Source organism: Rhinolophus sinicus, chromosome X, assembly GCF_036562045.2.
Source record: "Rhinolophus sinicus isolate RSC01 chromosome X, ASM3656204v1, whole genome shotgun sequence".
NCBI classification, from domain to species: domain Eukaryota; kingdom Metazoa; phylum Chordata; class Mammalia; order Chiroptera; family Rhinolophidae; genus Rhinolophus; species Rhinolophus sinicus.
In genome coordinates this window covers 104,874,235-104,946,323 of record NC_133768.1, presented here as the reverse complement: position 1 = coordinate 104,946,323, position 72,089 = coordinate 104,874,235, and the positions used below count along the sequence as shown (strand labels likewise).

The 72,089-nt window shown below is 39.8% G+C and overlaps 1 non-coding gene and 2 pseudogenes across 1 annotated transcript; all 3 read right to left on the bottom strand.

Annotated features, from left to right (window-relative positions):
- Positions 1–39,774: 39,774 nt before the first annotated feature.
- On the bottom strand, positions 39,775–39,878 carry LOC141569846 (U6 spliceosomal RNA). Its single transcript, XR_012493628.1, has one exon. It is a non-coding gene; the product is annotated as a U6 spliceosomal RNA (small nuclear RNA).
- A 1,109-nt stretch (positions 39,879–40,987) lies between these two features.
- On the bottom strand, positions 40,988–44,597 carry LOC109456645 (nucleosome assembly protein 1-like 4; annotated as a pseudogene).
- Positions 44,598–66,761: 22,164 nt separating this feature from the next.
- On the bottom strand, positions 66,762–67,296 carry LOC109456653 (ferritin light chain; annotated as a pseudogene).
- Between the last annotated feature and the right edge of the window lie 4,793 nt (positions 67,297–72,089).

The window sequence follows — 72,089 nt, the reverse complement described above, 5'->3', positions numbered from 1 at the left end:
TTTGACTGTTATTTTATGACTAATTAAAACCAAAAACATAACTGACCTCAGCATGATTTAATGTTCTGCTATTTCCCTGGACTTATGACCATTTTCTCTAATGTAATTTTCTATAATTGGGGAAAAATAAGAATCGTATATTTTTCTTGTGTGTATGTATGTTCCAAGATAGAAAGATTGAATTGACATTTTCAGAAAGAATTTGTGGGGACAGAGTCCTACAGAGCATTTTCCAGGCTCTCGGCCTCACGTGGAAAGGTGCTGGCTTGGGTAGTAGATGGCCATCAGCTGTGACTAGTTGGCCATCAGCTGTAACCAGTTAGCCACGGACCACTGATAAAACTGCGTGGCTCAGCTAGCAAGCGTGGATTACAGTTAGCAAGGGGTTGGTTGGTTGGAAGAGAAGCGGACGGCAGATTGTGGATCGTGTGGCTCCTGCTTCCTGTATCTCCAACCCAGCCGCCAGCGAGAATATAATGGTATGAACCCCTATCCAAAGCTCTGTTGGTGTTCCTTTTTGGCCTCACCATATCCTGCGTTCTTGTGCGCGGAGCAGGAGCTGAGACCCTGCATGACAGAATTGAAATAAAATATATAAGCAAAGTAAAATTTGCTTATATTTATTTTTGCAAAATATAACTATACAGCCAAGCCAAAATGCTTTTCTTAAGCAAAAGGATATCCACTGTCAGTGACCGTGATAGTTTTTCAGAGGTATGTGTGTGTGTGTGTGTGAGAGAGAGAGAGAGAGAGAGAGAGAGAGAGAGAGAGAGACAACACGAACGAGTTCGGCATTCAGTTGTGTGGCTGTGAGCAAGCCACTGCGCTGTTCTAAGCCTGCTTTTTGTCCCCTGCAGTGTAAGGAATTTGGCTTTCCTAATTGCTAATGCTGTTTCCACTTGTGCATTTTATTTGGTAGCTTAATCTCAATTTCCATAGGTGGATTGGAATAGAAAAATAAGACACAGCTTTGACACACAATAGGTTCCAAAAAATATCTGTTGACTGAAATAGAAATAAATACTGAAAATGGAGTGGTCAGCCTAAGTACCCTGCTCGGAACAGATTTACCACTGGAGGCTTCCGGGTAGAGCAGGTAAACTCATGTGAACTTAACTACTGGTGATCAAGTCCTCATGACTTACCCTCTGACTCAGCCTGACCAAACTTTAGTCAGGTTTCTGACCTCCCCACAGACCCCTGAAATTTGACTCACCCAAAGCTTAAGCAGGCACCAAGGTAGAGAATCTTCATCCCTAACAGCTCAATCAAGAATTCGTTGACTACAGAGAGAACAATTTCCTGTTGAAGCACTCTGAGTTTCCCAAACTGCCCACCCCCACCACTTGCCCCGTTCCCCCATGAGGTTCCTGCCAGCCCTGCTCACTCCTCCTCATACAAGAAAAGCCTTTCTCTGTTCGATTTTGAGACTCTTGCAGATTCTGAGGTTGGAATGTTCTCCCCGTTGTAAAAGTCATTTTGAATTCTCCTTACTTAAGTCTGGGTTTGTTTTTCTTTGATGCTGGGCAGGAGAACTGATCTTTAGTTACACTTTACCTGATTCATACAATTAAGCATAAGGATAAATCTATGTAGGTTCTCTTCCTCTAGTGTTTGAATTTCTCTAGTGTGGCCTCCATTCTCTGACGTCGCTGAAACTGCTTGGACTGTCTTCCTTGTGGTCAGATACAGAATTGAGTCTATACTGTCTTTTCTCTTCAGTATTGCTAACACTGTGACTCTTCTGAAACATTCTTCTCACGTGATCCTTTTTTTTTTTTTTCCAGGATCTGTTTGCTCATTCTTTTCCCCTTCTATTGGTTCTTGTAATCTTCCCCCCCCCCCCCAAGTCAAGTTGTTGTTCTTTCAATCTTCAGTTGTGGAGGGCGCAGCTCAGCTCCAGGTCCAGTTGCCGTTTCTAGTTGCAGGGGGCACAGCCCACCATCCCTTGCGGGAGTCGAACCGGCAACCCTCTGGTTGAGAGGGCATGCTCCAACCAACTGAGCCATCCGGGAGCTCAGCGGCAGCTCAGCTCAAGGTGCCGTGTTCAATCTTAGTTACAGGGGGCAGAGCCCACCATCCCTTGCGGGAGTCGAGGAATTGAACTGGCAACCTTGTGGTTGAGAGCCCACTGGCCCATGTGGGAATCGAACCAGCAGCTTTCGGAATTAGGAGCATGGAGCTCTAACCGCCTGAGCCACTGGGCCGGCCCGGTTCTTGTAATCTGAACTTTATGTATCTAAGAGCTTTGTCTTAAACTTTTCTTTTTAAACTATTACTTTTTTTTTTTTTTTTTTTTTTAGTTACTCCCATGGCTTAAGGATGCTTACAATGATCTGTTTCCCATCCGCAAGCAGTATATTTGTTTTTGTTTTCCCTTCTGTTGGGACTTCTGTCTGGACACATGGGGAAAGGGTTGGGCCTGTTTGTGACCTAGATAGGGCTTGTAGGACAGTGAGACCCCGACAGTGAGATTAGCTGATTTTGTGAGGAAACAATGTGCCTAAAGTGAAATTGGTTGAGAACTTTGAATTGAGACTTCCTTAGCCCCTTGCAGCTTCCAGAAATTTCTGTAACCCATGGTATGATTGTCGACAATGAATGAGAGGCTCTCATTAGGCCCACCCCATTGTAAAACATACTGTGTTTCCCCGAAAATAAGATGTGGGGACAGAGCCCCAGAAAGCAGTTTCCAGGCTCTCGGCCTCACATAGACAGGTGCTGGCTCAGGTAGTAAATGGCCATCAATTGTGATTGCATGGCCATCAGCCGTGGCTAGTTGGCTGTCAGCTGTAACCAGTGAGCCATTGGCCACTAATATAACTGCTGCGGCTACGAAGGAGAGCAGAGGAGAGTGGAGGAGAGTGAAAGAGAGTCGTCGGTGGGTTGCAGACAAAAGGGAGAGCAGGTCGCACGTCCGGTGAACCCAGCCTCCAGTGAGACCGTAGTGGTATGACTCCCCTACCTATGGCTCCGTGGGTGTTCCTTTTTGGCCTCACCATATCCTGCGTTCTTGTATGGGGAGCGGGACCAGAGACCCCGAATGACACCCTGCATGACATAAGACCTAGCCAGACCATCAGCTCTAATGTGTCTTTTGGAGCAAAAATTAATATAAGACCCTGTCTTATATAAGACCCAGTATTTATTATATTATATTATACTACATTAATTATATTATTATATTAAAGACCCAGTCTTATATAAGACCCGGTATTATATTATATTGTATTAATTATATTATAAGACCCGGTCTTTTGGTTTACGAAGGCCGTAAACCCGGAAGTAAATGCTTCGTTTTTCGAACACGCCTCAGAAGTCGAACATGTCATGCAGCTTCCACTGAGTGCAAGATCCTGAGGCCCAGCTGTCGGCTGTTTTTGAACGTTTCAGAACTCGTGGATTACGTTCGAAAACCGAGGTACCACTGTATCAATTTTTGCTTCAAAAGACGCATTAGAGCTGATTGTCCAGCTACGTCTTATTTTCGGGGAAACACAGTAGTTATTGTCCCTGGGTAGGCTTGTCTTCACCATCATTTCTTCTGGGCTTGCACAGCCTTGGTGTCACCATTCACCTGCATTGACCATTAACCAGTAAGTTCATTCACCAGCTGACATCTGAATATTAGAGTAAACCTTTTCTTACTTAACTCTGTCAGACCTAACAATTACAGTGGACCCCTGAACCACTGTGGGGATGGGGGTGGGGAATGGTTACGGGCAATGACCCCACCCCCCACACAGTCAAAAATCTGAGTATAATTTAAGGAGGCCAACCGCACATCGAAAACAGGTATTTTTATAAAGGAGAGGGAGAACTATTGCAGAGGAACTATGAAAGTGTACGTGAGAGAAATGTGACAGATAATAACATGGGAGACAGTGAGAATACAGGAACATAATGAAAGAAATGAGAAAATAGAAAATAAAAGAATAGAGTATAATCTGTGATGCTGTAAAGAGAGTGAGTGAAAACAAGGAGACTGTGATAAAATAGAAATATATAAATATGAGAAGGGGAAAAGAGAATATGTGAATGAAAGAATATGAGAGTTTAATGTGGAAGGGATGAGACACTAAAATTGAGAATGAAAAACGTGAAAGAATAAGACAAATGTAGAGACTATGCTGAAAATATGAGATTTAACATGAGAATAATGTAAAATAAAGTACAAGAACATTTACGCAGAATAAATGAGGAAATGAGATGAAATAAACTAAGAGGCTTTGGTAATGAGAAAATAATAGTGTGAGATAAAAGAATGGGAGCAAGAATGAAAATAGAATGGAAGAGAAATGGGACGGAAACAAAAGGAGACACTTGAGGAAATGAGAGATGAAAAACAAGAATGAGAAAACAGACACGAGAACATTTGTTTGGAAGGTCCCACATGGGAGAATAGGAGGAAAGAAGGGCGGTCGAGGGGGATTTGGGAAAGAGCGCAGGCGCACACGCACGCATAGGCATCGGTACACAGCCAGTGCGTCAGTATAGCATGACTGACTCATGGCTGTTGCACAGCTATCATGTGGCTGCCAATTGAGGACGGGAACCAGTCACCGCTGGGCCTAAGGTCAAGCCTCCCGGAGTCAGGTGAGAGCCTGCAGGGCAGGACTCTGCAGAGACCCCAGAACCTTCAGAATGGAGTAGGCTAGGAGAGGCAGGGCAGGGTGAAATTTGCCACCTCCCTGGTGTCTGGCGCTTTTACCTTTGGGGGGCAGGGGAATGTCTAACCATTTTTATCCTTTAAAGTTTGCATTTGTTATAATTTGGCTAACCTCTAGAGTCTCGCAATTAGAGCTTTCAGAGTCCATGGTCATTTCTTTACCTTTACCTTGAGATTGGATTTTGTTTGCTGTTTTTTAGCTTAACTGTGAGAAAAGAGGCTTCTTCTCCTTTGTAAGCGCTCATGTGGCCTCATCACTGGCTGTACTGAAGTGGGAAGCACTGTAGGACATAGACAGGATTAACCCCCTGTCACTAGGAGAGGGTCCTTCTCATTAGCGCATAAGGGCTCCAGAAAGTCTCACAATTCGTTATCTGTTGTCCTGCACCACTCCCACCCCCCATGTGTTGCACTATTTCACTGTTTAATCAAAGTCTTTGTCACTGCTTTCTAAAAATTCCTTCTGTTGTTTGTTTTACAGATTTTCAACAGGTGTATTGTTAAAAATCACCTATAACCTACAATCGAACAAATGCCTTAGTGGTCGTTTAATTAAATTCTATTTTAATGACAAGCAATGCTGCTTTTTAGGGGAGGGAACAGAGTTGGTTTGTCTTTGCTGCACTAAATTAAACAGCTGATTTTGGATCTTGTGCCATGGATGAATCTTCTCTTCTAGGAAATGTCAGGAATCTTGTGATTTTTGGAAGTGAAACGGCTTACTACAATTTCATATAAGCCATTTTTCAAAGAATATTACATATTCTGTTTTTAGAAGCTTTATATGACTGAATGAAAGTGAATCAATAGATTTTAGGAATTAGACGGGCAGTTGAAGAAGCGAACAAAAGAAATTTTTTTTCCCCTAAGCAAATGTGTATTCATGGTACCATCTAAACTAGGAATTTACCCATGGAAAAAATGCCTCAGAATGAGTCAGTACACCCTTTCACCACGCAGATTTTTCTCCGTGAAAATTTCAGTTTCTTTAGAGGGAAAAAAAAGGTTACCTTGGTGAAGAATTTTTTTTCCTTGAAAGAATAGAAAATTCAATGTGTGGTTAATGAGGTCTGTCAGGAACCATTCCTTCTAGTCTGTGGGCTGGTACTTGGCATTGCTTAGAGCCTTGGATCAAAAGAGTTTACTTAGCAAGTTAAATTGATTTTTTCCCCACCAAGTGCATGCGTCTCCCATGTAAATTGTTCTTTCTTTTCTTTCTTTCTTTTTTCTTTCCCTATTAAGCATTTTTAAAAAGTCATTGTTAGTACATGGTGTGTTTTTAAAAACAAGTCACTTGCCTCATTCCATGTCTTGGTTGCTACTCTTTGGAAATGTTCTATTAAAAATTTTTAACATGTTACACGTGGAAATCTTTCAAGATCTTCGACTACTGTAAGAAATATACCGGGGTGCTAAAAAAATGTCTACAAGTGGACACTTTGGTCAACGTTGCTCAAGCAGTAGTTTGCCATAATCAGGAGTGTCTGGACGCTGCTGGTAACCACTTTGAGCACCTCTTGTAATTGCAGAAGTCAAACGTGACTTGTATTCATCTTTTGTTTTCAGTATATATTGTGTATTGCAATTTTAATACAGTTTTCCTTTCTTAAAATGTGTATACATTTTTTTGGCACCATGGCACCCCCTGTATATGAAATTCAAGAAAATGCCTATCCTCTGAATATCTCATGAGTAATTATTTTAATGTAATAATTCCCAATAGATATATCTCTAGATTATTATATTTAATAAGCTATGTTTATTTCTACATTTTTATCTCCTAATTTAACTTTTATATCTCTATTTATTTGTCTGTTGGTTCCTGTTTGTTTCATTTTTACTCTTTAGAGTTTTGGCATGTTTGAACCAGTATTTCTGTAAATTAATAGTAGGGGTTTTACAAACCACAGAATGCAGAGAGCAAAATAACCTTTAAATTGGACAATCCGAGGATTATTTAAAAGATGTTTCCCTCGCAAAAGGAATGAAATAATGTGGCAATTAGAATTGAACTATATAAATGTGTGCTCCAATTGGGAACACTAGAAAGGTGACAGTGTAATGAGATTTGACAGCATCTAGAAAGGTGAAAACTCGTTAACAAGCTAGGATCTGCATTAAAAAAAATTGATTAGCATTTTTTGTATTATATAAAAAGATTGCTTAGTATTTCAGGGGGAGAGCAGCAGTTCTGTAGCATTTAAATCTATTCGGAATTAAAAATGATCAGTTTCAAAAAATTACAGAAAATTCTTATGCAAATGAAATATAATCAAGCCATGCTTCAGACTCATTATGCATGATTGATACGCACTGTAACTTGCTTACTAATTCAGGGAGCAGAGGAATTCCAATTATCATATTGTTTATGCAAGTGCTGTGCCACACTGCTGGAAGTGATATTAAATTGATTACAATACACAGTGTAAACGAACAAGATGGGTTCTTATCCAACTTGACTTTTATTTTAGATGAAATGATGAGAATTTCCTACTATCCTGAAAACCTCAGCCTTCTTATGAATGTTGAAAACTTTGAGGTTCTCAAAGATACCAAACTCAAGAAGATGAGAGAGAATATAGATAAGAATGAACCACTACTGTGTAATGCCTTTAGTAGGAGACATTTGCTTGTTGACCTAAAGGTTTGTTTGTTTACTCGTGATCTGTAATGAGAGATTTCCCTAATGTATTTCTTTAGTGAGTTCATGTCTAGTTGTGAGACTACTTGGTAATGAAATTGCAAATTGGGCTAACCTTTGAAAACTGTGATATTAACATGCCCAAATTTCTCATAGCTTCCAGAGTTTTAATAATTCTGAGGTATATCACAACCTAAAAAATCCATACTGGTCTGTTTCAGCAATTCTTGGTCTGACTTTCGGATTCTGACAACATTGATTAGTTCAGGGTAAAAGCTGACGCTGAGATATCAAAAGTGTTTATGTTTTTAAGTTTTAAGAAGGCAGATTTTTAAGATGCCCTTTTTGATACTGCTTGCCAATTGAGCTAACCTTGGAAGTCCATAATGTCAACAGGCTCAAATTTTTCACAGCTTTCAGAGTTAAGAAATTAAAAAAAAAATTAAAAAAATTAATCAATATTTTTAGCCTTTTTTAAGTTAAGAAACAAAAACAACCAAAGAATTGTTGATTCAGGATAAAAGCCAATGTTGGCATATCAAAAGTGTTTCTTTTTTATTTTGTAAGTTTTATGTGAGAAATTTTAAGATGTCTTTTTCATACTGTGAGGGAGGAAGAAACTTTTCTTTAACCCTTCAAGGTTCTTCTGGCTGATCTAATAATTAAATCTATGTGTTATTAAACTTCTGTTTGTTTTTCTCCTGTTAATCTGTCTTTTATTACTGTTTCTCAGCCAAGAACTTAGAAGGGTAGAGAGAAAATTATTCCTCCTCCCGTACAATATTGTAGTTCAGAGTTTACCATGGTTAATATTTTGTTATACATCCTTCTAGTGTTTTCACTATGAAAATTCTCCAGTGTTCATTAAAATCCAGTAAAACATATTAATGTCTGAATATTATGAAACGTAACTGATATTTGTGACCTCAGTGTTTAAACCAATGGTATCTTATTTTATGTTTTTCAATTACAGTTGACATACAATATTATATTAGTTCAGGTATACTACTTAGAGATTAGACATTTATATACCTTACGAAGTGATTACCTCGATAAGTCTGGTACACATCTGACACCATACATAATTATTACAATATTACTGACTATCTTCCCTATGCTGCACATTACATCTCTGTGACTATTTTTATAACTGGCAATTTGTACTTAATCTCTTCCCCTTTCTCACCCAGCTCCCCAACCCCTCCCCTCTGGCAACCATCACTTTGTTCTCTGTATGTATAAGTCTGTTTCTGTTTTGTTTCTTATTTTGTTCTTTAGATTCCACATATAAGTGAGATCATATGGTATTTGTCTTTCTAGTCTGACTTATTTCACATAGCGTAATACCCTCTAGGTCCATCCATGTTGTAAATGGTAAGATTTCATTCTTTTCTTTTCTTCCCATTTAACACCAAAATCATCTTTATTACAGTATGAATAAATCCTGATATGTAAACAACTGTACATGTTGAGGTAAAAGATTACTGTTTTGTATTAATCCATGTTTCAGTGAATATGTTGAATCATATGAAATTGCTGATACTCAGCCATATTAGACCTTCAGAAAAGGTCAAACTAATGTCTTGGACTCTTCCAAGATATCTAGTTATTTCTCTACCAGTCATCAGTCTTTTTGTTCTTTTTTTCTATAACCCATACTTTATTTTTTCACTTTTTAAAAAAGTTAGCTTCAGGTGTACAGAACAATGTGATACTTAGATATTTACACCCTTCACCCAAGTGATAACCCTCTTCCCCCAATCTACTACCCCTCTGACATCGTATAGAGCTGTTACAATTCCATGGACTCTTTTCCCTATGCTGTACTCCACATCCCGTGACTACGTGTACATACATACACACACACACACACACACCTGTGCGTGTGTGTGTGGTGTGTGATCAATGGAACAGAATAGAGCCCAGAAATAAATCCATGCTTATATGGTCATTTAATCTATGACAATAGAAGCAAGAATTTACATTGAGGTAAAGACAGTCTATTCAATAAATGGTGCTGGGAAAACTGGGCAAACACATGCAAAAAAAAAAAAAATGAGGCTGGACCACCTCATTCGGCCATATACGAGAATAAATTGAAAATGGATTAAAGATTTAAATGTAAGATGTGAAACCATAGAAGTCCTAGAAGAAAATATAGGAAGATTTCTTTTTCTTTCTTTATGGTCGAGTAATAATCCATTGTATATATGTACCACCACTTCTTTATCCAATCGCCTATTGATGGGCACGTGGGTTGCTTCCATAGCTTGGCTATTGTAAATACAGCTGCAGTGAACATAGGGTGAATATATCTTTTTGAATTAGTGTTTTTTGGATTTCTTTGGATAAATACCCAGGAGTGGAATTGCTGGGTCATAAAGTAGTTCTATTTTTAAATTTTTTGAGGAACCTCCGTACTGATTTCCATAGTGGCTGCACCAATCTACATTCCCACCCACAGTGCACGAGGGTTCCCTTTTCTCTACATCCGCACCAACACATGGTATTTGCTGACTTTTTGATAATAGTCATTCTGACAGGTGTGAAGTGATGATATCACACACACCTGTGGTTTTGATTTGCATCTCACTGATGATTAGTGATGTTAACATCTTTTCATATGTCTGTTGGCCCTCTGTATGTCCTCTTTGGAGAACTGTCTATTCAGATCCTCCAGGGCTTCTTATTTTTTATTAGAAATGTATTGTAATACTCATTAAAACTTCTTTGCTCCTATTTTCTGTTGTTAGTGAATTCCTCAAGAAGACAAGAAAGTTGTTCCCTTTTTCCTGCTGGAGATTGTTGCAGCTATATGGAGTCAGAGAAGTTTAGGAGGAGGTCGCAGTCTCTAGAGCAGGGTTTCTCAAATCCATCACTATTGACATTGAGCTCCGGAATGTTGTTTGTTGTGGGGGGCTATCCTAATGCACTGTAGGTTATTGGATGCTCAGTAGCATCCTTAGTCTTGATGGAACAGGTGTCAGCACTACTGTGGCTAGTTGTGGCAATCAGAAATGTCTCTAGACCTCAAAATGTTTTCTGATGTGTGGGAGGCAAAAACACAGAGGTTGAGAACTGTTGGGATAGAGGGAGAATACTGGTAGGAACCAGGAAGGGAGATTGGAAGAAGAAAGTAGGGAGAAGGCAAGAAGGATGGAGAATATAGGAGGGAGGGAAGATGGGAGGGTGAGGAGGAAGCAAGCATGAGGAGGGAGATTGCTGGGAGGAAGGCAGGAGATGGCAGGGGAGAGCCTACAAGAATCAGACAACTGAACTGAAAGAGGAAAGCAGGCCTACCACCCACCCCGTTGAAGGAAGTGTGGGGGCTTGAGGTGAGCTAATTCCATGCTCCACTGAAGGGGCCACTGGTCTGCTGTTCCATCCCCGTTGTCCCTGTGTAGAAAGGAAGGCTTGGGATACTGGATCTCCAATTTTTTCTAAGGAGAGCAAAGATCTCTTTTGATTTAAAAATAAAAATATTTTAAGCAAAACCTCTACTTTTTAAATAACAAATAGTTGTTAGTCGCCCGCTAAGTGCTGAACACTGTCACAGGCAATTAGTCACATCCAGGCAGTGTTCCTTCTGTCATAGAGCCTCAGTTGAAGTGAGGTGAGACAGACAAGTAAATGTCAGGTTAGGAGTAGTTGGTTATTTGAATAAAAATAAAGCCAAGTAAGAGGGTTTTAGTCAATATGAGATGGTCCAGGAGGCGTCTCTGAGATGAAATAATCATTGAGCTGGTGCCTGAAGACAGTGAGGGGATGAGCTAGGTGAGTTAGGAGCATCGGAGCATTCTAGGCAGAAGAAACAGTAAGTGCAAAGGCCCTGTGGCAGGAGCAGCGTAGGAAGAGCACAGAGTTCACAGTGGCTGACGGTCGTAAGCAAGAAAACGTGGGCTGTGGCTGAGGATGGGATCAGCTAGGTCATGAAGAGCCTCGTGGGCCATGATGCCTCCTTTGGCCTTTAGAGAGTAAGGGGGGAGCCAGTTGGAAGGTTTTTAACACAGGAATGACTTGTGATGTCCCTTGTACTTCAGAAGTATGGGACTCCCCTGGGTGTTGCCAGATTGTAAACCCCTGAGTCCCACCCCAGAACTATGAAAGCAGAGGCTCTGGGGTGGAGCCCGGGAATCTGCATTACCTAATAGGGTTTATCAGGTGACTGATATAAATGGGCGCACAGTGTGAAACGCTGCTTTTGAGGGATTTGTCTGATTAGTGCAGAAAACACGGGAGGGGCAAAGGCAGAAGCAGCAAGGTTTGCTGGAAGGCTGTCATACTGTCCTGAGCCAGAAATGTGGGTGACCTGGATCAGGGGATCAGGGTGCTTGTGGCTGTTCACCCTTTAAAATTAGACTTCTTTCTGCTGAACTAGTTTCGCATCTCTAAAACACGCAATATAAGATGTTGGCAGGCTTTAAAGATTAGGAATGCATGTAAAATAATTTGGAAATATGTTTTTCAGAATGTGATTAAGTCCAATAAATCCGTGATCTGTAGGTTGAGTCCTGACTCCCTCCAGTCTGACATTGGCCTCTGATTTGGGGAGATTATACCCTCTCGCCCCATTCTCAAACACAGGTTGCCATCCATGTGTCGACCTTCCCACTCACACCCTGAGAAAGCACCATCTTGAAAGATAAGATAATTTCAAACAGGAAACAGTTTTGACTTTTGTACGTACACAGGCAGCCTCTCATTTCACTTCAGGCTCCAGGTGAGCATGCCGTGCCGTGACTGGACAGGCACCAAGGGCCTCCTTCATCGCATCAGCACCTCTGCCCTTCCTGCTAAGTCATAACACCTTAGTCTTGATGTGGTAGGTTTTCACTTTATAGATTGCTTCTATCTGTGTTATACTGTGTTTCCCCGAAAATAAGACCTAGCCGGACCATTAGCTCTAATGCATCTTTTGGAGCAAAAATTAATATAAGACTCGGTATTATATTATATTATGTTATATTATTACATTATATTACAAAGACCCGGTCTTATGTTATAGTAAAATAAGACTGGGTCTTATATTAATTTTTGCTCCAAAACACGAATTAGAACTGATGGTCCGGCTAGGTCTTATTTTCAGGGAAATACGGTAGTAGTAATTTTCACAGTGGCCCTGTCTAGGTATTAAAAACTCCATCTTTAGGCAAGTCAGCTGGACCTCAGCAAAGTGAAGTGACTTATGTATGGTTATTCTTGTCAAGATTTGGTGGAGCCAAAACCGGAATTCCCGTTTTTCGGATCCCATTTCACCATGTGGCGATGTGGGTGTAGGTGTGCTCGTTTGCAAGTGTGTGTTTGTGTTTTATTCCGTACCTGAACAGCAGTTAGATATTTTCCTGTTTATTTTTTTTTTTCTTTCTCAAATGCCCGTACACGTTTAGAATAGAGCATTCTTTATCCTTCAAATAATATTATCAATCAGTTAAGGATACAAAACTGGTGAAAAGCAGGATGCAGTGCTTACCTGTATACACATGACCCAGCTGAAGAAATAAAACATTACTGTACAGTTTAAGCCCTTTATGCGCCCTCTCTGGTCCCATAATCATCTCTGCCCCACAAGCTATACTGCATTGTTAAGTCCCACATATTTTTTAAATGAGTACTCGTATTCAAATATTTACAGTTTAGTTTGTATCTAAGAATAACGGCATACATAAATATGTCTGTTCTTATACTCGTATATGTATGTTTGTGCATGTAGACGTATATCTATAAATGTATGCTTGATATTTCAGAAATTGATTTACTGTAATCTTCATTAAGATCAATCATAATAGATCGCATTTCTATAGTAATTTATATTTACAAAACACTTTGAAACATTTCATCACATTTTACCTTTATGAATTGACACATGTGCCTTAGTCCTCTAGACCTGCAAAGTCTCCAAAAGTCAAATAGATAACACGTGTGTGAGCCTGGTTGGTGCAAGGTGATCGCTTTTGATATTCCCTTACCCTAACCATTGTACATCTGCTAGAGAACCATGTCGCAGAATTTTCTTTTTGGAATAGGCATAAATGTGAAGCCGTGGGGTATTATGCCGTTTCTGTGTTGTAAGCAAATGCACCATCTACATCTTAATTCATGACGCATTATTAGATATAAAAAGTTGCTATGCGGCTGACTAAGAGCAACACCTGCAGGTTTCTTGGAACTTCTTCACATTCCTTATTAACACTTCTCATATATTAGATTTTTTCCTATGGTTCCTTTCCTATTTCTGGTTAGATAGACCTGGATGAATTATCTTATCTCTTTCTGTTTCATTCCTTGGGTTTTCCAGAGCCACATTTTGCTCTGGAAAGGGGAAAGAAAAGCCAATTGCTTTTCTTCTTCAGACTCAGAATGGGTGCGATAAGTTTCTGTAATATATTTCAGGCCATTAATCTCATCTTCTTAAGCCATCTATGATCTTCAACCTGGTTTTTTCCCTAAAGCTAGATCGTCATTTTTACATTAGGGATAGTACAGCTGCTGGGGGAACAGATGAAGGACTGAGGAATAGTTGAATTGGGAGAGAAGTAAAGTTTACCCTTGACCAGCGAGTGTATGCTAAGCGATATAAGGAAATGAATGACGTAGGGCAGTTCCCCCAGACTCAGACAGGGAGGCAATCCAGCTATATTAGCAAAATCCTGTGTACCTCAATAGAGAATTCACTTTTGAGAATGGTGGGTAATGACGTATCCTGGGTGAAGGCTTACAAGTAATATGGTTTTGTTGCGTGGATTTCTTTCTTTACCAAATGCAATACTTATGGTAATTATTCTATTTTAAAGAACTGATGATATCCATGAACCTCAAACAGATGGATCTGTCAGTTAAGAAATACCAAACTGATAAAAGGAATAATAGAATGATTAGCTGTGTACACACCACCCAGCTGAAGAAATTAAACATTACTTAGAGTTCAAGGCTTTAGCTCACCGTTTCTGCGGTTTGGAAATCTGAACATATTTCATTTGGACTAAATGAACTCTCTCAGGCAGCTGGGACTATGAAAGAGACGATTTGTTCTACAGTCAGCGTGCTGCTTGGGAAGGTAGTGGTTAATATTCTGTGGATTACTAAAGTTCCAACGTAGAAGGCTTTCTGAAGAGGGGTGGGGAGCAGTATTTCAACCCAGGATGCTATGGTTCTGTAGTGCCAAACTTGGTCTCCATGAGCTCTCTAGCAAATTGTCAAATTTCAAATTGAGCTTTCCACTTTACGCTGAATATTGGGCTTAAAGCTAGCTGACATATTAACTCAAAAATTATTGCATTAATAGCTTCTCAGAATAAAGGGTAACTTGACCACCATATAAGATAAGGAAAGCATGTTAAGGAAAGATTATAAATGAAATTAGATGTCATGTCCGAATATAAAAAATGTCGTTTTCCCCCCAGTAATGTAGCCTGTTAACATGGAATCATTTTGGCATCATACTTGTAGAACAACAAAATACTTGATGACGTATCATTCTGCATGAACTTGGGCTTGGCTGAGTCTACTCTGACAACACGGTGGCTGGTATACGTGTACTTCAGCTGACTACTTAGCATTGAAAGCAAAAATAAACCTGTAATTCCTGAAAACAAGAGGTGGTTTATGAAATAAATATTTTCTGCTTTAGAAAAGAAAGCTTTATGAAATTCAAGAGGGTTTTGTTTTTAAAACATCACTTACTAATTGCATTTAAGCACAAAAATAACTCTTAAGGTTTCCCTCCGTCTGCTCCATACTGTTGCATATCCAATACTTAATTAGATGATTCATTAAATTTATGAATATTTTCAACTCGTGTTAACTATAACTTATTAAATTTTAATTTTAAATGACAGTGTAACAACCTCTTTTGGAGTCACCCTGCTTAGGCTGGCTGTGAGTACAGACATTTATGTACAGAGGGTGCCAAAAAAAATATATATACATTTTAAGAAAGGAAAAATCTGTGTTAAAATTGTAATACAATGAATGACACTAGCATTCATTTGATTAATGCCATCTTTTGAGTGAATGTCATACTACACATTGCTACCATAATTCAATTCAACTTTGAAAAGTAATACATAGATAATGTCTCTTAAAATATATACATTTTTTTTGTCACCTCCGCTATTTTGCCTGTGCAACTGGAGGTACGTACACGCATGGAACAACTGAAAAGCTTGTCTTCCTTTTCCTCTTTACCCATCTTCAGCCCAGGTATAACTTACCTACCAACTTAGCTTTTTTTTTTTTTTGGCAGTCTGCACATAGGAGGTATTCAGCAAATGCTAAGTGATGAATGTATTTCTATTTGAGCAGCCAGTGTAAGCACATGAATAGCTGCAAGATACTAAAAAGTCAGCTGTTTCAGCTCTGTCGATAAGAATCTGTGCAGTCTTGGGCCATCCCTTTTTTTCTTTTTTACCCACTCCCTGACCCTCTCCTCTTTGACAACCATCAGCTTGTTTCATCTGTGGGTCTGTTTCTGTTTTGTCTTGTGTGTTCATTTGTTTTGTTGTTTTGTTTTAGATTCCACATATAAGTGAAATCTATGGTATTTGTCTTTCTCGGTCTGATTTATTTCACTTAGCATAATATTCTCTAAGTCCATCCATATTGTTGCAAATGGTAAGATTTCTTTCTTTTTTATAGCTGAGTAATTGGGCCTCTCTCGGCCTCAGTTTGCTTACCTGTCATCTGAATGTCTTAGATCCAGTGGTTTCTGAAAACCAGCCCAGGATTAACCTTCTATAGTTCCATGACTCATTCCTTCTCATTCTGCCTACTGTCTCATTTCCATCTTTAACTCCAGTGGAGATACTATCACATAAGTTACCTTCATGCCGTTCAGCTGAGTATTTGCTATACTTTCAGTTTTTTAGATTCATCAATAACTTCTATATTGACATTTGGTAAAAAATAAATGCTTTTTCCTGTAAACTGAGAACATTGCTGCATATTTGAAATCTGGATTGTCAAGCTAAACACACTTCTGGTTAGGAATGGTCCTTGCCTTCCTGGCCCTCAAATTTTCCCTATAAACATTTCCTGGCTTCTCCCATTTAGAACGTTGATGGTGAGTAAGGACTGGCTGCCAGATCTCCACCTGCTACAAAATCCTTGTGTCACTGAGGGCCACTCAGTTCCCATGTGGCACCTGAGTTTCACCAACTGTCAAATCAGGGAGCTTTATTTGAGATATCTAGAATCCGTTATATTCTGATTCTCTATGAATCTATGTTTGGGGATACTCATGATTTAAAGACAAGGAAAGACAAAATAACTTTTAATAAGCATGTACTATGCACCAAAATGGTAAATATACTTTAGAGGTAAGGAAACTGAGGACCAGAGAGGTTAGAAAGCAAATGCGGAATCATTAAACTAGCAAAGCTACAAGTGGCAGAGTCAGGACTTGATTTTCTCTGTCTGTCTGCTTCCGTAAGCATAGTAGCTGGACATGTAAATTGGATCCATTTTATTCTAGGTGATGGGGAACAAGTTTTTGAGCAAGGGTTAGTGTGATAAAAGGCATAACTGAAAGAGGTCTGTGTAATGGTGTTTCTGGAAGACAGCAGTCGTATTTCAATCATTCCTTTGCTTTCAACATCCAACACAGTGTTTAGCAAATGGTAGATACACAATTGATGTTTACTGAATGAATGGATGGTTGGATAGATAAATGAATGTTGATGGTGAATGAGTCATGAAATCAGAGAGAGGAGATGTGCTAGTAATAATGCTACTGCGATAATCTGGACAGGAAGTAATAAAACTTTGAACTAGAGGGATGGTGGTGGATAAGGACACAGAGAAAGAGGAAAAATTGCCTGGACCTGGAAAGCAATTAGATGTGGGCATGAGAGAAGCCAAAAATGACCCCAAAGTTTTGAAGCCTTGTTGTTTGCCATTGATACTTCTGGTGGTCACCTTGTAGTCCGGCATCTATAACCAAGTGCAGCGGAGGTCTGCAAACAATAGAAAACAAATGGAACACAGTACCACCTGAGTGAGTTATCACACTGAATCCATTTATATTTGACTTTGACTCAGGTAAGGACCAAAATACAGTGAAAGGGAGGTGGTGGAGAAAATAGAGCACATAGGCCTCATGTATTGGTGAACAAGTGGCTGTTGACGCTGATTTCTTTTAAACTCTTTTCTGCCATATTTCCCCCCTTTTCTTTTCTTTTTTTTTAATATTTTATTTATTTATTTATTTATTTATTCCCCCCCCCCCCTTTTCTTTCTTTAATCAAGATGTCTGCCGATTGGTATTGGATTGGGTACCACATATTCGTGTGTAGGTGTTTTCCAGCACAGAAAAGTAGAGATTATTGCCAATTAACAAAGCAACTGTACCAGTCCGAGTTATGCAGCTTTCGCAAAGCGAACACCTCATCGATGAGGTTCCTGACAACCAAGAGGTGATCGAACCTGACCAGTACCATCTTTGATGCCAGGAGGCCGATTGGTCACGAGTTTGATGATGCTACAGTTCAGTCAGAATGAAGCACTTGGTCTTTCCAAGTGATTTGTTAAAAGGGAAAGCCCAAAGGAATTGTAGAATATAAAGGGACTAATGTTTTTCCCCCAAAGATCTCTTCCATGGTTCTAAGCAAGATGAAAGAGTTTGCCGGAGCCTATTTAGGGGGGAAAAAGTAGAAAAGGCAGTAATTACTATTCCAGCCTACTTAAATGATTCACAGTGCCAGGCCACCAAGGATGCAGGGACCATCGCTGACCTTAATATCCTAAGAATCATGAATGAGCCTACTGCAGCAGCCATCATCCATGGCCTGGATTTGGGGGGGGGGGAGAAAAAGTTTAAAAAAGAGAAACACATGTTGATCTGCGGCGTGGGTAGAGTCTCCTTTGATGTAGCTGTCATAAACATCCAGGATGACATCTTTGAAGTAAAATCCACAGCTGATAATACCCACCTGCATGGGGAAAACTTTGATAAACGTGTCGTGAATTACCCAGTTGGAGAGTTCCAATGCAAACCCAAGAAGGGTACAGCCTCCGACAAGCAGGCAGCGTTCTGCCTCCAGATGGCCTGTGAGAAGACAAAATGTATCTTGTTTCTTTGCTCATGCCAGGATTGACATTGATTCATTCTAGAGGGATGTGGATTTCTACACTTCCATTTCCTGAGCCCACTTTAGCAGCTCAATGCTTTTCTCTTCCGTGGTACCTTGAAGCTAGTAGAGAAATCACTGAAGGTGGCCGAACTTGACAAAAGCCAGATTAATGAAATTATGCTAGTGCGTGGTTCCACTTGTATCCTAGAGTTCAAACAATTGCTGCAAGATTTCTTGAATGGAAAGAAGCTCAACGAGACCATCACCGGTGAGGAGGCAGTGACCTATGGCACAACTGCACCAGCAGCTATTCTCCTGGGTGACAAATCAGAGAATGTGCGAGATCTCCTGCTCGTTGAGGTTCCCCCTTTCTCTCTGAGCATTGAATCAGCAGGGGACATGTGACATTCCTTGTCAAGAGAAACACCACCATTCCTAGAAAGGAAACCCAGATGTTCACGACTTACTTTGACAACGAGACCACTGTCTCAGTGAAAGTGTAGGAGGGAGAAAGAGCTTTTAACTAAAAGAAAGAAACTGCTTGGCAAGTTCTGTTCCAGGGATCCTCTAGCTTACTAAGCTGCCATTTGTAAGATGCAGGTGACCTTTGCCATAGACACCACTATTACCAGTGTGAGCGCTGCAGACAAAAGTACTGGCAGGAAGAGCCAAATCAACATTACTAACAACAAAGGCTGTTTCAGTAAAGATGATATTGATCAGACTGTAAAAGAAGCAGAAAAATAGAAATGAGAAGACGAAGTCAATAGAGATAGGGGAGCAGCCAGAAATAGTATAGAATCCCATGCATGCAAACAGTTCCAAATCATTCTCTGAGACTTAAGTAGGGAAGCTACAAAAGGAAAGTTCTTGACAAGTGCCAGGACGTATTAAGCTGCCTTGATGGTACCTAAGTTGCTGGAAGTGATGTGTGTGAGGGTAAGCAGAAAGAGTCTTCAGTCTGAGTGTCATCAGACTTCATTACCCTCGCAGCTCATAGAAACCTAAGTCTAGAATGGATGAAGTAGACTGAACAGTCATTCTTTGGGAAACCTTTCCTGTTCTCTGCAGCCATTTATGCAGTTTCTGTTTCAATAGTTCATGCTTAGTTTGGAGCATCCATGTGTATGAAAAAGGAGAGTCAAAACCTAGTTGAATGATAAGAATTTGTCAGTGTAATTCAATGTTTTAATATTAATGCTTCTACATCTTGTGGGTTTACGAACTTCAACACATTGTTAAACACCTGAAGTTTATGTATGGTGACTTATTTGGGAATTAGCACTTATAAAATATTTATCACACTTAACATTGGTAACAAGAACGAGGTTGTATTACCATCCCACAGTCTCACCACTTTAATAACAGTGAGTACTTGTGAACAAATATCGTGGCTGCAAACTTGTATAAATATTTAGTTCTACTCATCTGTATACTACATTAGAGTTTACCCCTTTTAGTCACATTTCTGTATATCTCTTTAAAAAGTCTTCATCACCCATTGATGTCTGCAACTCTCAACTTATAGAAAAATTACAATCCTTCCCAGGTCCAAGTTGATGTTTGTGATTTTATGTCTCCTCATTCTATGTTGCTTAACAAGGGTCAGAACATTTTTTTCTTACCACTGATTGATTTCTCAGCTATATATGTAAAAACGTCTGTTGATTTAAGGAAGAAAAGATCTGTTTCTTGATCTTCTTAAACTCAACACAATTTCCATGAAAATATGGTTATAATGACAACTTATCGATAAATTCTATGGCTTTTATGAGTTATGGAAAAGAAATATTTATATATCAGAATTATGGTACCATAGTTTTACTGTCATTCTTAAGGGTAGGAGTATATTTAATGAACTTAAGACAGAAAAGCACATTAAAGTGGGGGTGAGGGGGATCCTGACATTAGGAGACATTAGAACAGAGTTGAAGGGAAACAATAAAGGAATGTATTAATTTTGGGTTAGGTAAGATACCTGACTTTCTGAAGTAGCTCAGGGCTTCCTTCCTTCTATGGGTTTAGAATATTGAAAGCAGAACTGATCATAGGTTGGAATCCAAGACCAGAACAGTGAGCGTGTGGCTTCTTGGGTCAGTGGATGGCAATGAACCTGTACGTAAATCAAGGGCAGAGACATCCTAAACTTAGTTTTCTGATATTTTAATTGTATATATTAATTTCAAATATTGAATTAACAATCCAATATCTGAATGAGATCAGTTCCCTTCAGCTCAGTTATCAAACCTTTATTGATCATTCTATATTGAAATACCTGAAATAAAGCACTTTGTTGACTCATAGGAGCCCACATTCCAGTGAAGCAGTAATGAAAAAATCAGAGAGCTGAACATGTGAAGGTTACAAGATGGTCCAGAATGGCCAAGGGTATCATACTGGTTTCGGAGGCGTAGATAAGGGGAACGTGGTAGACCTGGGAGAATGCCTCCCGGTAGGAGTTGTGCTCTGCTCATAGTAGTTACCTTTCTCCTCCTCCTTCCCAAGGATGGGGATGGGTCTGGATGCTGAGGGCCTTAAAACAGAGTATTTCAAGAACAGGAAGTTGGGAGAAGTGGTGGGTCAAGGGCCAAATAAACAATGGTATTGTGGGGGTAAAGACCACAGGGCGAAATTCAGGTGGGATTTTTAAAGTTCATGCAAACAGCAACTAAAGAGTTTCTGTGAGAGGAAAGGCAAGGCAAGGCTTATGTTAGCTGACTAGGCCAAAGTTTGGAGGAAGCCCACTGAAACTGAGGGAACAGGAAATACCACCAGCCACAGGAAGTGCTGTGTGAGTCTGCTAGGAATGCCGTAACAAAGGACCACAGACTGGATACCCTAAACAACAGCATTGTATTTGCTCACAGTTCTGGAGGCTAGTCATTTATGATCAAGTTGCCAACAGAGTTGTTTTTTTCTGAGGACCAGGAGGAAAGATCTGTTCCAGGCCTCTTTCCTTGGCTCATAGATGGTCTACTGCTCCCTACGTTGTCATGTGGTCTTCCTTCTGAATGTATCTGTCGTGATCTTCTCTTCTTATAATGACACTAGCCATATTGTATTAGCACCCACCCTAATAACCTCATTTTAACTTATTTCTGTAAAGAGCCTGTCTCCAAATGTGGTCTCATTCTAAGATAGTTGGGTTAGGACTTCAACATATAGATTTTGGGGGGAAGACACAATCCAGCTATAATAAGTACCTTGGTTTTAATAAACATCATCTTCTCTAAGTAACGGCTAGACTCTGAGCCCAATAAAAACATGAACAAGACAGCTCTTGCTCTTAGAATGTTCACTATCTATTAGAGTAGGTGTTTGGGTATTCATTCTCCCTCGGCATCTGAGTAAAGATTCACAGGACTTGGCAATTGGAATGAGCCTAGAAAAATAAACGAGGAGGATTTGGGGAGAGTATACTGAGACATCTCAAGCAGGAAAATGAGATGGGTGAGGAAAGACGCAAAATTTTCTCTGTACGTGACAATTTAAATAACATTAGTGGTAGAATCATACAAGCCTAAGAAGTATTAATATGGAGATGTGTCAAATATATATATAAATATATATGTTTGTATCACTTTCAATGAAAATGAGTCTTTGTTTGACTTTAGTTGTTGCTAAACATAGGACACACTTCCTTGATGACAGCTTTTTGGGTATATGAGATATAAACAAAACTGACAGGATACTAGTGTTTATCCATCTGCCTGATGTGAATTTAGTGGTATTTAGAACTAAATGATTTTCCAGAATATCACAATAGGAATACAGTATTCGCTAAATTTTGTTCAAGTGGCAGGAATGAGTAACCTCTGTAGTGTTCACAAAACAAGGCCTAAGCCAATGTTTTGAAGCTATTGGCAGTTACTTCTGCATTGAGGAAAAAGATACTATGCTGGACACAGTGATTGCTCAATAAAATCGCTCATTGACTAATACATTCTTGGGTTTTGTCACCTTAAAAATTAAAAAATGCGTACTACTGTTGGGTTTCCAGCAGTGTTAATGATAGTGTAAAAGCCAGTACTTATAAAAGATCATTAGATTTAGTTAATCAAATGTAGGTTACTTTTCTAATATAAATTATATGTGTGTACGTAACACATGTTTTTACTCTTTCGTATAGCAGTACAATGGTGATTTATCATACAGGGGGTGCCAAAAAAATGTATACACATTTTAAGAAAGGAAAACTATTAAAATTGTAATACTCAATATATACTGATAACAAAAGATGAATACAAGTCACGTTTGACTTCTGCAATTACAAGAGGTGCTCAAAGTGGTTACCATCAGCGTCCAGACACTTCTGATTATGGCGAACTACTGCTTGAGCAACGTTGACCAAAGTGTCCACTTGTGTACATTTTTTTGGCACCCCTGGTATATAAAATTGATGTGTCAAATAAGGCCCAGATAAAACTGTTTTTACTGGGGGAGCCAGTTACCTCAGTTGGTTGGAGCTTGGTGCTCTTAACAACAAGGTTGCTGGTTCAATCCCCACATGGGCCACTGTGAGCTGTGCCCTCCACAACTGGATTGAAACAACTACTTGGAGCTGATGGGGCCTGGAAAAACACAAATAAATAAAAGTTAAAAAAAAAAAAGAACTTTACTATTTGATCATTCTATTAACATAACGAAAGATTCAACAAACACAACAGACCTGGAAAAGTTTGTACCTGGCAATGATGCCTCCGACCTCTGTAATTCCTCCTGAGCTCAGTCTGTACTTTGAGCTTGCCTCAAAGAAATCAGAGAGAGCGAGTCCTAGAGGAAAAGAATTGCTTTTAACATTCAGGTAAATTCTTCAGGAAAATTGTGCTACATTCAATTTGGGGTAGATTATTTTGATTGTGACTTACCTGTGGTACAGATTCTGCTTTAGTATGTAAGTACACACACACACACACACACACACACACACCCCAATTTGATCCTCACTAAAGCTCTATGAGATAAATACATTTATTCTCCATTTTACAGATGAGGAAACTGAGGCACAGAGAGGTTATGTACGTTGCCCAAAGTTTTATAACTATTAGGTGTTACAGCTGGGATTTGAACCCAGACAGTGTCTCCTAGAAAATAGTTTGGTCACTCAGTCATTGCACACATACCCCCATACACACTCTTAGAAGCACACATATAGGGCTAGAGACCTATCTCTGTAATTCAGCCCCAGCACTGACCTCCATGCCCCGTTCATGCATTTAGATGGGGGATCTCCGATAGCGTGTGTACTTCTCATTGATTTGGGCTTTTGTTTTTTTAAAATTGTTCTCCACATACCTCCCAGGAAACACTGCTCACCTCTTCCTGGACTGCCCTGTTGCCAAACTCCCGTTGCTAAGTCTCCTTCTCTGTGGTGGTTACACTTTCACTAAGTGACTGCTTCTCATCCCCCCACCCACCACCACACACACACACAGATACACACGTTATCATCTGGATCAAGTTAGTGATGCCTTAGTCACCTACAGAAATCCAGCTGCTTTCTCGTGCCTCTCAGTTGGCGCCATGTCGCAAGACTTAACATCTATTGTTCTCGGACTTAGATGATATATGAGAGGTATGTGGTGACTCGTTTTTTGCAAGGTGTAACCCAGGAAGTGGGGGGGGACGATGTGGACGACGAGGTCCACAAAGAGCAGCAGAGGCAAAGGCTGATACTGTAAAGTGACTCACTTGGAATATTATTCCCATATCAGGAGCTGAATTCCTTTCTCACTTCTTAAGCACTACTTTATTTCCATCCATCAAGTGAAATAGTAATAAAATAATAAAATGTAACATTTCCACTTCACTGTCCTTAGCGATGGCTTTAAAATTTTATGGTTGGTTATATTCCAGTAGCTTCCCTTAAATTCTGGGAATGTAGCTATCATGGTCCATATGACGGTGGTTAAGTCCTATCTTACTTACGGATATTGGTCATAAAATTGGTCTTACTAAAATATTTGACCACTTTATGTCTTCACAGTCTCTCTGTGCATCTTGAGGGGTGTGGTATTGCTAAATGAGCCACAGCAAGTCAGGATGGCTAATATGACTCAGTTTTGATGTTTATTTTTGGTTGGGGAATATTGGGGAACAGTGTGTTTCTCCAGGGCCCATCAGCTCCAAGTCGTTGTCCTTCAATCTAGTTGTGGAGGGCGCAGCTCACTGGCCCATGTGGGAATCGAACCAGCAACCCTGTTGTTAAGAGCTTGCACTCTAACCAACTGAGCCATCTGGCAGCCCTATGACCCAGTTTTAAGACAAGGAAGGAACAACAGTCTGTATTGTCTTCTTCTGACAGTTGGTTGAGAACAATGGCTCCTATGAGGAAGTGTGGTGAAATGGAAAATGGTGCTCAGAGGACCTGGTCCAGCTCTCAGCCCTCCCATTATCTGGATGTTTGACTTCATGCAAGCCACTCAGTATATCCTGCAAAGAGAACTCACTATAAAAAGTGGGTTTTGGAACAGTTCTCTTGAATAATGACTTGCTTCACCTAACCTAGTAAAACTAAAATCCGACGTTTACAGAGGTGTGCAGAAGCAGGTATTTATTACTGACGGTGTTAAAATTGACCCACTTAGTGCAGTTTGGCACCTTTTGGCCTAGACATTGGATTCCTCACATTTAAATGTACGGTAAGAAAAGTAACCCAGACTGAGAAAGACTATCTCTCCCTCAAATGCTATTTATAATAGCACATTAATTATTTGAACCCCCATCCACAGAAAGAAAACTAAGTGCTCAGTGATAGTTAATACCGTGTTTCCCTGAAAATAAGACCTAGCCGGACCATCAGATCTAATGCGTGTTTTGGAACAAAATTTAGTATAAGACCCAGTATGTTATGTTATATTACATTACATTATATTATATTATATTATATTATATTATATTATATTATATTATATTATATTATATTATATTATATTATGTCAAACCTGGTCTTATTTTAATATAATTATATTAATTTTTGCTCCAAAAGACGCATTACAGCTGATAGTCCGGCTAGGTCTTATTTTTGGGGAAACATGGTAGTTAAGTAAGTTAGTGTCCCCACTAGATAGAATGTTATGTAACTATTAAAAATGGTGACTATGGAGCCTGTTTTGCTACAGGAGTCAGCAAATTATGACTGAGTTGGACCAAATCCATCTCACTGCCTATTTTTGTCAGTAAGTTTCTATTGGAAGACAGCAATGCCATTCCGTTCTGTATCTTGTATGACTGCTCTTATGCTACACGGCAAAGGTAAGTCGCTGCAGCAGAGACTATATGATTGCAAAGCCTAAAGTATTTATGGACCCTTGCAGAAAGACTCTGCAAACCCCTGACTCAGAAGATACTTATAACGAAAGGAAAATAAAACCCTAAATTGCATATTCAGTGGATTATAACCGTAAAATTGATTCTGTATGCCCACCAGATATACACGTACAGACAACATGCAAATAAATGGAACAGACACTGATATGGCAGGATTATAGAGGTAAAATAAGGTGATTTATTTTTCCAAATCCTTTTGACGGTTCTGTTCCAAATTAATACACCGACACTTTAAAACTTAAACGTGTCCTTCTAGGCCAGCATGCTGTGGCACAAGAAATGTCAGTGTGTTGGCCTGTGCTGGGTGCACAGGGAATGGTCATCGCAGTTGGCTCCAAGGATGGAGCAGGCAGCCCTCCTAGGGCTGGGTGCTGGTGCCAGTAATCCTGACGCCACATATTATTCATGTGCGATACCCTCCCGTTGACACTGTTGCTTATCTGCTTTCAATGGACAATTCTTTCCGTGCTGCATCCCGAGACGCGAAGCAATTAAGGGGTTGAGTCGAGCACTCATGGCAGAAATCGCACGCTGTTATTCTGACAGCCCAGCGGTACTGACAGTAGTAAGATAATTTATTTGACTCTCCATTCCACTGGTGCTTAAAAAAGTGGCACTTGCTCTTGGAACCTCTCAAGGTCTGAGCCAGTGTAAAACTGGAGAAACCGAACTCATAGGGGGGTCTGTTCATCTTTAAAGGGGATGGAGCAGAAGCAAGTCAGCACAGGAGTGACCCCCAGTGACATGAGCAAGGATCCTCCTTTGAGCCTCAGAATAATGTCATGCTCTCGATTGCAAAGAATTGTAAGGTTCCAAAGTGAGGCGAGACCTGGGCCAAAGCAGTTAATTCCTAGACATCACTTTCCCATCTGGAAAATGAGGCCTGAATCAGATGAATGCTTCTTAACTGTGGCCACAGTAGAATCGTTTGGTAGTCAGGATGGGCGCAAAGGGATAGAAGAAAGGAAAGAGGACCTGGGGCACCTGGAATCATATAGTCTTTAAAACCCATCTGGATGGTTCTAATGTGCATACATACATGTGTATACACATGTGGCAGGGGTATCTTTTTGTCATCAAATGGTAATCACAAGCTAAGAAAACAAATTATTATTTGAGTTGTATTGAGCTCCTGGATGTGCCAGGTATTTGCTAAAATGTCTTATTTTTTAAAGTAAAAATTGTCTGCAAATCAGAACCGCAATGAGATAGCACCTCACACTTGTTAGGCTGTCTATTAAAAAGGCAAGCGACAACAAATGCTGGCGAGGATGTAGGGGAAAGGGAACCCCCGTGCACTGTTGGTGGGAATGTAAATTGGTGCAGCCACTATGGAAAACAGTATGGAGGTTCCTCAAGAAACTAAAAATAGAACTACTTTATGACCCAGCAATTCCACTCCCAGGTATTTATCCAAAGAAATGAAATCACTGTCTCAAAGAAATATTTGTATTTCCATGTTCACTGCCACATTATTCATAATAGCTAAAATATGGAAACAATCTAAACTTCTTCAACAAATGAATGGATAAATAACATGTGAGACATACATGTGTCTATATATAGATATGGAGATATAGATATAACCACAGTTATAAAATACCTCCATACACACACACGCACACACACACACATATACATGTGTGTGTGTAATGGAATATTATTCTGCTTTAAGAAATAAGGAAATCCTGCCATGTGTCACAATATGAATAGACCTAGAGAGTATTGTGCTAAGTGAGATAAGTCAGACAGAGAAAGACAAATATTGTGTGATCTCACTTATATGTGGACTCTAAAAACATTGAGCTCATAGAAAGAGAGTAGCATGGTGGTGGCCAGTGGCTGGGAGATGGGGGAAACGGAGATACTGCTGAAAGGGTAAAAATAATAAAAGTAAAAATTGTCAAGTTTATCCCTCCTAACAAATCTCTGAAGTTGATACTATTATCATCATTCCAACTGAAGCTGAAGAAACTTTATCAGAGATTAACTATTTTGTCAAAGGTGATGAAGCTAGTAAAAGGCAAAACTGGAATTTTAACTGAGGTTTAAGTCCAAGGTCTGATGCACTGTACTTTTTTGGTTGTGGCTGCTCGCTCACAGGTCGTGAAAGCATTCACGAGGCAGGTAGAAATATAGAAGGAAGATTTATTAAAGAGGAGAGTTGGCTGGGCAGAATCTGCTGGAAACTACTGCAAACTACAGCGTTGAGTCTTTGTTTGGTCTCAAGTTTTATATTTTCTAACCAAGATATAAATTGCTTCGGCCTGTAGTGCAATTTACTATTGAGTTCGGCTCTGTTCATTGGGGTGGGGGGAGGTACGGATAAGCTGTTTATCGCAACCTTTGCGTATGTTGTACAGATTTAAGTTGGAGCCAGGAGTGGATCCCATACAGATGCAAAACCTCTCCCAAGTCACAGGGCCAGCACTGGGCGGAAGTAAATAGAAACATTGAAACTGGTATGTATTGTAAATGTATAGGAAGCAGAATCATTAAGGCCTGGCAGAAAGGAAGCGGAGAAAGAAAAGCTTTCAAAAAGTCCCAAGCTAAATATCACTGGTTAAATCAAATTATACCAGAGAGCCAAATCTCAAAAATAGAAGATTTAGTGCCATCATTATAATTCCCCTGTCTTAATACTTTTTTAAAAGGTAATTTTCTTCAAGCTACCAAATTATTTTGTACATTCATTGCTAGGGTGTAATACCAGCCACTCAACTTAAAGATCCCTGGATCAAAGCTTTCAGGCATTTGTCTTGTGGGGGAGGAAGAATAATTTTCCCTCTACCCTTCTAGGTTCTTGGCTGAGACCCCCTCTGTAATAAAAAGACATCAACAGGAGAAAAAACAAGTTTAATAACATGGATACCTCCTGTATACATGGGAGATACCAAGGAAAACTGAGTAACTCCTGAAATGGCCCAAGCCACCAGATTAAATATCATCTCCAGTTAAAGACAAAAGATGTTGGGGGTGGGTGGGTCAGTTATGGAAGGTTTTCTAGCAAAGCTCAGTAAACAAGGGTAAGTTTGTTATTGCAGATTTAAGTTCTTGCTTCCATTGATAAGAATTTCTAGAGATTTAGAATCATCCTCTTCTTCCTGGTAGAGAGAGAGAGAGAGAGAGAGAGAGAGAGCCTTACAAATGGAGATTTCCCTTATAAATGTGTCTGTTACAAAAGGGTTACTAACTTCTACTTTGTTTTCAGAGCTTCTCTCAGGTGTGCTGTTTTGTTGTTTTTTAATCAGGCTAAAATAATCCTTATGCTAAAGAAGCATATTTTGGGGGTGACAAATTCTGTACCCCTTTAGCCTTGCAGTTATTTAGACAAAATATTGGTATATGTCTACTGTATGGCTGTTAGGTTTCTATTTGTATCAGTCAGGATTTTGCAGAGAAACAGAATCAGTAACACACAGAGACGTATACATGTGCATTTATTTATTTCAAGGAATTAGCTTATGCAATTGTGGGGGCTGGCAAATCTGAAACTTGGGCGGGAGTCTTCAGGCAGAATGTCTCCTTTTTAAGGGGAGCCTCAGTTTTACCCTTAAGGCTGTTCAACTTGTTAGATGAGGCCCACCTCCATTATCAAGGATAGTCTCCTTTATTTAAAGTCTACTGATTATAAAACACCTTCACAGCAACACCTAGATTAGTGTGACTAGATAAGTGGGTACTTATAAAACTAACCATCACAACACTGATTGTAGCCTGTCTGCACACTCCAGTGGGGGAACTCCAAGGGACTATTCCCCGCTGTGACCTCTCAAAGCATTATGTTTTCACCTCTTACGTATTAGAATGAAGTACCAGGCACTGCATAGATGTTGAAGAATCAGAAAGGAAGAAGATAACAAACACTCCTTGCTGTTAAGGAAAGAGATTGCTTCGCAGCTCTTAACATCATGTTTTGCATGTATGGGGTACTCTAGTATTGGAGTCCATAAAGAACACTTCGGTACTGAAAAGTGTCACTAATAGTCAGGCCCAAATCATCAATACTTATATTATCATCCTCTTTTACTTTTCGAGTAGATTTCCTGACAGATATATTCTGAATATAAGCCTACAATCAATATATTATTTCAGTCCAAACATACTTTGAGTTGGTGGAATCAACATGATTTCAGAAAAAGGATTCACTTCAGCCCCAAATCAGTATGTTTGCGGCAATTCAATGAAACATTGTCAAATCTAGATAGTGTCCATAATAAATATAGGCTGTGGTCACAACTTTCCAAAAAAACTGATTGGTTCAGTGAATTTAATGGTGAGAGAAAGAGAAAGTATACCTAGTTCGTTAGCATCTAAAGGTTAATATCCAGTCAATAGATCTGTGTGTCCAGTTACTCTTTTACTGGTGGTTGTGCTGTTGTGAAATGAAACAAACAAACAAAAATTATAATGAGCTTAATTATTCCATTATCACTCTCTTCTTTCACTAAGAACACCTAGAGGACTATTGAAAATACCCTGAGTTACTATATTAAAAACAATCGGTGAGAATTTTTAAACTTTGGTTTAACTGTAAAAATGTATCCGTACAATACTTTGTGTTTTTGAAAACCAATAAAATAATATAATAGGTATTCATTGTATCCTTTCTATATGCTAGACTCTTCATAAATTTCATTTATTCTCAGCAACCCTGTTTGGTAGGTGCTATTACTCCGTATTTATAGATGAGGAAGCCAGGGCCCAGAGGCTACATAGGTAGCGAGTGGCAGAACTGAAATGTAAACCTACTTCTGCGTGACTCTAAGGATGCATTCTTTTCATTGCGCCACATTGCGTCTCAGTAACGTCATTCATTTCTTTGTTGTGCAAAACAAGTGTCCTCATTGATAGCCAAGCTAATATGCTTATCATTTAAAACTACATAACTATAGATTATTTCGCAGTTGTCAAACACTGTCACTTGTCACATATTTGGCTAATTGGTTTACTATGGAGCTCTTTTTAGCTGATAAAATAATCATTCTCATGCTTGCTTGTACCATGTTTCCCTGAAAATAAGACTTAGCCAGTCAGCTCTGATGCATCTTTTGGAGCAAAAAGTAATATAAGACCCAGCCTTATATTATATTATATTATATTATATTATATTATATTATATTATATTATACCCAGTCTTATAGTAAAATAAGACCGGGTATTATATTAATTTTTGCTCCAAAAGACACATTAGAGCTGATTGTCCGGCTGGGTCTTATTTTCAGGGAAACATCGTAGCAATCTATATTAAAAATGAATGGTTGGCCCGGTCCCCTTCTAAATGTCAGGTACTAGAGTATTGAGTCAGGGATTTTCCTCCTCACAAAAGCTTGCTTTTTATTTGCATGTCTGCTGCAGTTGTCCAAGCATGTGCTTGGATTGATCTCTTCTGTGAGACCTCTTCCTCCTGTGGCTCATCTTTTCACACTAAGAAAGCAAGTGAGAAACAGTTTTAAAAATATGAGGATGGCCTGTGTAGCTTGTCTACTTGAATCCGACGTGCATCAGATGACATCCAGCTGAGTACATGATGGGGCCAGTGAGGGAAAGTGAAAACCAGAGGCACCATTTGGCCAGATCTTACTGTAAGTGAACCTGGGCTAATGATGAAGCAGCCATATGTTACCCTTCTAGATAAGATCCTTTTGAGAGTGACAGTGGGACCTGTTAATGTTATGCAGGGAAAGCAGAAATTAACCTGAACATAGGCTCACACCATCTCATGAACAGCATCATGAAAATAGTGCTTGTTCCATTGGAATTTTAATGCTGAATTAACATCGACCTAAAGTTGTCCTCTTAGTTCAGCCTGCATTTATTAACTATCTGTTATGTGCTGAGTTCTGTAATGGATGTTTGTACAGTGTTGGAGGTTGGGTATAGTACTGGAGGGTAAGCTGGATGGAGAGGGACATAAATGACCACTCCTAATGTAATTTGGATGGTAGGAAAGATATGACAGTTCCCAGGGAGTGGAGCGCTGGTGACAAGTTGTGATTCATATTTGGGATGGAGGAAGAATTGAATTTAAATGTTTGAGCTAAACCTGGAATGAAGTTTTCTTTTGGGGGGTGGTGAGGGGAACAGACTTTTATTGAGGAACAATGTGTATTTCCGGGGCTTTTCCAAGTCAGGTTGTTGTCCTCTCAATCTTAGTTGTGGAGGGTGCCGTTCAGCTTCAAGTTGTTGTCCTTTCAGTCTTAGTTGTGGAGGGCGCAGCTCAGCTCCAGGTTCAGTTGCCGTTGCTAGTTGCAGGGGGCGCAGCCCACCATCCCTTGCGGGAGTCAAGGAGTCGAACCAGCAACCTTGTGGTTGAGAGCCCGAGCACCCAACTGAGCCATTTGGCTACCTGGAGGCTGAGCGGTAGTTCATTGACTTCATTCTAGTAGCAGAGGGCGCAGCTCGCTGGCCCACGTGGGAATCGAACTGGCAGCCCTGTTGCCCAGAGCTCGCACTCTAACCAACTGAGCCACCTGTCCGCCCCTAAACCTTGAATGAAGTTTTGATTGAAAGTAAGACATTCAGACAGAGGGCAAAGCATATGTAATGGTACTTGGGTGCGGAACTGCATGTGAGTGAGGTGACAGTAGAGTAGATTGGTGTGGCTGGAGTATGAAGATCGTAGACCAAAGTGACAAATGAGGCCTGATTGTGAGGGCTTGATCACCTTCGGGGCCTCTTCAAAGAACTAAAAACAGACCACTCTTTATATAAATCACTCAAAAAGAGAATCAGATAATAACAAGCAAATTTCAGTGCTTTCCCCAAGCAACATATCTTCACATACATTTTTTTCGTTCATTAAACCAGTTCTACTCATAGTGTAGTCCTCAGACCAGCCCTATGGGCTGCACTTGTGAACTGATTAGAAATGCAAATTCATGGCCCCCACCTGAACCTTGAATCCAAAATCTCTTGTGATGGCAGCCAAGAAACTATTGTAACTAGCTCTCCAAGGGGATTGTTATGCTCATTAAAGCTTGAGAACTGCTGCATTAAACATTTATTGGGTGTCTCTGTGCTGTCAGCTGCTGTGTTGGACCCTGGAGATACAGAGTTGACTTGAATTAGATAAAGTCTCAACACTTGATGTTCGGACAATAACACTGAAATGAAAAGTTCCTCTATGAGAAACAAGCCACAAACTGATGCGATTGTTAGCAAGGATATAATGCTTTACTGCTCAGCGTTCCGTGACCCTAATACTAAGAATTTAAGATACATTCCAGAATTTTCCGGGGAAATATGGGAATCTTTCCTTAGTATCTAATATAGCTGAATTGGTCTTCAGAGGTAGTTCAAATGCTAGTGAGGAATTGGAAGAAAGCTATACTTTTTAGGTTTTATCATTTTAATAACTTCTTTTATATTTTCTGCTTTTATGATATGCTCATCCATTCAGAAACGTTTAAGCACTTGATAATCCTTAGCCATGGGCAGTTATTATTTTTTATTATCAAATTGTTCAAATATACTGAAATACCCACATACCTATCATGCAGATTTAACCTGTTGTCATTTTGTTATATGAAATAAATATTCTGTATATCAAATCAGAGACCAAGAAGTGTAGGCTAAAGAAGAGTAATTTTTGAAGATATAAGGCCTCATTAGTTTTCCAGATCTGATGAAAGTCATGAATCCTTGTATACAGGAGACAAGAGGTAAACATGGCAGGAGACACAAAAAGAAATACACACATTCTTGTGAGACTATAGAAAACCACAGACAGAGATCTCAGAATCAACTACCAAGAAGACGAGATGGGATAATATTTCTCAGGGAGTTGAGAGAAAATAATCATCAATATACAATTGTGTACATCTAGCCAAACCATCTTTAAAAAGTGTGGGGAAAATAAAGACATGTAAGATAAACAAAACTGAGAGAGCACACTTAGAAATGACCTTCATTGAAGAAACTTCTAAAGAGTTTATCCAGGCAGAAGAAAGACTCCAGAAGGAAGATCTGAGATGCAAACAAAATATAGTGCTTTTATTACAATTCAGTTATAAGTTGCATTGTGAGATCTACTTAATCTCATTAGTTATTTAGGAGTTTTGTAGTGTAAGCCCTGACATTTTTTTTTTTTTCTTTTTTATAATGCAGGTGCCTGACTTGAGTTTTGATTGTCCAGGCATGCACTTCAAAGAGGCATCTACTTCAAAGATGGCTATCTGGATGTCATGAACCACAGTATGTGAGTCCATCTGCCTCAGGGCACTAGCCAAAAAAAAAAAAAAAGAATGAGCAAGGGTTTGCAGTGGAGACAGGAAGTAATTTATTATTACAGGATTGGCCATTCCAGAGCACCAGCGAGCTCATGCTCTGAAAGACCTGACACCCCCATGGCGTGTAGGTTACAGATTTGATGGGACAAAAGCACAAGGCACCATGGGTTAGGAGTTCGGGGTCGTGTTAGGAGCTCACTGGCTGGAGGTGAGGTAAGGGTAATGAATCATTTCTTCAGGTCTCGAGGACAGCTCTGAGGTCTGCTCTTGTGTCACCTCTGTCTGGTTTCATGGAAAAGTAGCCAGTGCATCACAGTTCCATTTTAGGGTTCAGGAGCTTAAGCATAACTTAGGTCAACGTGTTATCTTTAGTACAGAGAACAAACTGATGGTTGCCAGATGGGGGATGTTTGGGGGCTGGATGAAAAAGGTGAAGGGATTAAGAAGGACAAATTGGTAGTTACAAAATAGTCCCGGGGATGTAAACTACAGCATAGAGAATATAGTCAATAATATTGTAATAACTATGTACAGTGTCAGGCGGGTGCCAGACTTATCAGGGGGATCACTTTGTAAATTATATAAATGTCTCACCACTGTGCTGTACTTCTGAAACTTACATAATATTGAATGTCAACTGTAATTGAAACAAAAAAGTTATCGTTAGCCTGCTGGAGGTCCAGACCTTGTGACCTCAGGTCATGACTTGTCTTCTGCTGTTTCAGGGGTTAATGATTATCAGGGGGAAAGGCTAGGGCTATGAGATGTGTAGAGAGATTTAAAAAAAAAAGATTTCTAAAGTTATAGTCACAAACCAAATCAAAATTATGAGGACCCTTAGTTTCACAAATACACTGCCAGCCTAGATAGACCCAGGCTGCTTCCCAGCACTGAGGCTCCTTTGTTTTAGAGATCTTGCTTGATTTTAGTAACTGACCTTTTTTTTCAAGTTACTTGTTTTTCTTCTCTTCCCTGCTTTAAAAAATTCCCACTTTTGGATGCGGCCGGTTAGCTCAGTTGGTTAGAGCGCGGTGCTCTTAACAACAAGGTCGCCAGTTCGACCCCCACATGGGCCACTGTGAGCTGCGCCCTCCACAACTAGATTGAAACAACTACTTGGAGCTGATGGGTCCTGGAAAAACACACTTAATAAATAAAAGTTTAAAAATTCATGCTTTTATGCTTTAAATTAACCAATAAACAGTGAACCCATGAAATGCTAGGCCCCACCCCTCGACCCTAATAAAAGCTGAACCCCAGGCTTGTGCTTGCTGCCCACCCCCACCCCCATGTCACTGTGTGGCTCCAGGTATGATGTGTAACCTCCAGGTGCTGTAAGTAATCTGTATCTTTTCAAAGATTGCTGATGGTTATTGCTGAAGGGCATCTTGCGATATTTTGTGTTATTATTACTAAATTTATTGGGGTGACATTGGCTAGTAAAATTATAGGTTTAAAGTGTACATTACCATAATACATCACCACATATTTGACCCCGTTTTCCCTCTTCTACCACCCCCCTCCCCTTACCCTCTGGTAACCACTAAACTGTTGCCTGTCTATACGAGTATTTGTTTCTTTGTTTTGTTCCTTTGTTGCTTTCAGTTGTATATCCCACACGTCAGTGAAATCATACGGTTCTCTGCTTTTTCTGTCTGGCTTATTTTGCATAGCATAATAATCTTGAGATCCAAACTTGTTGCCGCAAATGGCACTATTTCATCTATTCTTATGGCAGAATAGTATTCCATTGTGTATATATACCACAACTTCTTTATCCATTCATCTATCGAAGGACACTTTGGTGGTTCCCATGTCTTGGCCACCATAAATAAAGCTGCAATGAACATGGGAGCATATATATCTTTAGGGATAAATGTTTTCAGATTTTTGGGGTAGATACCCAGGAGAGGGATTGCTGGGTCATATGGTAACATTGTTCTTATTTTGTTTGTTTGTTTGTTCTTAATTTTTGAGGAATCTCCACACTGCCTTCCATAGCAGCTGCACCAATCTGCATTCCCACCAACAGTGTATAAGGGTTCCTTTTTCTCCATAGCCTCTCCAACACTTGTTACTATTTGTCTTGTTGATGATAGCCATTCTGACTGGAGTGAGGTGATATCTCATTGTGGCTTTTATTTGCATTTCTCTGATGATTAGTGATGTTGAGCATCTTTTTATATGTCTATTGGCCATTCATATGTCCTCTTTGGAGAAATGTCTATTCAGGTCCTCTGCCCATTTTTTAATTGGATTGTTTGTTTTTTTTTTGCTGTTGAGTTATATGAGTTCCTTATATATTTTGGATATTAGCCCCTTATTGGAGGCATTATTTGCAAAAATATTCTCCGATTTTTCTCTTGGTTGGTTGCCTCTTTATTTTATCGATGGTTTCTTTTGTTGTGCAGAAGCTTTTAAGTTTCATATAGTCCCATTCATTTATTTTAGCTTTTATTTCCCTTGCCTTTGAAGTTAAATACATAAAATCCTCCTTGAACCCAAGGTCCATGCGTTTAGTACCTATGTTTTCTCCATGCAGTTTATTGTTTCAGGTCTTATGTTTAGGTCTTTGATCTATTTTGAGTTAATTTTGGTACAAGGTGACAGCAGTCTAGTTTCATTCTTTTGCACGTGGCTATCCAGTTCTCCCAGCACCATTTATTGAAGAGGCCGTCTTTTCTCTATTGTATGTTTTTGGCTTCTTTGTCAAAAATTATCTGTCCATATTTATGTGGTTTTATTTCTGGGTTCTCAATTCTATTCCATTGGTCTATGTGTCTGTTTTTCTGCCAATACCATGCTGTTTTGATTATTGTAGCCCTGTAGTACAAGCTAAAGTCAGGGAGTGTGATACCTCCAGTATTGTTCTTTTTTCTTAAGATTGCTTTGGATATTCAGTGTCTTTTGTGGTTCCGTACAAATCTGATGATTTTTCGTTCTATTTCTTTAAAAAATGCCATTGGGATTCTGATGGGGATTGCATTAAATCTGTGTATTGCTTTGGGTAATATGGCCATTTTAACTATGTTGATTCTTCCAATCCATGAGCACGGAATGTCTTTCCATTTCTTTGCATCTTCTTCAATTTCTTTTAGAAATACAGTTTTCTTATAGCTTTCAGTGTATAGGTCTTTCACATTCTTGATTAAGTTTATTCCTAGATATTTTATTCTTTTTGTTGCAATTGCAAAAGGAATTATTATTATTTTTTAATTTCCTTTTCTGAGATTTCATTGTTAGTGTATAGGAATGCAACGGACTTTTGTACATTGATTTTGTAGCCGGCGACTTTACTGTATTCATTTATCATTTCTAATAGTTTTTTGTAGGAGTCTTTAGGGTTTTCTATATATAGCATCATGTCATCTGCAAAGAGTGACAATTTAACTTCTTCATTCCCAATTCGGATGCATTTTATTTCTTTCTCTTGCCTGATTGCTCTGGCTAGGACTTCCAACACGATGTTGTAAAGCAGAGGTGATAGGGGACATCCCTGTCGTGTTCCTGAACGTAGAGCAAAGGGCTTCAGTTTTTCTCCATTAATTATGAGATTAGCAGAGGGCTTGTCATATATGGCCTTTATTATGTTAAGGTATTTTCCCTCTGTACCAATTTTATTAACTGTTTTAATCATAAATGGATGTTGTATCTTGTCAAATGCTTTTTCTGTATCTATTGATACAATCATATGATTTTTGTCCTTTATTTTGTTTATGTGCTGTATCACATTGATCGATTTGCGAATGGTGAACCATCCTTGTGCCCCTGGGATGAACCTCACCTCACTTGGTCATGATGTATAATCTTTTTTGTTTGTTTGTTTGTTTTTGTTTTGTTTGTTTTTTTCAATTTATTGGGGTGACAATTGTTAGTAAAATTACATAGATTTCAGGTGTACAATTCTGTGTTACATCATCTATAAATCCCATTGGATGTATAATCTTTTTAATGTATTGTTGTATTCAATTTGCTAGTATTTTTGTTTAGGATTTCTGCATCTGTATTCATCAGAGATCTTGGTCAGTAGTTTTCTTTTTTTGTGTTATTTTTACCGGGTTTTGGTATCATAGTAATGTTGGCCTCATAAAATGAGTTTGGAAGTATTGCCTCTTCAATTTTTTAGAAGAGTTTGAGGAGGACAGGTATTAAATCCTCTTTGAATGTTTGGTAGAATTCACTAGTTAAGCCATCTGGTCCTGGACTTTTGCTTTTTGGGAAGGTTTTAGATGATTGTTTTACTTTCCTTACTTTCGATTGGTTTGTTTAGATTTTCCAGTTCTTCATGATTCAGCCTAGGAAGGTATATGTTTCTAAGAACTTATCCATTTCTTCTATGTTATTGAATTTGGTGGTGTATAGTCCTTCATAGTATTCTTGTATGATCCTTTGTATTTCTTTGGTATCCGTCATGACTTCTCCTCTTTCATCTCTGCTTTTATTTGTGTCTTTTCTCTTTTTACCTCAGGGTTTAGCCAAGGTTTGTCAATTTTATTAATCTTTTCAAAGAACCAGGTCTTTGTTGCATTAATTTTTTCTATTGTGTTTTTGTTCTCTATTTCATTTGGTTCTGTTCTAATTTTGTTTCCTTCCTTCTGCTGACTTTGGGTTTCATTTGTTTTTCTTTTTCTAGTTCTTTAAGATGTAATGTTAGGTTGTTTATTTGGGAGTTTTCTTGTTTCTTGAGATAGGTGTCTAAGGATATAAATTTCCCTCTTACTACTGCTTTCATGACAATAATTTTGATATGACAGATTTTCATTGTCATTTGTTTCTGTGTATCTTTTATCTCTTATTTCTTCATTGGCCCTGTCATTCTTTAATAGCATGTTGTTTAATCTCCATATATTTGTGGTTTCTCTTGCTTTCTTTTTGCAGTTGATATCCAATTTCAAAGCCTTGTGGTCAGAGAATATTCTTCGTATGATTTCAATCTTCTTAAATTTGCCGAGGCTAGTTCTGTGTCCCAACATATGGTCTATCCTTGAAAATATTCCATATATTCTAGAAAAGAGTGTATAGTCGGATGTTCTAGGATGAAGTCCTCTATAAATGTCAATTAGGTGCATTTGGTCTAATGTGTCATTTAAGACTCATATTTCCTTATTGATTTTCTGTTTGGATGATCTAGCCATAGCCGTCAATGATGTATTTAGGTCCCCTACTATCGTTATGTTTTGGTCAATTTCTCTCTTGAGTTCTGTTAGTAGTTGCTTTATATATTTTGGTGCTCCCTGATTCTGGCAATATATATTGATAGGTGTTATGTCTTCTTGTATTGTCCCCTTTATCATTATGAAATGTCCATCTTTGTCTCTTGTTACCTTTTATATCCTGAAGTCTGTTTTGTCGGATGTAAGTATGGATACACCTGATTTTCTCTGGATTCCATTTGATGGGAGTACCGTTTTCCACTATTTCACTTTGAGTCTGTATTTGTCCTTGTAGCTGAAATGTATCTCTTGGAGGCAGTATATGGTTGGGTTTTGTTTTTTCATCCAGTCTGCCACTCTGTACCATTTTATTGGTGAGTTCAGTCTGTTTACATTTAGGGTGATTATTGACATATGAGGATTTCCTATAGCCATTTTATTTTGCTTTCTGTTAGCTCAGTGTCTCCATTGTTTTTTTGCCTGTTTGCTTCTATCTGTTATTTTAGTTTGGTGGTGTTCTATGATTTTTACTTCTGTTATCTTTTTGTTTTGTTTTGTTATGTGTCTCAGTTCTGGATTTTTGTGTGTGTTTGGTTACCATTAAGTTATGTAAAAGAAAGTTTCATATGTACAGTAGTCCTTTTTGTTCAGCATGCTTCTTATCTCCATTCCCCTTTGCAAATTCAGAAATATGGAACCCTTCACGAATTTGCATGTCATTCTTGTGCTGGGGCCATGCTAATCTTCTCTGTATCGTTTTAATTTTATTAGGTTGGTACAAAAGTAATTGAGGTTTTTGCAATTATTTTTAACCGTTCAAACCACAATTAGTTTTGCACCAACCTAATAGTATATGTATTGCGGAAGCGAGCACCCTTTTTTTTCTTTTTCTTGTTTCACAACTTTAATAGAATATTCTATTCTGTCCAAATTAAAAGCACTGTATTCAGTTACAAATGTATCATAAGTAAGGCTGAGCATTCTTCAGGCCAGGTCACAGTGTGGACCTGGCATCCCCCAGCTGCCAGGGACCATGGTCACATACTTGCGAACCCCACACACCAGCCAAGGAAACATCACTCTGAATGCAGAGCTTTTAAGACAAGATGAATGTGGGGCTGAGAAATGGGTGATACTGAGAGAGTGAGAGAGGACATTTATACACTGAGAGAGCTGTGCCTCCAAGCCCAAGCTCCTCACCACAGAAGATGGGCACATTCGGGCTCTGCCCCCAACCCCCACCCTTAAAGCAGAGTGTAGTAGTGTAGTCTGCATGTCATGGAACCATTCTCCTGCCATCAGCAACTGGTGGCAGGAGTGGATGCGGTTTCTTCCACACAGGCCTCCCTCCCAGAAGAGATGCCACCACGTCTACCTGGCCAAGTCACCAGGTCTCCCGTCACAAACATGGTTTCAGAAACTCCAAGGACAAGCGACAGCATGCGTCCCAAGCACTCACAGCATGAAAGAACAAATAAATACAAGGGTGAACCACGTAAGTCACTCCTCTGGGTCGTGTGATCTACAAACGCCATCCCCACCCCCACCCCAAGGAAAATAAAACCAAAGAAAGAACACTCTAAGAACAGGACCCTCCTCTACAGGGTCTAATGGGCCTTCCGGAAGGCAGGGCCTGGGAAAATCTACGGAGCTGCTCCAAAGTCCATCGAGCACACTGGAATTAAATCGGCTATTTCTGAAATGCATTTAAGTTGCCACTATACAGATTACGCAAAATAATAAGGACAACGGAAAAGTTGAAGTGAAAATCATGCACTTGTAAACAAGTCAGATGTAAGCACTATCAGTATGATGGTGCTGCAGCCCTGACGAGTCCTGACAGACGTGCGGGCAACAGCCACACCAGCGGAGGCAAACTTGCTTCTCACTGTTTGCATTCAGCGAATTTTGGCATCGTCCTCATCTGCTCCCTCCTCATCACCTCCTGACACCTCCTCTTCTCCTTCCTCACCTTCTTCAAATTGTCATTCTCTATGGCCTCCCTGTGAAGTACAGCACAGCCCATGGGACTGTCTGCTCATGAAGGAAGTGTCCACTCTCAAAGTCAGAGGCTAATGTAAATTCGGTGTCTTCATCCAGTGATTCTCCATTCCCCAATGTTTTCAGGGGATTGAAGAAGTTGAAAAACGAATTGTTGGAACTTGTTTGGTAATTGTTCTGCCCGTGCCTCGACCCTTATGTTCCTGCTTTTTCTTGATTGTTTTGACCGTAACATTTTGTTACTTTCTTCCAGTCAGTAGTGCACCCAACACAGTCAACTATTTCAGTACCTTCAAAGGAAAAGGAGTCAGCCTTATCTGGCTCCGAGTTCATCTTGTACGTTTTTGTCAGCGCTAAATTGGTGAAGTAGTCATTGGGTTCAAAGTAAAACTCTAATACAAGAGACACAGGCTGTGCAGGGTCTGAAAATGTCACTTTAATATCCCACAGGTGTTTGCAAGATTGGTTCATTACATTCCTGGACTAACTCACTTAGCATATCCATGATTCTGAAGCTGGTGAACCAGAATATGGGAATCCCTCTGGGGCCTGGCTCTTCTGCTGTTGTTTTTTCTGCTATGACTACTTTATTTTTCACATCTCCAGACAATTGCTCCTCCTCAGCATTCCGATTCTGCATCTGTCAGCACAACATCAACAGTGACAAATTCCCTTCTCTTGTCAAGGAGAGGCTGGTACAGGGGTGCGTACTTGCTCTTCATATCATGGACCTCATCATAGAACTTGGCTTCTGTGTGAGCACACTTTACTTGAACTTGTGTCAGCGCATTGACTCTTTTCTCCTGCTTTAGGTAAAGTCTTGATGGAGCTTGAAGGAGTATGGGAGACAATGTCAAGTCATTTCTGTAAGGCTGTCAAAACGTGAGGATTCTGTATCATGTGATCTGCGAGCTTTTCTGCAGTACTTGCAGTTTTCAGCAGCTCCCAAGGAATCTGAAGGAACCCCATCTGAAGAACTGTTATTATGGGCCTTCTGATCGTTTTTATCTCCTCACACCTCCAGCAGTAGTGGTGGCTTCGCTGCTCTTGAATCTGTGCCATCATGGCCCAGGGATCTTATAGTCTTCATAAGAACCACAAGAGCTGGTCCAGTCACTAGATAAGTTATTGGTTGGCTGACACCAGTGCAAAACAAGTGTATGTATACTTAACTTTGATTGTTGATTTCTAATCTAATTGTGTTGTGAGATACTTTCATCGGTGATATCAGTTCTTTGAAAATTGGTTAAGCGTCCTTTATGTATCACTTATGCTTCAGCAGCACCCAGGGTCTAGGAAACAGATGGCACAACTCAACGGGGATTTTGACGAAATTTTACTTACAATTATGTTGAGGGAGGTCATGGCACCTGGGGACTATCAACAGTGAGAAGGGACTATTACGGTTGCAAGGTTTTAAGGCACAAAGGAAGGAAAGTGCTGGAGCCCGGTGAGAGGTGGAGCAGTGGGAGCAGGATGTTCTCTATGAAGGTGAAGTTAACAAAAGGGCACTGCTCCTGTCAGAACTATGGCAGCCACTTAGGCAGGGAGGGAACAGGGGAAAATTGCCCTAATCTCTCTTTCTTCATGTTCTCTAATACCTCCCAGTAGCTAGACGTGACTGGAAGCCAGAGTCCAAGGAGTCCAGGGAATGCAGCTCACAGGGGTTACCACCTAGGGCATAGAACAAAGGCGAGAAGGACAGAGACTGACTGGTGGAGGGGGGCAAATGGAAAAGAACCAGCAGTTTTTATGACCTGTGACACCACGTGATTTGAATAGGTTTTATTTTTGCTCAAAAAATACGTATTTTTGTATCGGTCATGATCCAAGTAGGAAAACAGAAATCACTCAAAGTGTTTTTTCAAAGAGCAAATTTCATACAGCGAATTGGTTACCAGGTAACATTAATGCAAGGAAACCAAATGGGAAGGTGAAACAAGTGAGAGAGTAGCAGGAGCTACATGTCCTTTCAGTCTGGAGATCCACAGAAAGTAGGTGACGTCAGAAATCAGAAATCAGGCCATACTGCTGTTTTGTCAGAGACATAAAAATCCCTGATTTTAATCATTCTTGGGGAGCTGTGCCTTTATTATGCTGTATCTCTGTTTCTATGAATGATGTAAATTATTTGTATTTGGTATTTACATTTTCTGTTAGTATTTCCCTGTCATTTTTTTATCTTCAAACTTTGTGTTGTTTTACTTATAATGTGTCTCTTTAAGTAGTCTGTATAACTGTACATTGTGTTATATTAATCTGTTGTGATACTCGCTCTCTTTCAATGAGTGAATCCAATTGATTACATTTATTTTGATTGCTATCATTTTCAGGATTTTTTCTTATCACAAACTATACATCATCACGTGCAATGATCAAATGCTTTGCGTCTACTTCCTGGAAGCTAAGTGAAGAAGTTTATTTCTTGGGGTGGCCGGTTAGCTCAGTTGGTTAGAGCGTGTGCTGATAACACCAAGGTTGCCAGTTCGATCCCCACATGGGCCACTGTGAGCTGCACCCTCCTTAAAAAAAGAAGTTTAATAGAAAAGGGAAGAGGGTGTCTATTATATTCAGTGCTGCCTATAGGTCAACTAAGATGAGGATTGAAAATTGACCCTGGGATTTATATCGTGAAGGTCATTATTAAGCAGGACAAGATCAACTTTAGTGGAGGTGGGGGGTGAAAACCTGATTGTAGCATGTGTAAGAGGGGAAATCAGGAGATAAATTAGAGGCAGGATGTATAAAGAATGGTTCCCAAGGGTTTTGCTGCAGATGGAAGCATAGAAATGAGATAGCTGGCAGACGAATTAAAGTCAAAGGAAGTTTGTGTTGTGAAATCAGAGAAATGACAGTATGTTCGTTTATGAGCTGATGGGGATAGTTGAATAGAAAGGGGGAAATACCAGAATAAGAGGGGGGAACTGCTGGAGTGATGCCCTTCAGTAAGTAGGAAGGGATGAGATCTAAGGTACAGGTGGAGGTACTGGTCTTATTTAAGGACATGGATATTTCATTTGGCGTAACAAGTTGTTTTCCATATGCTAAATCCATAAGTTAATTATAACATTAGAAAGTTCTCACCTCAGGTAAGCAGCCTGAGGTGACCTCTGAAAATGGTTCGCTAGTCACTTGACCCAGAAAATCCCACAAAATCATGTAAATCGAGAGGTTCAAATCTTCGTGTTCATTTTTAGAACACTTGTGAAACTGCCCAGGCCATCAAGGGTATGCTTATCTGAACAGCCACCACGTGTCTGAAGGACGTCACAGGAGCAATGAGTGCCATTTCGTCAGTACAGTAATGGGGCTGGTAGGTGTGCCAGGCCAAACAGTGGGGCTGGACGCAGGGTCGGTGGCCCGAAAAGCTGCAGAATTTTGGTGCAAATGCTTAAAAATGCAGAGAAGAATACTGCACTTAAGGGTTTCGATGTAGATGCTCCGGTCGCTGAGCACATCCAGGTGAACAAAGCTCCCGAGATTCAGCGCGGAACTTACCAGGCTCATGGGCTAATGAACCCAAACGTGAGCTCCCCCTGCCACACTGAGGGATCCTTACTGCAAAAGAGCAGATTGTTCCAAACCAGAGAGGAGGTTGCGCGGAAGAAAAGGTATCTCAGAAGAAATTGAAGAGACAAAAACTTATGGCCTGGGAGTAGGGTTTCCAGGTGGAATTCCCACCCATTCTCGGGAATTTTTTCGCTTTCTCATTCCTGAATCCTGAGAAAAGTTGGTTGGGAAGTCGGGAAAATCGGCTCCTTGAACCCAATAATACCCACAATGGGAAATAAATGTACTACTGACAATGTATCTCTTAGACATTTTTCCTGTTTATCTCTAGGATTTCCGGGTGGGAATTCCCGCCCATTCTCGGGAATTTTTTTCACTTTTCCGTACCCGAATCCCAACAAAAGTTGGTCAGGAAACCGGGAAAATCGACTCCTTGAGCCCAGGTGGTTGGTAGTATTGGCCGTCACTTTGTGGAAACGATTCATCGTGGAGAACAGAAAACAGTTTCTATCTTGGCATTCGGGAACGGGAAAGCGGAAAAAAAATTCCTTAGAACGGGCGGAAATTCCTGCCTGAAAACTTTACCTGGGAGTAAATTCAGCATCAAATAAATGCTAATAAAATTTTTTTTTAAAGTTCTCAAATGTTTCACCCCATGGTCTGTTCTGAAATCCCCCATGGCTGCAATTGATTGGGGAGAGTCTAGATTTTAGAGAAGGTAGCCAGAGGCCTAATTAGCTCCTAAGAACACAATGGGTACATGATGAGCAGATCACTAATTATAAGTGAGTCGGAGTGGAGGAGTAACCCCCACAACACTGCTTTCAGTCTTAGAATTTCAACTCCTTCTATCCCAGGCAGGAGCGACAGTGCAGTTTTTAGAGCATGAATCACTTCAATTAAAATGTATTTAATGTTACATTTAAGAAAATCATTTTAAAACCAGTGCTTGCATTTTCAGACTAAAGCCAGCAAAGTATTTTGTGATTTTTTTTTATAGCAAAACTATACTCCTTATTCGTAGTTAATGAATGAAATTGCAGGCACATTTTATTTTCATCTGTTTTTATATTTTCTGTCACAGTATTCACTCATTTAATTATTCACAAATATAACAACATAGCTATTTTAAACCTTGTAAATTAAACATATGAATGGCCTATGAGTTACGATCTGACATAACCATTCTTCTTAGTATAATTTATAATTTGACAGTAATGAAATTCATAAATAAGAATAGCAGTCCTAAAACTGGCAGAAAAAAACCCTAACTTATAATGACCAGTTACAATAAGAAAATAGCTTTTTGAATTGTTAAAGTTGATAACAACTTAATTACAAGCTATTAAACCTGAGAAATAATCTTTCAGTCTTCTTAACTTTCAAATTAAATATTCCTAGTACCAATTCTTGCCCGCCTACAGTCGTTTTATAAGAATTCCAATTATTTTATCATAATAATCCATCTCTACAGTAATTGTTTCAGATAACCATTGTTAAAAATTTTGGGGAAAACCAGCAATTCCACTCCTAGGAATATTACCGAAGAGAAATGGAATCAAATATCTGCACAGAAACTTGTACATGAATGTTTGTAGAAATGTTATTCGTAATAACCAGAAAGTAGAAACAACCCATCAACTGACGAATGGATAAGCAAATACAGTTTGTCCACAGTGGACTATTATGATGATAAAAAGAAATAAAGTACTGAAACAGATTACAAAATGGATGAACCTTGAAAATATGCTAAATGAAAGAAGCCAGACACAAAAGGCCACATATTACATGATTCTATTTATGTGCAATGTCCAAAATAGGCAAATCTATAGAGACTGAAAGTAGATTTGTGGTTGCCTGTGGTGGAAGGAAGAGAGGGGGTTAGGAGTGGGCAGTGACTGTCAGTGGGGAGGAAGTTTCTTTTGGGGGTGAATAAGATGTTCTAACATTAGATATTGGTGATGGTTGCACAGCTCTATGAATATATTAAAAACCACTGACTTGTACACTTTAAAGGAGTGAATTTTATGGTATGTGAATTACATAAAGTTGTTAAAAAAAATAGCTTAAAAAAGACAGTATGGAAGTTACTTTAATCACTTAAAATCACCTTCTAAGTAAGTTCAGAAGTTTTATTTTCATTCTACTGTTTAAAAAAATACAGCCAATCTGTGATTCACTGTGGGAAAAAAAAAATGAGTTAAAAGAATAAGCATTTTTCATCATTTTTCTGTTACAGCAAGTAACTATTGAAAGGTTGATTAAAGGTCCAAGGGGTGCTGTATTTCTAGAAATATTTTTTAAACTGCTTGAAATCCCAGACAATAAAGTGTTGATTGTACAAGCGGCCAGCACAGATGGATATGAAAAAGTGCCATCGCAATGCCAACTCAATATTTGGAAATTTCTATCTAGAATAGAGTGATTTTCTTTTGTTTAGTCTTTTCCCCAACTAGAAACAACTGAGAGCCATACAGCAAGGTCACAGCTGAGACCTTTACCATAAGTTCGTAAGTTCTGTCGTAGGTGGGGCTGTGAGGGCCACCGTGGAATGGCAAACACTGATGTAATGACATACAGATCCATCCAGCTGCTGCTGATCCAGGCTAGTGTTTCTGGCCAGACATTCAACCAAGGCATTCAAAAATGTCATCTCTATATTTCTCCCTGGAGAACTCGCATTTCTTCTGCTCTTCTGAGGAATCCTGGTATCGAAAGGAAAAAAGAATTCTGCCATCGACTGAGTACAGCAGCAGATATGGCAACAGCTCAGAAAGCCTGCTTTCACTTCTTAGTTTGCACAGCACTCTTTTTTTTTTTTTTAAAGATTTTATTGGGGAAGGGGAACAGGACTTTATTGGGGAACAGTGTGCACTTCCAGGCCTTTTTTCCAAGTCAAGTTGTTGTCCTTTCAATCTTAGTTGTGGAGGGTGCCGTTCAGCTTCAAGTTGTGTCCTTTCAGTCTTAGTTTTGGAGGGCGCAGCTCAGCTCCAGGTCCAGTTGCCGTTGCTAGTTGCAGGGGGTGCAGCCCACCATCCTTTGTGGGAGTCGAACCGGCAACCTTGTGGTTGAGAGGACGCATTCCAAACCAACTGAGCCATCCGGGAGCTCAGCCGCAGCTCAGCTCAAGGTGCCGTGTTCAGTCTTAGTTGCAGGGGGCGCTGCTCACCATCCCGTGTGGGACTCAAGGAATTGAACTAACAACCTTGTGGTTGAGAGCCCACTGGCCCATGTGGGAATCGAACCGGCAGCCTTCGGAGTTAGGAGCATGCAGCTCTAACCGCCTGAGCCACAGGGCCGGCCCTGCACAGCACTCTGGACAAACCTTGATTCAGGTCGAATTTGTGCCCTTATCTCTATTGCGCAGATGAGGAAATAATCTCAGTGGTTGGAAGTCACCTATGGTCCCATGTCTAATAGGTGTCTGCCAGAAATTGAACCTTTATTAGAGTTGTACACTGCTGCACCATCTATCTGGTGCTGTATGAATAAGCTTTCCAGTACCACTTTGGTGAGGAAGCTGGTTATGGTCTTCTATGAACATTTGGTCACAGGTCCTGATAGAGCATTCATGCCATCAAGCTCAAAGGACGCCAATTCCAACTTTGATCTCTTTGCATAGCACATCATTTCTTCAAATATTTATTGTATTTTACACGATCACTTCTATTAGTACCTCATATATACTTGTACTTGTATCTTATGTCATCTTGTCTCCATGGGAGACATTAAAGCAGAGTAGTCAAAAGCATTGACTTTGGAGTTAGATAGGGTTTTATGACCCGCTTTTGTCACTTACTAACTTTGTGAACTTGTCCAAATTACTTAACCGAGTTGGGACTCAATTTTCTTCATATGTAACATAGACATAGGAACAGAATCCCCTTCAAATTTATAATAGGGTGGCAATATAATGCATCCTCCAAATGTTCACGGAGGGCCGTAGGTCCAAGTGGGATTGCTGCAGACAGCCAGGCCACATGACACTCTACTTAGATGAAACAGTGCATGGAACGGGGCTAGCACACTCCCAGGCTCGCAGCAGAGCCTTCACACGTGCTGTTCTCCTCAACTCAAACACTCTTTCCTCTCTCCCCCCACACACCCTTCCCTGGCTGGCTCTTCCTCAGTGTTCAGGTCTCAGTTTAAATGCCACCTCTTCAGACAAGCCGTCCCTGACCACCCTATCCAGGTCTGTCTTTTCTGTCATAGAACTTGCTGCACTTTGAACGTACGCCTGTGTTGGTGCATTTGGTGATTGGTTGTCTTCCCTTTTCTACTGGAAGTTCTGTTAGGGCAGAGACCACACCTTTTTCATTCAGTGTATTGCCACGGGCTAGCCTAATGGACGGTAGGCATTCAAATAATTTATAGACTGGGTGAATGAATGCATGAATATTAATTTCTTTTCCCTATACTAGTGGGTCTCAGGATGATTTGCCCTCGCCCCCGGCACATTTCGCAATGTCTGGAGATATATTTGGGTGTCACAACTGGGATGGGGTTGCTAGTGGCATCTAGTGGGTAGAGGCCGGGAATGCTGCTAAACACCCTACAGTGAGTGCACAGGGCAGCTTCCCACAACAAAACGTCAGTAGTACTGAGGTTGAGGAGTCCTGCCCGGTAACTAGTGATGTAAGGGATTTTATTACCTTGAATTGGTGCCAAAATAATAGCTGTACTGGAAAAGTTACTCATGCTTTAATCTTAAGGATGCATGCCATTAAAACTGTGAAAGATTATTAGGCTCATTTTGTATCTCAAGAATTAAGCAGTAGATGGCACTAGAAGATGCCATAATTTACTCTTAAATTTCATTGTAAGTGAGTATTGATGATTTACAGTTTATCATAGTTGATTTCACCCCCTTTCTACACATAGGTATGTTTCTACTAAACTAGATGTGTGACGGTTACGTAGCAATATTTCTACCATTCAGCTCCACAGACCTAATATAGGCAAAGCCCTCTCCTGTGGATGGAGATAAGTGACTCACTCACAGGTTTTGTCCTCAACAAGCTTACACTCCCTGACTGGTCCCATAGGATAAGCATCTCATTCTGGCAGCCTCAGACCATCACTTGGAGTAGTTCATCATTTTTCAGGATTTCCTAGGTCCTAGGTAGATATGTCACTAGAGTGTGAGGTACTCATATGCACGAATGACGACAGAGTCCTCCTGTTCAGCCTCCTAGAACATTACCAAGACTTACCAGATATCTAGAGTTTTTAATTCCACAGGGGAAAAAAACCCACATTCTTTCCATGGTTCTATGTTTCGGTCCAGTTAAAGCACAAAGAATTACAGAAGACACTTCAAATGTTATGGATGATTTTTTAATTATTATTTTTAAATTATATTTATTGGGGTAACTGGTTAGTAAAATTATATAGATTTCATTTCAAATGTTATGGATAATGTTTTAATTATTATTTTTAAATAAAATTTATTGGGGTAACATTGGTTAGTAAAATTATATAGGTCTCACGTGCACAATTCTATAATATATCATCTATATATTGCATTGTGTGCTCACCACCCAGAGTCAGTTCTCCTTCCATCACCATATATTTGACCCCTTTACCCTCTTCTACCTTCTCTTTCCCCCTTACCCCCTGGTAACCACTAAACTGTTGTCTGTGTATCTGAGTTTTTGTTTTTTTGTCTTGTTCCCTGTTACTTTCAGTTTTATATCCCATATATGTGTGAAGTCATACAGTTCTTGACTGTTTCTGACTTATTTCACTTAGCATGAAAATCTCAAGATCCATCCATGTTGTCACAAATGGCAGTATTTCATCTTATGGCCGCATAATATTCCATTGTGTATATATACCACATCTTTTTTACTCTATCATGTATCAAAGGACACTTTGGTTGTTTCCCTGACTTAGCCACTGTAAATAATGCTGCAGGGAATATAAGGGCACATATATCTTTACAGATAAATGTTTTCTGAATTTTCAGGTAGATACCCAGGAGAGGGATTGTTGGATCATATGGTAATTCTATTCTAAATTTTTGAGGAACCTCAATACTGTTTTCCACAGTGGCTGTGCCAGTTTACTTACACCAGCAGTGTACGAGGGTTCTTTTTTCACAGCCTCTCCAACACTTATTACTTATCTTGTTGATAATAGCCATTCTAACAGGTGTGAGGTGATAGCTCATTGTGGTTTTGATTTGCATTTCCCTAATAGTTAGTGAAGTTGAGCATTTTTCATATAGAGAGGGTGCCAAAAAAACTGTATACACATTTTAAGAAAGAAAAACTGTATTAAAATTGTAATACTCAATATATACCGATAACAAAAGATGAATACAAGTCACGTTTGACTTCTGCAGTTACAAGAGGTGCTCAAAGTGGTTACCATCAGCATCCAGACACTTCTGATTACGGCAAACAACTGCTTGAGCAACTTTGACCAAAATGTCCACTTGTATACGTTTTTTTTGTCACCCCCAGTATCTGTTGGCCATTTGTATATCTTTTTGGGAGAACTATCTGTTCAGGTCCTCTGCCAATTTTTGTTTGTTTTTTGTTGTTGTGGAGTTGTATGAATTCTTTATATATTTTGGATATTAGCCCTTTATTAGAGGTGTTTGCAAATACCTTCTCCCATTAGGTTGGTTGCCTCTTTGTTTTGTTGATGGTTTCTTTTCATGTACAGAAGCTTTTTAGTTTGATATGGTCCCATTCATTTATTTTTGTTTTCACTTCCGTTGCCTTTGAGGTCAAATTCATAAAATCCTCTCTAAACCCAAGGTCCATAAGTTTAGTCCCTATGATTTCTTCTATGTATTTTATTGTTTGAGGTCTTATGTTTAGGTCTTTGATCCATTTTGAGTTAATTTTGTACAGGGCGACAGCAGTCTAGTTTCATTCTTTTTCATGTGACTTTCTAATTTTCCTTGCACCATTTTTTTTTCTCCATTGTATGTTTCTGGCTCCTTTGTCAACAATTATCTGCTCATATATATGTGGGTTTATTTCTGGGTTCTCACTTCTAGTCCATTGGTCTGTGTATCTGTTTTTCTGCCAATACCATGCTGTTTTGATTATTGTCTCTTTGTAGTATAAATTGAAGTCAGGGAGTGTGATACCTCCAGCATTGTTCTTTTTTCCTAGGATTGTTTTGGCTGTTAGGGATCTTTCGTGGTTCCATACAAAACTGATGATTTTTTGTTCTATTTCTTGAAAACATGCCATTGGGATTCTGATGGGGATTGCGTTAAGTCTACGAATTGCTTTGGGTAACATGGCCATTTTAACTATGTTGAGTCTTCCAATCCATGAGCACGGAATGTCTTTCCATGTCTTTGTGTCTTCTTCAATTTCTTTTAAGAATATCTTATATTAATAGCTTTCAGTGTATAGGTCCTTCACATCCTTTGTTAATTTAAGTTTATTCCTAGGTATTTTATTATTTTTGTTGCAATTGCAAAAGGAATTGTTTTTCTCATTTCTTTTTCTGAAATTTCATCATTAATATATAGGAATGCAGTGGGTTTTTGTACATTGATTTTGTATCTACCTACTTTACTGTATTTGTTTGTTGTTTCTAATAGCTTTTTGGTGTCTTTAGGATTTTCTATATATAGCATCATGTCATCTATAAAAAATGACAATTTAACTTCTTCATTCCCAATTCAGATGTCTTTTATTTCTTTCTCTTGCCTGATTGCTCTGGCGAGGACTTCCAATACTGTATTGAAAAGCAGAGGTGATAGGGGACAGCTCTGTCATGTTCCTGAACGTAGAGCAAAGGGCTTCAGTTTTTCACCGTTAATTATGAGAGGGTTTGTCATATGTGGCCTTTATTATGTTAAGGTATGTTCCTTCTATACTTATTTTATTAAGTGTTTTAATCATAAATGGATGTTGTATCTTGTCAAATGGTTTTTCTGCATCTATTGATATAATCATATGATTTTTATCTCTTTTTGTTTATGTGATATATCACATTGATCAATTTGCATATGTTGAACCATCCTTGTGCCCCTGGGATGAACCCCACTTGATTGTGGTATATAACCTTTTTAGTGTATTGTTGTATTCAATTTGCTAGTATTTTGTTTAGGATTTCTGTATCTATTCATCAGAGATATTGGTTTTCCTTTTTTGTGCTATCCTTATCAGATTTTGGTATCAGGGTAATTTTGGCCTCATAAAATAAGTTAGGAAGTATTGCCTCTTCTTCAATTTTTTGGAAGAGTTTGAGGAGGACAGGTATTAAATCCTCTTTGAATGTTTGATAGAATTCACTAGTGAAGCCATCTGCTCCTGGACTATGGCTTTTGGGGAGGTTTTAAATGACTGCTTCAATTTCATTACTTACTATTGATCGGTCTATTTAGATTTTCCAGCTCTTCGTTACACTGTCTTGGAAGATTACATATTTCTAAGAACTTGTCCATTTCTTCTAGGTTATTGAATTTGTTGGCATATAGTCCTTCATAGTATTCTTGTATGATCCTCTGTAATTCTTTGGTAACTGTCATAACTTTTCTTTCATTTCTGATTTTGTTCATTTGTATCTTTTTTTTTCAGTAGTGAGACTAGACTGGGGGTTGTCCATTTTATTAATCTTTTCAAAGAACCAGCTCTTTGTTGCATTAATTTTTTTCTATTGTCTTTTTGTTCTCTATTTCATTTAATTCTGCTCTACTTTTTATTATTTCCTTCCTTCTGCTGTCTTTGGGCTTCATTTGTTCTATTTTTTCTAGTTTTTAAGATGTAACGTTAGGTTGTTTATTTGGGATTTTTCTTGTTTCTTGAGATTGGCTTCTATAATAGAAATTTTCCTCTTAATGCTGCTTTTTCTCCATCCCAATAATTTTGATATGATGCATTTTTATTCTCATTTGTTTCTATGTATCTTTTAATCTCTCCTTTTATTTCTTCTTTGACCCATTTTTTTAGTAGCATGTTGTTTAATCTCCATGTATTTGTGGTTTTTCCTGCTTTCTTTTTGCAGTTGATCTCAAATTTCAAAGCATTGTGGTCAGAGAATATGCTTTTTATATTATGTTTAAGTATATAGTACCCTATTCTGTATAGGGGTTGCCATTTCCTGCTTCTGTCTGTCTGTTAGTTATCTTACTCATAGTTTTGTATCCTTTTGTCTTTTTGTTTCAGGTAAAATAGCCTATTTCAGTATTTCTTGTAATGCAGGACTTGTAGTAGCAAATTCCCTCAGCTTCTGTATGTCTGGAAAAGTCTTTATTGCTCCTTCATATCTAAAGGATAACTTTGGAGGATATATTATTCTTGGCTGGTAATTTCTCTCTTTCAATAGTTTGAATATTTGATTCCACTCCTTCCTGGTTTGTAGAATTTCTGCTGAAAAAATGGATGATAATCTAATGGGTCTTCCTTTGTAGGTTAACATCTTCTTTTTCTTGGCTGCCTTGAGAATTCTTTCTTTGGCATTAATTTTTGACAGCTTCAATATAATGTGTCTTGGAGAAGGCCTGTTAGGATTGAGATAATTAGATGTTCTGTTTGCTTCTTGGATTCGAGGGTCCAGTTCTTTCTATAGGTTTGGAAGTTCTCAGCGACTATTTGTTTGAATAGGCTCTCTGTGCCCTTCTCCCTGTCTTCTCCTTCATTATTCTTATACCACTCTTTCTGATGGAGTCAGAGAGTTCTTGTAGAATTCTTTCATTTGTTTTAACCCTCAGTTCTCTATTTTTCCATTTGCGTCATTTCCAGATTTCTATCTTTGATATCACTAATTCTTTCCTCTATCTGGTGGACTCTATTTCCTAAGCTGGCTCTTTCGTTCTTCATCTCTTTTACTGAGTTCTTCAGCTCCAGAATATTTGGTTCTTTTTTAAAAATTTCATTCTCTTTGGTAAAATATTCATTTTGTTTGTTGATTTTATTTCTGAATTCATTAAATTGCCTATGTGAGTTTTCTTATATCTCATTGAATATTCCAGGATTTCATTTAACATTGCAAAAATCCATGTTGGAAATTATTAAATTTTAATTGGGGTATTTCATTGGTAATTTGATGAGTTAATGGCTTATTTGTAGTTTTCTTAAGAAATTAACTACCGTGTTTCCCCGAAAATTAGACCTAGCTGGACAATAAGCTCTAATGCGTCTTTTGGAGCAAAGATTAATATAAGACCCGGTCTTATTTTACTATAGTATAAGACCGGGTCTTATATAATATAATACAATACAATAATATACAATATAATATAACACCAGGTCTTATAGTAATTTTTGCTCCAAAAGATGCATTAGAGCTGATTGTCCGGCTAGGTCTTATTTTCGGGAAAACAGGGTATGATTATTAAAGCAAGAGGTTGTTTGCTGAATTGGCAGCAGCAGTTAAGGGATTTGGGTTCCTTATCTGTGCTCTGAAAGATGTATGACCTCGAGCAAGTCACTTAACTTTTCTCAGTTTGTTTCCTCATCTGAAAAAATGAGTGAATAATTCTCACCTTGTCTATCTCATGGAGATTTAGTGCTCAAATCATATAGTCCTTGAGACTATCCTGGCTCATATGTTTAAGTGTGGATTTCAGTATGTATTCCTGTTTGGGGAAAATAGAGGGTCTTTCAATTCAGTTGATTGTACTTTTTCATAATATTAAAAGCCAACCAAAAACTGCAGTGTGGTTATATTTCGGCACAGCTTTGCTTTTTTGAAATCTCCCATAGTGATTAAGTGATATAGCAAAACAACTGAGAAAAAAAGAAGAATGATATTATTGAACCAACAAAGTAGAACATGTTTGTTCAACAATGGGATTAGTTGCTCATGTGTAATTTCAAGATGATACACTTTTCATTTTCTGCTGAATGAGATACCTCAACAACTGCCTCATAAAAATGAAAAGGTTCTGGTTTATGTGAGATTTGCAAAGTCTGAAAATTGTGTGTTTTGAAAAGCGACTGATTATTTAAGTATTTGTCAATATCTTAACATACACAGTTGTTAGATTGTAGACTAATACATTTCTACATATCATTTAAAATATGCTGCCTGATGATCTTTCCCACTGAACAGTTGGATTCTTTAGGAACTGTGTATAATGTATAGTCCACATAATGTTTACCTTGATTCTCACAGTGGATATTTGTAGCATCTTTTTTTTTTTTAGCAAGTATGCAAAGAATTTTTTTTATTTTATTTTATTGGGGAATATTGGGGAACAGCGTGTTTCTCCAGGGCCCATCAGCTCCAAGTCATTCTTCAATCTAGTTGTAGAGGGCACCACTCAGCTCCAAGTCTAGTCACCATTTTCAATCGTTAGTTACAGGTGGTGCAGCCCACCAACCCATGCGGGAATTGAACCAGCAACCTTGTTGTTGAGAGCTTGCGCTGTAACCAACTGAGCCATCCGGCCGCCCCTCTGGAAGCTCAGCAGCAGCTCATTCTCTTCAATCTAGTTGTGGAGGGCGCAGCTCACTGGCCCATGTGGGAATCGCACCGGCAACCCTGTTGTTCAGAGCTTGTGCTCTAAACAATGGAGCCATTTGGCCGCCCCATGTAGCATCTTTTTAGATAAGAAAATTATTCAAGATTAAGTGACTTGTTGCGGGGAGTTTCTCAGAGAGCATTTTCCAGGCTCTCGGCCTCACGTGGATAGGTGCTGGCTCAGGTAGTAAATGGCCATCAACTGTGATTGGATGGCCATCAGCTGTGGCTAGTTGGCCGTCAGCTGTAACCAGTGAGCCATTGGCCACTGATATAACTGCTGTGGCTCCGCTAGCAGAAAATGGGGGCTAGCAAGAAGATGGTGGCTGGCAAGCACGGACTGCAGTTAGCACGGCGGAATGCGGGTTGCAGATTGCAGAGAAGTGGACGGCAGGTTGCAGATAGTGTGGCTTCTGCTTCCTGTGTCTCCAACCCAGCCGCCAGTGACACAATAGTGGTGTGACTCCCCTACCTATGGCTCCGTGGGTGTTCCTTTTTGGCCTCACCATGTCCTGCGTTCTTATGTGAGGAGCTAGACTAGAGACCCCACATGACACCCTGCACGACAGATGGATAAATTAACTTGAATATGAACAGAAGTAAAATGAAGGATGACACATGAAGGCTTCATGATGTTTCCCAGGGCTGTGACGTAGAGATGTATTGTGCAGGCAAATGGCAAGGGTTGCAAAGAGTTAATGAGCATCTTTCAACATGTGCATGACTGTTCCTTTCCAGCAAAATAAAGGAAAGTTATCTCAAATGTGTCTCCTGTGTGTGCCTTGTATCAGGCACTATTCTAGTTTCTTTATGTACATTATCTCACTTGATTCTTGCAGCACTGATGTAGCATCTGTGATGGACTCCCTTTGGAAAACACAGAAAACTGAGGCATAAAGAGGTTCCATTACATGCCAAACATACAGTAAGTAAGTGGAAGAATTGATATTTGAGTCTAGGTCTCTGCTTCCGAAATCCTTTTTTTTTTTTCCCCACTAAGACACGCTACCTCCTTATTATGGTATTAAACTGTTAAATAATACATTTTTGCCCAAGCAGTATCACTAGTCATGTGGTGAAATCTCACGGATGACTAGGTAAATTGAAACTACTACTTTTTGCAAACTTTGTGGATATGTGTTTGAACCAAGTCAAGTTTACTCAAAGAATGTGTTTGTTTTGCCTCAGTGACTCTTTGCAAAATCAGTTTGTACCAATACAAATGTATTTGGTCTGTTAAGACTATCCCAAATGAATTGTTCATTTTCCTAAACATAAATTTTGTTTGGAAAACACTTGCAAGTGCAGAGACAGCTTCAGTATGAATTATGGCGCTTGGAGTGTTCAAGTAAGATTGATAGTGGCTGGACTCGGGATTAATGTCATATTTTTCTGCAAAAGAGCTTTAGTAAGTTCAGTTATGGCACCATTTGAAGTCAGCTTAGTCAGTTGGGAATTTTAATTAAGTTCTGGGCAGCCACTAAGTATAACATATTCTGAGGCCAAGTTTTTCCAAGTAGCCATAGAAAATTGGGCATGTGTACACTAGCACCATTCGTGGACATAAATCATAGCCAGCAGGAAAGTTTAGACGGTAGAAAGTTGGTTCCAAGTGACGTTTGCAGAAAGTTCAAGCCAACTTAACCATCAGAGGTGCACTTTGGTCTGTACTTCTTTTAAAATAATCTTTGAAATTTTTATTTTGGTTCTGAAACATTACCCTATCACTTGTAATCGTGTCTAGCCCATGAATTCATTGATCAGAGCATCCAGGGAGAGTTCCAAATGCGCAAAGCTTGTGAACATCACCCAATTTCCTTTCTTTTTTTTTTTAAATTAAATTTATTGGGGTGACAATTGTTAGTAAAGTTACATAGATTTCAGGTGTACAATTCTGTAATACATCATCCATAAATCCCACTGTGTGCTCACCACCATCCAGAGTTAGTTCTCTTTCCATCACCATATACTTGACCCCCTTTACCCTCTTCTACCACCCCCTCCCCCCTTACCCTCTGGTAACCACTAAACTATTGTCTGTGTCTGTGAGTTTTTGTTTCTTTATTTGTTTGTCTCATTCTTTTGTTGTTTTCAGTTTTATAACCCACATACCAGTGAAATCATATGCTTCTTGACTTTTTCTGTCTGACTTAACCTAAGACCCGAAACAATATAAACTGCATAGAAGAAAACATAGGTACTAAACTTATGGACCTTGGGTTCAAAGAGGATTTTATGAATTTGACCTCAAAGTCAAGGGAAGTAAAAGCTGAAATAAATGAATGGGACTATATCAAACTGAAAAGCTTCTTCACAGCAAAAGAAACCATCAACAAAATAAAAAGGCCACCAACTGCATGAGAGAAGATTTTTGCAAACAACGCCTCTGATAAGGGGCTAATATCCAACTTTCTCTGATGGGTACAATTATGTACTTCAACTTCGGTTTCTGTTAAGTATATTTCTCTCTACATGAAATCTTTCCCATTTAAATATATTTACCAACCTCTGGGTAGGGTAGACTAGGATAGAGGTGCCGATGAAGCTGTGCACAGAGTGGGTGGGCTGAGACTGCTGCCTCTGTTCCGTGTTTATTTATAGTCCTGTCTATCCTTATGACACTATTGATGAAACTGCTTATTTGGAAAATTGCTGTTCTCAAGTTGAAACTTCAAAATTTTCTTTTGTGAACAAGACTTAAAACTGTGCTTCCTGAGCACTGCATAAAACACACACACACGCACACACACAAAAACAGGCTTTAAGTTTCAGGAGACGGTTGTGACAAGTAAGAAGGAAAATCTATGTTTTTCCTTCTTTCCCTCTTCTCTTAGAATCTTTACTTTGGATACTGACAGTGCCATCCTTACAATCATCCAGCCTTCAAAGCTCAGTCATCGTTTCATTTCTGCCTCTTCCTCAAACCCTTATCAGGTGCCAAGCCTTATATATAAGTTCTGCTTCTAAAATGTTTCTCAACGGCCCTTTCCTTTCTTTTGCCACTGTTATCACTGTCTTTCATCCAAAAATCACAGTGACATCCTACACTCAGCCTTTCTGTCATCCCCAAAAGTGCTATAGCTTTTTCCATTTAAGCATCTCTCCGAGTCTCATAGTGTGTTGCCTAAATAATTAGGAGGGTCTCCTAGTTGGTCTGCTTGGCTGTATGCTTGCCTCCATTGCAATGATGTTTCCATCTCTGTCTTCCTTTTCTAGACCATTAGCTACTTGAAAACAATCCTATCTTACTCGATGCAATCTCTTCAGTTCTATTGTAATGCCTGCCATACAGTTGTAGATCACTTACATTTATTCAACAAATCTTAATAAAACACCTACTCTGTGCTAAGCACTGGGACTGTAGAAGTGAATAAAACAGATGTAGCTCTGCCCTTATGCCGCCTATGATCTAATGGGAAGAGACAGACCAGGAACAAGTAAGAAACAAACAAAAATTAAATTGTGTTAAAATGGAATGATTCCAAAAAAACTAAGGGAATGAATAGAGAATAACAAAGTGGTTCCAACTTTAGGTAGGGTTCACAGAAGCCTGACAGAAGAAAGTTAGCAATCCAGATAGTGAATGGGCAAAGAGCATAGCAGACAAAGGAAGCAGCATGTGCAAAGGTCCTGAGGTGGAAAGAGCTTGATCTATTTGAGGAACCAAAAGGCTTCAGTGTGGCTGAAGCCTAGTGTTCTGAAGTGTGGTAGGATACCTCGCCCGGGACTAGTCAGATCAGGGCCACATCATGAAATTTTCATGCAAGGGCAAGGGGCTTTAAGGATGAAGGGAAGGGCATCAGATGAGCACTTCTAAAGGATCAGTTTTCCTGTATTGGGAGCCAAAGAGGAGGGCAGAAAGACCAGTAGGTGCTGTTGTAGAGATCCAGGTAAGGGTTGTTCTTGCATGAATAAATTGCATCTTGTGTAGATTGCTGTAATTGCCTTATACCGTATTTCCCCAAAAATAAGACCAGGCCTTATATTAATTTTTGCTCCAAAAGATGCATTAGGGCTGATTTTCAGGGGATGTCTTATTTTTTCATGTACAACAACCTACATTTATTCATGTACAACAATCTTCATTTATTCATTTATTCATGTACAAAAATCTACATTTATTTAAATACAGTCATGTCATCTTCTTCTGGAACATCGTCATAACTCTCCAAACCCCGAATTTCAGCTTGAATTTCTTGTGACTCCATTTCCTGTAGAAACATGGGCCCCGATCTCACACGTCCAGCAATAGAGCTCTCCTTAAATGAGCATTTCTCGTCCATGTCGCCTGCTCGTAGTGCACTGGCAATACAGCTGTCAGTGATTTTATCCCAGGAATTCTTCACCCAAGTCACGACCTCTTGCAGGCTAGGCTTCACAAAGTTTCCATGCTGATTTCTCTCCATTCTATTTTCAATGTAGTCATTGATTTCCATGCGCAAATAGTCCTTGAATGGCTTGTTTATTGCAATATCAAGAATCTGGAAATAGGCAGTCATTCCTGCGGGAATCATTATTTGATCTATTCTTCTCTCTGCAAGGAGGTTCTTCATGTCTTTAGCGTGGTGAGTACTGGCTGAATCCCAGACTAGCAGACCTCTTTGGCCACCTCACAAAACAAGTGGCAGCATTAAATCGACCCACTTCCTTATAACTGCTTGTGTGCACCAGGCTTTTTTGGTTTCAAGAACATAAATGCCTGAAACATATTCAACCTTATCTTTCTTGATGATTAGAAGTGGGGCTTTCTTTCCATCCAGACGTATGGCCAAAATACAGGTGACACATGTACTTTCATAACCAGTGGAGGGAATGTAGATGGATGAGGCACCCCTCTGATCAATTGTCGTTTGAGATCCTTGGCTCATAAACACTGCAGTTTCATCCATAACAATCATGTTGGAGAGTTGGTATTTAGAAAAGTCGATGCCATCAACAAAGGACTTGAATGCAAGTGCACATTTAATAACTTCAGTATCTTCCAGCTTGAACAGTGTTGTCAATCTTCTTAGAGACAGTTCATATTGCTGAAGGAAGCCATCCAGCCTGTGTTGTGATGCTTTGAATTCTTCTGGGGATATTTCTAACTCTGGTGCCATGGCAAGGGCAAATGCTTGAGTATCACCCCTGGGCACAACCAAAGCGTCTGTTCTGTCAGCAATCCATTCACAGATGATGTCTTCCAACTCAGGAAATAATGGTTGCCGACCTGATCGACACTTGGGCTTCTTAGCATTTCCCTCCTCCACCTGTTGACTGAGGTTATCATACTCTGCTCACCATTTTCACACCATTCAGAGATCCAACTTCTCTTTGCACACAGCTGTAAGATTCTTGCCCTGGGAATCCTCCACGATTCCTTTCATGTACTTGATGGACTAGCTTTCTTTTTGCACTCATCTTGTCTGGGGGTCTAAATATTACTCCCTTCAAATATACCATTAAACCAAGTGTTAATTGAAGACTTACAAGACAGGGGTGGCAACAAAAATGATGACAGTTAAGAATGATGGTCCACACGAAAGTGATGCAAAATTGTAGGCACCAAAATTGAATAAAGTTCCTTTATTTCACATGAGTGCATTAAGTACGTCCATTACAACACACAACATATTGAATTAGGAAGATTCATATTACACACAACCATGTCCATTTGTTATCAAGGGCGCACGTTATTCGTGCTTTGTGTTTGTATTCCTATTGGTCATTCGGCAATAAGTCTCGAGTTCATCTGTTTACATAGGTGTTTACCTCTTGTCCAAAGGTGCCCAGTTGGGTATTTACAAATACTTAATTATAATTTATATTATCATTTATTTTAAGTATTAAAGTCAATAATATTTACTTATGTTTAAATATATATTGATATTATTATTTTATAATTCAGTACATCCATCGTGTTGCAAAGGACGTACTAACTGCATCTGTCTAGCTGACGATCTTAACTGGGGCTTATTTTTGGCGTAGGGTTTATTTGCGAGCATTCTGAAAAAAATCATGCTAGGGCTTATTTTCTGGGTAGGTCTTATTTTGGGGGAAATACGGTATCTCTACTTCATCCTAATTCACTTTCCATTCCAGATTTATTTTTCTAGTGAAGCTTTAATCACACTTATTTATTCTACATTTCTCAATACGTAAAAATTACAGTTAAAACTCCTGGGTATGTGATTTAAGACTTCCTTTGAAACTCGTCCCTTTAGGCTTCTTTTCCATTTCTTTCCTAGATATATTCTGTGCTCAAGCCACCCCCCAGAGGTTCCCCTCACTTTCCCACCGCTATGTATTTAACCAGGTGATTCTGCTTGGAATGTTTTCTTCCTCATTTCTTTCTAAGAAGTGTTTGTGCTTTTTGGGGGAGGCTGGTTCAGGTACTGAAGTTTATATGAAACATTTTCTGATATCAGTAACCCGGAGTAGTATCTCCCTCCTTTGATCTGTATTTACAGCACGTTTTTCTCTTTTTTCTACCTTACTCTGTGTTATCTTAGATTCCTCTATGTCATTCCTTTTTGAATCTAGTAGAACCTTGAACATAGCATGAGCTCAGTTAAGTTTTTATTGAAATCAGTGCAGTATATTGTAGTATCTAACAAAATTGTGTGTGTGCGTGTACGCATGCGTGCGCGTATTTTGTGCCCCAAACTTAATAGTTCCAGCTTAATTTTAAGATTTTTAAAAAATAGGTTCGCTTTAGAGCCTTGTGTTCTTGGATATATAATCAGTTTGAATCTTTGAACATCTGGTTCTCAGATATAACAGTTTCATGTGCACATGTTTGTTCCAGAAAAATCCCCCTACTTCATAAGAATAGTAAGAGCTTGGCACATACTTCTAAATCATAATTTTGTATTAAATATTGAAATTGCAGAAGTTAATGTGACTGAGGGGATAGTAAGAATATAGTAGCTGTAATAAAGAAACAGTGCAAAGGAGGAAATTATGTTGGGGTTGGCATTAGCTCAACCAGATATGCCAGGAAAAAGCTGAGGCAGGATTAGAATCCCAAATGTCAAAAGAAATGAAGGCCATTGATAGTATGAGGTAGGTCGTCCTGTAAGAGAAGCCGATGTTTATTTGTCAGATGGTTGAATGGCTCAGGAGAGACATTCTAATGAGCCATATTTCAGGATCTACAACATGGCTGCTGTTGCGGATGAAGCATTAGCCTTAGCCTTGGACAGATGTAGGACCTTGTGCCCCTCTGAGATAGTTTTCTAGAATTACAGAACTGTCTTCAGTGGGCTTATAGTAAGGTCAGGTATGTAGTCTCTAGATCCAGGCAGAAGCAGATTCAGATCAGGGTATTTCCACATTTTAGATTGATGGCTATGGGTAACTTTCTCTCTGAGCAGGATTGCCTTGTATGGTAGGGTAGCTATAGGTATAAAACAAAGGCATCTTCCCCAGTGCATAAAAGTGGAGGGAGGACCAGGAAGGGGAAATAAGGTCATATAATTTCCTAATATGTAGCAGTGGTATTTCTGATGGGCAGCCATCAATTTACTAATTACACTTGGTATAATTACAAATTCTAGTAATTATTATATGTACATAAAAATTTGATTTTCCACACACAATTTTGGTTCCTAAAACCTCTACTTCCCTAGAATGTATGAAATTTGGAAGAGAAGGGAGCATTTCAAGCCAAATCTAGGACCCAAGGAAACAAAAAACAATTGGGCTCCCAAACAAACAAATAGGTAACGGATAGGGTTTTAATAAAAGTGTTCTAGGAGCAAAGGAAGCAAATAGAAAGGGAACGGTTGCAGAGTTAAGGCAGTATTTCAAAAAGTGAAGAATTATGATTCAAAGGTATTCCCCAGCTCCAGGAGTTATTCTTAAAATGCTTCCATGGGGGAAGGAGCTGGGGGTTCACTACTGATTGGTACAAGCTTTTAGAGATGACCCTTTTCTCTTTCATTTTCAATGGCTAAGGCTGGAAATAACCTTTGCAGAGAAACTGGAGAAGGAGTTACTGAGACAAAGTGAATGTCACAGGGCAAGTCAACAAGGGAAACCCAGCACAATGTGGGAGTGAAGGCTGGGCCCCAGGAACACTTGACATGCCCTTTGGGGGAAAGGAAGACAGAGAGCTTGGGAATGACAATTAGAATATCAGAAAATAGAGCGGAAAAATGTCATCTGGCAGAGGTGAAGACTTACAGTATCTGGTGCCAGAGTCCCTTTTTAGGATATATCCCCATCTCTGTGGCCTAGAAACAGCTTTGCTGCTGAGGCTGGAGTACGAAGTAGGATCAGTGTCACTTGACAGTGAATTTTGTCTCATACGAGGTCTGACAGTTAGTTCACAAACGCATCCTAGAAAAAGTGCCACATACCTCATTGCTAAATATCACTATAGTCACCTTCGAAGTACTCCCCTGGGAAAGCTATGCACTGATGCCAGTGCCTAGTCCACCCTTCAAAGCAATTTGGAACTCTTTTTCTGGAATGGCCATCAGAGCTGTCATCATATTACCCTTGATGTCCTGAATGTCATCCAAATGTCTTCCTTTCAATAGTTCCTTTATCTTTGGGTAAAGAAAGAAGTCATTAGGGGCCAGATCAGGTGAGTAGGGAGGGTGTTCCAATACAGTTATTTGTTTACTGGCTAAAAACTCCCTCACAGACAGTGCTGTGTGAGCTGGTGCATTGTCGTGATGCAAGAGCCATGAATTGTTGACAAAACGTTCAGATCATTTTTATCTAACGTTTTCTTTTTTTTTTTTTTTAATTTATTGTTTAAATTTATTGGGGTGACAATTGTTAGTAAAATTACACAGATTTCAGGTGTACAATTCTGTATTACATCATCTATAAATCCCGTTGTGTGTTCACCACCCAGAGTCATCATGTAACTTTTTCACACAGCCTTTTCAGCACTTCCAAATAGTAAACTTGGTTAATTGTCCAGTTGGTAAAAACTCATAATGAATAACCCCTCTGATATCAAGAAAAGGTTAGCAGCCTCTTTGCAACATGTTCGCAAACTTAATTGTCAGACCTCGTATGTTTGAGAGAGGCAGAGATAAATATTGAAATTCTTGTTTGGGATGTGTTTCTATTAACTAAAAACATTGCTCCAAATAAGAGCTACCGAGGTCACAGTTTCATCATGTGCTCGTCAAGGCTGGGATTGTATGAGATACTAAAGGGGACTGATAGTCTCTAGAACACTGAAATTGAGTTCCCAGGCTGATTGTCTAAGAGGCTGAAATGGGATGGTCAAGTTCACTCAGAGAGAAACTGAGAGGGGGCTATAAAATCAGTTGTGGAAAACCAAGAACTTTGCAGGGCAGTCTCTCTGTGGTTTCCGCAGTGAGAACACTGTTTTGTTTGACAAGCATCTCACGTATCTCAGATGGCTGGCTTGAGACTTAGGGAAACAGATCTTTGAGGACGCCTTACTTCAGAGGAGAGGTGCACAGCTTGGGGCGACAGTGTTTTACTGATATTGGACTTGCTAGTTTTTTTCCAGTTGCTAGTAATCCAGCCATGCATCCTTGGAATAAGTGATGAACTTTGTAATGAAGAATGAATAACATGGTTCTGTGCTACTGTTACAGGAAAAGAGTGTCCTTGCCTTCACACAGGCAAGAATTCAAACGTGAGCCGATAGAGAGTTTAAAGTAAAAGTAAGTTTATTTAGCAGAGAATAAGTAAGAAAACAAAGGCCAGCCCATAGAGAGGTGGTCTCCAATCCCTAGTGGAAGAGAGACCCCCTTCATCCCCCGGGCTAGGGTTTCTCTGTATTTTCTGCTTCCACAGAAAATTCATTGGTATGGGAGTGGGAGACGGGAAAAGAAGAACAATGAGAAGTTTAACTTTGTAAGTGGCAAGAAGCATACAGGCAGATTTGTCTTTAACTCTTGTCAAGCACAACCTGTATTTTATCTGCCGTGGGCTTAGCTACAGGGAGGGTCCTAATGGAATCTCTAGTCTTCCAAAGAGCTTGCTCTGTGTCATTGATTAACGTCTGCCTGAGTTCTGTGTCTCGGAGCACACAGGCAGCGTGCTTGGACTCCAAACTCCTAGTTCCTTCGTCTGCAAAAATAGTCCTCATGCCTCTTCCCTGTGTTACCGTGGACCGAGATAGCTTTTCCTCCCTCTAAACCCAGCTATTATCAGCAGTGGACCACAGGGAGTCACATCATGATGTCCTCATAGCTTAACACGAGAGGAAGCAAGTGAGATCAAGGTCTCAGCTTGCTATTTGAAGACATGACATAGAAGAGAAGAAAAAGAGGTTGAGGTGGCTGTCGATTCCCCTGGGATGCAGGCCCAGCTCAGTTTACCAGTCCCGGAGGATGGAGGATGGAGGAGTGTGAAGAAAGAGAACCACATCTACGTATGTGACTTTGTAACACAGTGACGCAGGTCACTATTAAACATGGCCTCATCAGTGGCCCAAATCTTGACCCAATCTGATTAGAGACTCAGTTTTGTGTGGAGAATGTAGAAGCAAGTGGACAGATGTTTTCTTTACTTGGTCTAGGCGAAGACTCAACTTTCACTTTCTGGTGACAGTCGAAGAGTTTCAGAGTCATTTCTTTCTTTCTTCTGCAAAAAGTTGTATTGTTTCAGTTTGGTTCATGGCATGGGAGAGGGCTCCAGGGTGGTTAGAAGGCTGCCTCGTGGTTACAGGGAGAGGCTCAGGCAGAAGCCCAACACCAGGGGACGCAGAGGGGCCCCTCAAAGGCCTCTGGGCTCCAAAGGCTTCTAGTCGTGCTTGAGGGTGAGCCTTTCAAAGAGATACTCGCCCAGCCCAGCCTGGGGACCGGCCAGCCTGGGGAGGTTAGTCAGATGGTCACCCATCTTCTTGATGAGTTTCACCTCCTCATCCAGAAAGTGGCTCTCCAAGAAGTCACAGAGATGTGGGATCCGTGCGGGCAGAACCCAGGATGTGCAGGCAGAACCCAGGATGTGCAGACAAAAGGCCTGTTTCATGTTCTTCTCCAGGGCCATGGTGGCTTCCATGGCTTCCTGAGTTTTACCCCACTCATCTTGGGAAGGCTTCTGCAGATCCTGGAAGAAGACTTGGCCGCCATGCTGGTTTTGCATCTTAAAGAGATGTTCAGCGCCCTCACGCTTCTCCTCAGCCAACTCGAGGTAGAAGTGGCTCACGCCCTGTAGAGCCACATTGTCGCGATTGAAATAGAAGCCCAGAGAGAAGTAGGTGTAGGAGGCCCCGCAGATGCAGGCTGATGGTGGCCTCCACCTTGGTAGGATAATTCTGACAAACTTGAGAGCTCATGGCTGCTTGGCGATAAGTAGTTAAGCTCAAAAACTGGTGTTGGCTGGTCTTGGAGACTGAGGATGGCTGAGATGATTCTGAAGGTTGTGACTGGAAAAGTGGTCGGAGGGTGGTTGGAGGCTGGAAGAAGGGGCATCCCTGGGTCTGTTCCGTCCAAACACTGTTGAAGCAAGAGACAGATCCCGGGGACCATTGAGGGCACTGCCTAAGAGACCTATTTTTTAAATAAAAATTCGAATGGCATGAATGTCCTCAAAATTGGTTATGAATTAACTCTTAAAATAAGTCCTCCTGATATGTTGAGGAGTCCCTAGAGTGACACTTCACGTGAGTCTGCAAACCAGGGTAGCAGCTGCAGTCACCATGTCTTGTGTTGGCCTGCTTTGTTGTTCCTCTCCTGCTCTGGTCCCCATGTCAGAGGCACGTTGGACAAGCTTCCCCTTAATCACTGTCTATCATGAGAACACTAATACTCCCGCCAAATTCACGTTTTTCCGGTTGTTCCAAAGCTTCAAGTTTGTAGGGTGCCAGGGCATTGTGAGGGGCAAGACCTCTGAGGGCTCCGATTCTGTGCCACCTTTTGGCCTTTGGATGGTGAAATGGCTCAGCCTCTGAACTGTATCAGTGAGTCTCCCTGAAGAGTTCTGTCAGCGTCTGTCCAGAACCTGGCACATGCGCCCATGAAAAGCCGATAAGTATGACCTAACTACAACCAACCACAGAAGCATTAATAAGGACAGAAGTGACTGGGGGGAATTTTGTCACAACTTTGTTCCTCAAGGACCGATGTGAGGGTTTTTGAGTAATGGTGTGGCAGGTAGAATGAACTCAAGAGTGTTGCACTTCCAAAAGGTTCAAGCCTGCAAACATTGCAGATCTGTGACGCTTTCAGTAATCCAAGTGGTGATTTTTTGGGCTCTGCTTCAGAGGTGGGGGAAATGGACAAGAGATGGATTTAAGGAAAAATGTAGAAGTCAAGGGACCTCAGGCAGATTACATGTGGTGAGCCAGGCACGCAGGGAGCGAAAGAGAGCTCACTTTTATTCAAGAACGATGGGGAATGATGGCCCCAAGAAGTTCCAGTCTTCATCTGCCATTTCCTTTAAGTTCTTATGTCTTATACATGACAATTTTTCACATACGCGTATCCCATGAGGTATGACAACTAAGTTCGTGATCTCATCCTAGAAAAAGTGTTATATACCTCATTGCTAAATGTCACTATGGGCACCTTCGAAGTCCTCCCCTTGGGAAGCTATGCACCGACGCCAGTGCCTAGTCCACCCTTCAAAGCAATTTTGGATCTCTTTTTCTGGAATGGCCATCAGAGCTGTCATCGTATTACCCTTGATGTCCTGAATGTCATCAAAATGTCTTCCTTTCAATATTTCCTTTATCTTCAGACAAAGAAGAAGTCTGTGAGGACCAGATCAGGTGAGGAGGGAGGGTGTTCCAATACAGTTATGTGTTTACTGGCTAAAAACTCCCTCACAGACAGTGCTGTGTGAGCTGGTGCATTGTCGTGATGCAAGAGCCATGAATTGTTGGCGAAAAGTTCAGCTCGTTTTCATCTAACTTTTTCACGCAGCCTTTTCAGCACTTCCAAATAGTAAACTTGGTGAACTGTTTGTCCAGTTGGTACAAATTCATAATGAATAATCCCTCTGATATCAAAAAAGGTTAGCAACATCGTTGCAACAAGTTCATGAACTTAATTGTCAGACCTCATATTCCAGTCAAACTCCTCTCTGCCTCATGTGACCCCACACTTTCCCTCTTATACGCTTTTGCTAATATTAAAACTTCCACTTTGAATCTCTTTCTACCAACCATGTATTCCAAATCCTACCATTAAGGCCAAACTCATGTATTTATTATGTTTACAGAGGCAGGATTGGAGAATTATTGAAAATTCAAACTTGGATAAAAGACTGCCTGAGTTCATGTCTTGACTGATACTTAGCTGTGTGACCTTGAAGACATTACACAACGCATCTGTGGTTTAGTTTCCTAGTCTCTAAAATGGAGATATTGTGTTTCCCCGAAAATAAGACGTACCCTGAAAATAAGCCCCAGTTAAGATCGTCAGCCAGACAGACGCATTTAGTACGGTATGATGATGTTCCAGAAGAAGATGACACGACTGTGTTTGAATAACTGTAGACTGTTGTACATGAAAAATAAGACATCCCCTGAAAATATGCCCTAATGTGTCTTTTGGAGCAAAAATTAATATAACACCCAGTCTTATTTTCGGGGAAATACGGTAGGAAGGGTCTCAATCTCACTGTGTCGCAGAGTACATTCAATGAGAATGTCTGTGTAAGGCATCTGGAACAGCACCGTTATTCAATTCAGTATTTACTGAGCAATCATTATGCATCAAACATTGTGCTGGGGGTTGGGGATACAGCAGTCAATAAGGTATGGTCTTTGCTCTTATGGGGTGCAAGAAATTATATGGAGGCACCCATGTCAACAAATAATTTGAATATACATTACAATATGCAAGATATGCAGAAGGTAAAGTGTCTGAAGATTGGGTGCGGTCTGCAAGGGAGAAATTTGCACTCTGGGAAGAAATAATGGAATAGCACATGCAACGGGAAATATTCTCTGATGCTTCTTCCACCTCCATAAAATGTTCCAAATTCCTCTGAATTCAAAGGACATTTTCCTTCTGAACAGTACAATAAGGAGCCTCTACATGTTTACCTTGTATTAGAGTTATTTATCTAAATTTCTTCCCACCCCAACTAAACTGTAAAGTCCTTGAGAGTAGACACTGTGTTTGATTATATTTTAAGTTTTCCTAAGCAATAGGCAGGGGACCCTGGCTACAGTGGGTGTTCTCATTAAAGGCCAGGGTAAGGTGAGTATGGAGTGTTCCAATACTCTCAGTGGGTGGTGGGCAGGTCATGTAAAACTCGGAAACGGATGCAGATGACCACAGTTTACATTGATGCACCATGGGGTCACTAAGCAGAAGACCTACCCCAGAAGGCAGTGCCATGTGGTTACTTCTGTAGTAAACCCTGCAGCAAGGGCATGACCTGACTTCTGTTTCCACACTGAGAAGATGGTGGTAGATTTTAGAGAAACAAATTTCTTCTCCACAATTCAGAAACCCCTTGAGACTGAGGGGGTGCTGAACCTAGGTGTGTGCTGATAAAAGTGAACTGGCATCTTAAGATGATTTTAACCACAGAGCTGGGAGGACTATGGGTGGAGATGGGCCCCTTGTCAACTCTCTAGTCCTGACTTCCTGTTAAACTTTGTGGTAACTTCTGGGGGGAGAGGGATCCAAATAAATATAGAGGCCATCTTGGGAACATACGTTTTGCAGGTGGTGGCCAATTGGAGCCGCGGCCAGAGGTGGTATGCATTCACACACTGCTGGGGTTGTCTCCTTTCTTTTTCTTTTCCCAAATAAACTGCTCTTTTGGTGAATTTTCTTGAGAGTTATTTTGGCCAGTGGACAATGCACAGGATCCAGTTCTGAAAGCTCAGAGAGCAGAGTGGCCCTGGTATGCTTTGCCCAAGTCTCTGTTCAGAAATCTTTCAAACCCACCAAGTAAATGGTGGCTGACGTCTTTTAGGATTTCTCTCACAGGGGCACCAGAGTGCCTATTTACAATCAACAAACAAAGGCTACTTGTGGTGGACAAGGTTAGTAAACAGGGCTTCTAGTGTACTTAGGGACAGGAAACAGAGTGGTTGTATTAGAACATTTTTGCTGGTGCACGTCTGATACAGACCAGCTGTAGATGCATATGCCTGCCAATTACATGCCAGAGGGTTTTGGTCTTCAAAGGGATTTTTTTTTCATACCACGCTTTTTTTTTTTTTTTTTTTAAAGAGAAACACATTCTTTGTACAAAGAATCTGTCGGAGTAAGAAACATCCAAACCTGTAGAGAATTTTTGTGAGTTTATTTGAGCCAAACTGGTAACAATTGCCGGGAAGCAAAATCTGAATGGATTAAGAAAATGCTCTGGAGAATGGTAGTTTCACACCTTATTTCATACTTAGAATCAAAGGAGGAGACATAAGGAGGGTTACATGAAATCCATGGGTGGTAGATCCTTAAGGGGGTGGGAGAAAGCACAGCTGGGAAATCTCTGGGATTGGATAAAAAGTAAAATGGAGAGACATGGACTTATTTTACATTGGTGGGTACAGGATAGTTAATGATTACCATTACAGCACATAGAGTTGGTATTCGGGGAACAAGATAACAATGAGGGGTTCTGTGGTCTCCTGCTCTGGTGTCTGTGGATTGTGCCCTCAGGGGTCCGCAAAAAGGGGATGACTCTGACATTTCAAGGGTATGTTATCTAAGAGGCAAAAAGACACTAGACAGGCTCATTTAAGGTAAAGACTGACCTTTGTCAAGGAAGCTACAGGCCTAGGATGTCACTACCCGCCATGACCCGCTTTTAGTTGGGAATTTTTATGTTCAGACCACCCTGTGTGGTTAATTTCGGTGTAGGGCCTGCCATGCTGACCTCCCTTGAGCTTGTCAGGTTTAGTATGTGGCCCCTTTCTCGTCCATAAATCCAATGGGAGTCATACATTAAATAGGTATAGGTTATGCATTCTTTGACATATAAAATATTTTATCTCTGAAATATTTTTTCTTAATAAAGAATATGGTGCCGGTTTCACTAATGCTTTCTTTTTCTTATTCTGTGTGTTAAGGAATTCTGGTGGAAAAAAAAATTAAGCTTGCAGTAAAACCTGACTTAGAATGTCATTTAAAGATGGGAAAGCCCTGCTTACTGCATTATTAA